This window comes from Triturus cristatus, chromosome 7 (assembly GCF_964204655.1).
Source record: "Triturus cristatus chromosome 7, aTriCri1.1, whole genome shotgun sequence".
Classification (NCBI taxonomy): domain Eukaryota; kingdom Metazoa; phylum Chordata; class Amphibia; order Caudata; family Salamandridae; genus Triturus; species Triturus cristatus.
The window spans coordinates 1,617,467,133-1,617,539,221 of NC_140590.1; the positions used below are offsets into that span (position 1 = coordinate 1,617,467,133).

Sequence of the window (72,089 nt, forward strand, 5' to 3'; positions counted from 1 at the left end):
ACAAGGCTTCAAACTGCTGGAAAAAGTCTATATTTATAAGTAGTTATCGCTCGGAACCAGGTAAAGCAAAGTTTATGTGCATGTGTCCGTGAAAAATACAAAATGCTGTTTAGTGCCATTCATGGCACATTCGGTGTCGTGATCACCAACAGAGATCATGCGATCCATTTCTGGTGTAGAAAAAAGATACTGGAGCCTTGTTCAAGTAAAACAATAGATCCTTTAATTAAAAGGACCCACGAACGACTCAACCACCGATCAGTCCCAGGAACAGCAGGCAACTGACCAACGCCTCGTGTTCTACAACTAAACCAACACTTTGTCATCGTGGTTCCACAGAGGAATGTAAACAGTACAAATGGCAAAGCACAATTAAGTTGAATAAGAAATAGTAAATGGCACATACTACACTAGGCTCCTCCCTATGTGTATTGCTGCTACTGTTTATAGCAGTGCATTGATGCACTTTGCAGTCTCCAAAGGGGCAGGTGATGGAAGGAAACTGACCATTGCCCTGTGCCAGGCCTTTGTGCACTGCTGAGAATGCACATCTTGTTACTCTATGAAGATTGCTTTCATAATATGGACTTCTGCACTTGTTTTTATATATGTAACTTTTATTGTATGTGAGCATTTTTGTAGTACTTGCCTATCTCTTATTGCGGCCCCTTTGCATTTTCTGTACAGTCAGGTGAATAAATAATACTATTGTAATTTATAGATTGGATAAGGGTATGGGTTGGAGTGCATTTATTAGTGTTGGATTTTAGTGTTTTGAATAGGCTGGTGAGTGTGCTCCAGACCTGTTGCCGCAGTGTGCACATGTTTCGTATGCATATGATCGTAGATGTAAGAAATATGAGCATAGGCTAGTTAGCTAAATATATTTGCCTGGCAGGATTATGGCATATGTCAGCCTGGCGCTGATGTTGGAAAAGGCCACATTTTAATTTCTGGTTTGATTTTGCAATAGTTGTTGATACTTATACTCATTGGGTGTATATTCTAAAGCTTGCATGTTTGTACTGAGAAGGAGCTTGCACCTGTTTGGCTCTTTATTCTTTGAAATATATTTTCGAAAGAGGAAGTTATCAGGTGTGGCACCATTCAAAATCTGAGGTTTCGCCTTCGATGGTTTGACCTGAATTTCTACAGATGTTTGGTTTTCCATTTAATGGGATCGCTCATCATCAGGGCAGATGAGTGAAGCAGGTGTCATCTTGCTGATCACAGGTGGCAACTGCAACCAGATGTGGTATAAGGGTTCTTTTCTCAGTGGAGCTGGCCCTTGATAGACCTTTTTTCAACCTCTGAAAACAATGTTGGCCCAGTGTTTTGTATTCTGTAATTTACCTTTTGAAGGTCTCTAGGAAACGTTCTCCTTTCAGTGGAACATTGGCCTCCTTCCTGTACGCCGTCTCGCCTGTGAGCCCATGAGTGCTGAGGAAAGTCAAGACGAGACTGAGCACAGGCCTGGGATGTGTGCCGAGGGTACGGTACTCCAAACTCCTGATTCTGAGCATAGGCTCACTACTTCAGCTGTTTTTTGGGAGGGGCTGCTGTCCCAGAAGCAGAGCAGAGTTTTAAACCGAAACATCCACAACCTGCACCCTATTATCTGGAAAATTGAGCAGAACAAACCTATATCTTTTGCTTTTCCATCAGAAATGGTTGTAATTTTGGCTGGCCCGCCGCTAAGTCCGTTAATTCAAGTCATTGGGCGATATTTCTCACCTGGGTTTAAGAGGGAGAAGTCGACCACCTGTAAGTGAAACTGAAATTCTTGTAAGGCCATGATGTGGGCACAGCTAAGGATTAGTTATCAGCCCTTTCATCCTTTCTTTGTTTGCCTCATCATGTCTCCCTATTAAAGTCATCCGTTGTGATGCGCTCCTTAATATGGCTTTCACATAAATTCCCTTCTGCTTCATTCATTTTGCAGCAGGGGTACCTAAATTTTGTCTTAACTTTCTAGATGCATGCTCACCTCAATCCTCTTCACATCTGTAGTCCCAGTCTCTTGCCCGTGGTAACTTTGTTTATGATTGCCTTCACTTCTACCTCTTTCATCAAACTGCAGCCCTTGTCATTTCAGTTTAATATGCCACCTTTTTAGGGCGAGCCTGGCCAACGCATGCACTGCTCTGTAAGGCATGCTGTATTCAGGTATGGACTTGAAGCTCCGCCCACTCTCTGCCCATATTTTTCATTAGCTTGTGTCATTGTCCTTTGGAAACTGTGGCTTTTCATTGCTCAATAGGCTTAGAAGTCCCTCCTTAGTACCGCCTTGTCTCATTTTGTATTCTCCCACGAGGACACCCCCTGTTACATGTGTTGTTACTCGGTAGGCTTTAATTACAGCCTCTGAGCCCTATTTGCTTAAATGGTTTTCTCCTGCCTCTGCTCCCCCATCGCTTACATTTTTTTAATTTTTCATAGCACAGCATGTGCCTTTGGTTTATTTGTGGCCCAGTGCGGGTGCATGTTTTTTTTGTGTGTTTTTCAACTTTTATTTTATCTAACTGCCCCATTCCGTACTTTCACTTTAATGGCGGTCGCGCCACTTTCCTTAGACGAGCCACGTCTAAGGAAAGGGGCGCGGCTGCCGTTAAAGTCTAACCGTGGCATGGGGCACTTTAACAACAAGAAAAAGCATTTGTTTGTCAAGTTGACAAACAAATGCTTCTTTGGTAAAAGCGCCCCCATATCGTGCTTTCACTTTAATGGCGGGTGCGCCCCTTTCTTTAGACAAGACTCATCTAAGGAAAGGGGTGTGCCTGACATTAAAGTGAAAGAACTGCATGGGTGCTTTTACAAACAAGCATTTGCTTTGCAATTGGTCTCATATTTACAAGAATTTCATTTTGGGGAGACGATGTTGCCTAATGGCTAGGGCGGTTGATCTCAAATCTGGGGAACCGGATTCGAGTCTTTGCAATGATGCTCAACATCCTGTGATTCTGGACAAATCACTTAATCTCCCCGTGCCCAACATAAATGAAGGTGTCCTTGTGTAACGCAACTGGTACTCATGTAAAGCGCTCTGATACCCGATACCTCAGGTTCAACTTCGCTCTATATAAAACTCCGAAGAAAGAATAAATGCGAGACCTATTGCATTGCAAATGCTTGTTCTGAGATGGAATGAGAAACGGTGGCTTGTTATGAGGGATTGGATGATTTTGTGAGAGGCTGAGGATTATGCAAGAGTAATAGGATGCTTTGAAAGGTTCATGTAAGATGCACTAATAGGCTGAGAGATGTTATGAGAGATTGGGGGGCATTTTGAGCTATTGCTTTGGAAGGTTCTTATGATATACCGTAAAAAGCTGGGAGATACAATGAGCGATAGTGGTATGGCGTAAGGGCCCGTAAAATGACCTGATGGTTTTACGATGCTTTGTAGGATTGTAATATGCAACGAGGGGCTCGGAGATTTGATTGGCAGTAGGGGGCCCTTGGTGGATTTGAGGAATTGATAGATGCTTGCTCTTAAAGGCGGCGAGATTATGTGAGGGGCTGCGAGATGATTCACATCCATGCCTCGGCAGGCGTGAGTCACACTGATTCCTGATTGGGCAGTCGCAGGGGAGGCTGGGGCTGCAGACAGGCAAGGACTCATTCTCTAAGCACGGGACCGGCCCTGGAATACACCAGGACCAGAGGCGGGGCCCTTGCCCAGGTGAGTAAGCAGCGCCCTCAGCTCTGGCTGCCCGTATACATCCCACCCCAGGATCCCGTACCCTACTCTGCCCGATCCTACAGGCATGCAAGTTACGCAAATACCGGGCACACACGGTGCGCCTATAACCACGTCATGGCAGACAGGAGGGGCGTAGGCAGCAGGGGGTTAATAGGAGCTGTACATCGAGGGATGCCACTAGCTTCTGGTGAAAGGGGGCGGGGAACCACGCAATATGCTTCGCATGCTATGCTATGCTATGAATCGATACTAACAGTGGCAGGGTGGCTACAGGTGTCGACGTCAGCGTGCGTCACACAGTACCGGAGCACATGTGTCTTTCGATGTAATGAGTGGGCGTTTGGACGCTTTAGGGTGTATCTGTGATGTGCACAGAGACTTTTATGCTTCTGTAGCGCAACGCATTGGGTTTGCAGGCAGCACAAAATGGCTAATTTCCCCTTAGCAGACGCACAGCGCTTTATGGATTGGTGGCGGTTTCTAGGTCCTTATGATATTTAGGCGCATAAGGAACTGTGTCATAGGTAGAAAGCGTGATTTGTCCAGGATCACACAACGCGGACAGTACAGAAGGGAGTGCGTCAAAGAGCTGCGACTTGGGTCCTAGACGTCATCCTCTCCCGTAAGGTTGCATCGATGTGTTGAGGAAGGGTATAACCAGGGTAAATATTGAGTGCTATCATTTCTTATTGTGTGGTTGGCATAAGAAGTTGCTAATCGGATGGTTTAGGAATTGTCGAGAGATTAGCATGAAGATTTTTGTGTCGTCATAAAAGAAAACTGACAGGAATTTTGTACAAGGCGTGTTGGGGATTGTGTGAACACGTTTTATAGATGGTTAGAGGATGTGTTAGGGATGGAGGAAGGTGGTTTATGGATGTGTTCGAGGTGTAAGCATGTGTTGGGGTAATATAAGTGTGTATTTGATGATGGGAGAACGTGCTGTTGTGGTGGAGTGTGCTAAATTTGTTTAGGGACGTGTTGAAGATGCAGCGATCGATCTTTTAGGGGTTGGTTTAAGGATATTTTGTAGAAGGTGTAAAGATGTTTAGATGATAGTATACTTTTTATAATGTGAATTGGCGTTGGTCTTGATTAGGCATGTGCCTGAGACATTGTAAGGATGTGTCAGTGATGGTCTAAGGATGTGTTGAAGAGTAGTGGAACAATAAGGTCGTGACCATAGTGTGTGCATGGGTTGGGTGCCCTCTAAGAACATTTTGTTGGTTGTGTATGAATGGCTTTGAGTTAGTGTAATGTATGCATATTTTGCAGATAATGTACGAATGTGTTGGGATGATGTAAAGATACTTTGGGAATAATAAAAGGACGTGCATGGTGAAATAATGTGTTAGGGAAGGTGAAAGGTGTGTTTGTGATGTCATAACAATGTTTTGAGAACAATGTAAGGATATGTTACAACAAAGGATATGTTTAGATGTGGCATGAATTACATAACACTATGTTGCTAATGATGTAAGGGAAGTATTCCCTCCTCGGCCGTCACCTACCCTGCCGGACATTGGGCAGACCTTCCTTCGTCTCTCCTGCCATTATCTCCCTCCTTCCACCTACACCCTTCCCCCTTACCCCTATCCGCCCTATTTATCCTTCCTCCATACTATTTAAATGTGTTTTGTATACCCGATGTAACCTGTAACTGTTTTGAACTGTGTAATAATGTGATTCCTAATGTAAAGCACTCTGATACCCATGGGTCTAGCCAGCGCTTCTATTAACTTCTAGTAACTGAGGTAACGTGTAACTGAGGTAATTTTGTAATTTCTGTGGAACCTTATGTAAAGCGCTCTCAATCAATCAATCAATAATAACATTTAACAGCCTGCTATGCTTCATCCATTCTGCGACGGCCTTCATTCCTCTGTGTAGGTTGGCTTTTGCGGTGTGGGGGTCTTCGGTGAGGGATATGGTCAGCTGAGTGTCGTCGGCGTACGAGAGGATGTTGAGGCAGTTTTGTCGTGCGACGTGGGCGAGTGGTGCCATGTAGATATTGAACAGCGTCAGGCTGAGGGAGGACCCCTGAGGAATGCCGCAGATGATCTCGGTGCTCTTGGAGTGGAAGGGTGGGAGGAGGACGCTCTGGGTACCGCCGGAGAGGAAAGATGTAGTCCATGCCAGGGCCTTCTCTTGGATTCCGGCGTCATGGAGGCGTGCTGTTAGGGTGCGGTGGCAGACCGTGTCGAAGGATGCTGATAGGTCCAGAAGGATGAGGGCGGCTGTTTCTCCTTTGTCCATGAGGACCCGGATGTCGTCGGTAGCGGTGGTGAGGACAGTCTCGGTGCTGTGGTTGCTGCGGAAGCCGGACTGGGATGGCCCAGGATGTCGTTGTCCTCGAGGTAGCGGGTCTGCTGTCTTTTAACGATCTTCTCAGTAACTTTCGCCGGGAAGGGGAGCAGGGAGATGGGCCGGAAGTTCTTGAGGTCCTTGGGGTCTGCCTTGGGTTTCTTCAGTAGGGCGTTGATCTCGGCGTGCTTCCAGCTTTCCGGGAAGGTTGCTGTCTCGAGGGAGATGTTGATAGTTTTCCGGAGGTGGGGTGCGATGGCTGTGCAGGCTTTGTTGAAGATGTGGTGAGGGCATGGGTCAGATGGGGATATGGAATGGATGGAGTTCATGTTTTTGATGGTGTCTTCGTCGCTGACGTTGGACCAGGCGGTCAGCCGGCTGGTGCGGGTGATGGTCTCAACGGTGGTGGGCTCGATGACGGGTGCGGGGGTGGGGGTGTTGAAGCTGTCGTGGATGTCGGCGATCTTGCGGTGAAAGAAGGTGGCCAGGGAGTCACACAGGTCTTGTGATGGTGGAATGTCGTTGGTCTTGGAGCTGGGGTTGGAGAGTTCTTTCACGATGTTGAAGAGCTCTTTGCTGTTGTGTGCGTTGCTGTCGAGGCGGTCCTTGAAGGCGGTCTTCTTAGCGGTCCTGATGAGTTGGTGGTGTCTGCGGATGGCGTTCTTGTGGGCTGTGTGGCTGTCTGGTGTTCGGTAACGAAGCCAGCTCTTCTCTAGTTTCCGGCAGTTGCGCTTGGAGGTCCAGAGGTCTTCGGTGAACCAAGCGGCCTTCTTGCTGGAGTGGTTAGTGGTGGAGGTCTTGAGTGGGGCGAGGGTGTTGCCGCAGTCGATGATCCATTGTCTGAGGTTGGTGGCGTCGGGGTCGGTGGGATCGGCGGGAGGTCCCAGGGCAAGGGTGGTGGTCAGTTGGTCCTTGGTGACCTTGCCCCAGCGGCGGCATGGCATCTGTTGGGTGCGGTGATGTGTGGTGGGTTTCCTGAAGGTGAAGTGGACGCATCTGTGATCTGTCCAGTGGGGTTCGGTGGTGTGGTCGAAGGATACCTCCGGGTCTAGCCAGCGCTATATAAAACTCTAAAAATAAAAAATAAATAAATAAACAACTCCGATGTGCGAGTCTGCAGGTGGGACACCTGGGTCTTCAGCTTCTCAAGCTCGTCGTCAACCGTGGAGATACGGGACTCCGCCTCTGAGATCCAGGCCCTGGCGTTACGAAGGTCCTGGCGTATCAGGAACATGTCCACCCGGAGCTCTCCAATCTTGCTCTCCACCGAAGCCATGGAGGCGCCGATAGCCTGTAGGATGGTCGAGAGGTCAGTCCCAGGGAGGGAGGAGCACCCAGGCATCCCATCCATTGGGTTGCGGTCTGCGGTGGTGTATTAGTCCATCTTAGTCTCAGTTTGCGGAACGGATGTCTTAGGGGCACAGGACCACAGACGCCCGGTCAGCAGGAAGAGCCCAGGCTCGCGAAGGAGATGAACCTCTGTATAACAGACACGGCACCCGAGTCGTCGATACTTGGACCCGGACACCGCCCTTGCCCCTGTATTGGTCCCTCAATATTGAATCACAGGCTCAAGCAAACCTTGACCCCAGCTCTCCGCCGCCCGAGATGACGGCCGAACCGAGGGGGACGACGCCCAACTCAGCCCGGAGAACCCCACAGGGGCAGGGGGAGGAGAGTTCGTGGCAACAGTGGACCCCTCCATAGTGACGGATGTGGACGATCATCAGCCTGTGTCTAAGTGAATAGAGTTCACGGTGAATCTACCCCGATATCGGCCCAAAGGGCCTCCGCAGGTCAGACTGCCGCATCCCCATCGATGTCCTGAAACGCGGGTCTTCTAGAAAGGTCGGAGTCCGACAAGGCAGGTCGCAAGGCTCCGGATAGGTCTGGATCTCGGCTCAGGTTGTCCACGGAGCTGGCACGGCTTCGGTCATCAAGAGCGAGGGGGGCCCCCCCCCGGTGGCCAACAGCTGGGTCCCGAGGCCCGGTGACCTTGATGCCTCCCCCCACCGACCCCCCCCTCCTTTGAGACCGGGTGCGTTTCCGTTGTTGCATGGGAGGATACAGACTTTTTTGCTGAGGGTCAGACAGAGCTGGGGGGGAAGCAGGTCGAGTCTGCAAGGACCGCTCCTCAGTGAGCAAGGTCCAGGCAGCCTGCGGGGTGTCAAAAAAGATTGTCTCGCCCTGAAAGATAACTCGGAGGCAAGCCGGGAAGAGGAGGCCATATCTAAACCCTAGATTGCGGAGCTTCTGTTTAATGTCAGCATAGGAATGGTGCTGGGCTTGCTCTTCCCTCATGTAGTCCGGGAAGAGCATGATGGTGTTATTGTGGTACTTCGGGGGCCCTGGGCTCGGGCCGCGCTGAGAATGGTATCTCTGTCCTGGAAGTTGAGGATCCTCACTATGATGGGACGTTGTGGGGCACCAGGAGGAGGTTTAGGCGCCAAAGAACGGTGGTCGGGCTCAATCGCAGACCAGACCGACAGGGCATCTTTGGGTATCCAGGATTTCAGCCATGTTTCTATGAAGGTGTCCGCGTGACCCTGCTCGACTCCCTCCGGGAACCCCACCAGGCGCAGGTTGTATCGCCGCGAGCGGTTTTCGGCATCCTCCGCCCAACAATGCAAGGGCGCCGACCAGAAGTACCGTGTTCAACCCAGCTGCGCGAGAGACTGAACGGAAGCGGCAGTCTCACTTTAGAGCTGCGGGGCAGTAGCGCCTACACAGCTCAAGAGACGGTGTGACCGGGAGTAGGGACAGCCCTGCCGGTGACCGTAGAAGAGGACTGACTGCGGACAACGCCATTAAGTAAACATATAGGCGAGTGTGCGCTATTGCGGTGTGGGAGACCGGCGGGGAAGAATGGACCCGGGCGCATGGTGCAGCCTGGAATGCGAGCCATTGTGACACCCGCTCTCACATGGCGGACCCATTTGGTGCCACGACGAGAAGTGAGGCAGAAGTACACAGGTGCTGCAGTCCGAGTCCGGGACTAAATGGTGGCAAGTCAGTGAAATCCGTTAATAAGCTTAGGGGCATAGCTGAGCAGCGCTGGGCTGAGAAATAAAATACCTCTGCCAATAAGCCCATAAACACAGAACCTTCCAGCACTAAGCGCTAGGAGGCTGAACTTAACAGTACATGAAAGATCGCACACATCTAGGGCATAGCCAGCAATTTGTATTTCTCGAGTGTCCCTGACTTCAAAATGGCGCCTCCCGCCGATCGTCACTGGGGGTCTAAGTTACACCCCTCGCTCACTAGGAGACTTACGGACACTGGCTCCTACCTCATGCCGCACTTCTGCAAAACAAGCACCCCCCTTTATGATTCATAGATTATAATTATAACCTAATAGTATTGAAACAGCAAAGACCTAACCTCCTGACCACAAGATGGCCGCCACTGTTGACCTCACCACTATTTAATTAGACTCCTGGACAATCAAACAACTGGTCATCGACAAGACCTTGATCTTAGCCCTCAACCGACCTGGATCCTGCACACCCTTCAGGACATTTACCCTGTGAACTTTCCCTCGACCGCTGAGACCTTGCTACCTGACCGATGCCCGGTGGAGCTACCCCGATAGCTATAGGGGAGATGGACTGTGGATTCCCTCCTAGGCTGTCACCTACCCAGCCGGACATTAGGCAGACCTTCCTTTGTCTCTCCTGCCGTTATCTTCCCCCTACACCCTTCCCTCTTACCCCTACCCGACCTGGATCCTGCACAACCTTCAGGACATTTACCCTGTGAACTTTCCCTCGACCGCTGAGACCTTGCTACCTGACCGTTGCCCGATGGTGCTACCCTGATAGCTATAGGGGAGATGGGCTGTGAATTCCCTCCTCGGCCGTCACCTACCCAACCGGACATTGGGCAGACCTTCCTTCGTCTCTCCTGCCGTTATCTTCCTCCTTCCACCTACACCCTTCCCCATTACCCCTATCCGCCCTATTTGTCCTTCCTCCATACTATTTAAATGTGTTTTGTATACCCGATGTAACCTGTAACTGTTTTTAACTGTGTATTAATGGGATTCCTAATGTAACGCGCTCTGATACCCACGGGTCTAGCCAGCGCTTCTAGTAACTTCTAGTAACTGAGGTAACGTGTAACTGATGTAATTTTGTAATTTCTGTGGAACCTTATGTAAAGCGCTCTGATACCTCCGGGTCTAGCCAGCACTATATAAAACTCTCAAAATAAATAAAATAAATAAATAAGTATTGGTGCTAGAGTAAGTATGTATCAGGGATGAGTTAAAGATGTTTCCTCAATGGTGTAAGCTTGTGCTGGGGGCATTGTAAGAATGATTTGTAGGTGATATAAGGCGTGCTTTGGATGGTTGAAAGATGTGTTGTTGGTGGAATCAGGATATATTGGGGAAAGGTCTAAAGGTGTGTCAAGGATGCCTTGTGGATTGTGTAAGGGCATGTGGGGTTGTGTAAGCTATGCTGATGACTGTCTAATGATATATAAGGTGTAGTGAGGGAACATGATGAGGATGTTGTAAGCATTTATCCTCTGCCAGGTATAGGGTACATATGTGCTAATGAGCTAGTAAAAATTTGCAAGGGATGGTGTACACACTACATTATGGTCGGGACGGTAAAAGCAAAAATTCAAAAAGTGTAAAAGAATATGTTGGTCTGACATAAAGATCTGTCAGGATGTTCTGAAATCTAGCTGGGGGTGTTTAGAGACTGGTGGCTGTGTTTTGCATGTTGTAGGATTGACCAACCACTTGGCAGGGATTGTGTAAGGATGCTCCCCGGAAGGCCTAAGTTTGTTTGAGAATTTTGAGGATTTTGTAAGTATGTATTAATTATTGTGTAAGAATGTAATGGAGATGCTGTAAAGATGTAATGAGGAAAGTCTAAGGATCAGTTGGGAATGGTTAAGGATGTCAAGAAAAACATAAGGATGAATTGGTGATTTAATGAAATGTGTCAGGGCAGGTTATGATAGGATATGTCCTCTCCCCGGCACATCACTTGGGATGTATCATGGTGGGGTAAGAAAACGTTTGTAAAGTTGCCAGGATGTATCAGTTATTGTACAAGGATGTGTTAAAGTGGTCGCATTCATGTGTACAGCATAGCCGAAGAATGTATTGGGAATGATGCAATGGTGTTTAGGAATGGTGTAAAATGTTTTAGGGGTGATGTAAGGATATGTCTTGGATGGTGTAATGTTCAGTTGGAGCAATGTTGAGTTGGGATCTTGTAAACGTTACAGGCCCATATCAGAAGGTTTGGGATGCACTAAGAACAAATTGGGGACAATTTAATGATGTTATGTTGTACGGATCTGTAACATGGTGCAAGGAAGTGTTAAGGAATATGTCCTGTCCATTTCAGGACAAAGTCACATGGGAATCACAGGCTGAGATTGCCCTTTGAAAGGAAAAAACATGAGCCTGAAAAAAAGCGAATAGAAGAAAAAACTCGCCTTGTGCTATTGGGCCACATTGGGTGTCATCTTTTTCAGATAACTGAGGTGCCTTTTGCCTCAAAATGTTTTTGTGTGTGTCAGAATCAGTAACTGAGTCACAGTTCACCTGTGTTGCCTTCTTATCAGATTATTTCAGCTAAGCATGCATTGCTGACTGGATGCACAATATTTGTTGTGAGTTAGAAAGGGATCTCTCTGTTCCTCCTTCGGCGTAATGCATTTCTTCTTCTGTACCTGGGAGCAGTTAACAGTTTAATCAAAAGATAATACAAGCCATCCGATTGGTGCCTGTGGATATGTGATGATGCACCTTCCTCTTGCCCTTTGGGCTGGATAAAGCTCTTTGAACTCCCTCAAAGATGTAGTTGAGCCTGTTATCTCAGCAAAGCCAGTTTCAGAAATTCCTGGCTTCGACTACATGATGCAAGTTACTTCCAGAAGCAGAAGAATTATTCCAATTCATGAACTTGCCTTCCTGTTGTGTGCCTGCTTTGTCCTCTCTCAACACATTGAGAGAACCCTGTGGATGCTACAGTCTGCTGGCCTTGTGTCCGACTAGCAAATCTCTGCAAAGCCTTCTTTCTCCTGGGAGCCACCAGATCCCTTCACTGAGGGGGTGGAGGAGGTACCACCAGATCCTAGGTCCACCTTTCTGACTTGTGGAAGACCCAGTCACCAGGAATTAGCACGGACATGCTTACATTAAGACTTCTAAGACTTGTGCCAGTAATATGAGTGTGCCTTGCTCTGCTCTAGTGCCTATAAGTGACTGCAAATGGACACGCACCCAATGATAACCTTCTCCAATGGCAGTTGTAGCTACTTCGTGATATAGTGATAAGAAACCGATTTAGACCTGTGCCAACTTTGTCATCCTGAATTTAATTTGACTGCATTCAGAGGACGATGGAGTGCTACCACAGGAAAAAAAATACTGTATCTTAGCTAGAACTGCATGATTCTGGTGCTGAAAGAACCAATTGTGATATAATTGAATAAGAGGTTCCTATTATTACTGTAGTATTGGAACTTTCATAGATACACATGCTTGAATCATTCCCCGTCGTCGCGATGGGAGTCCCACGATATATTATAATAGCAATGCAAAGTAAAACATAGGCTAGAAAGGGACTAGGCCCCTTAATTTTGCAAAATATCATAGTCATTGTTTAAAAAAGAGACCAAACATAGGTTTGAACCATTGTCTCTAGAACACTCCGGTGAGAAGCACCAGTACCTCAGAATTTCTACTGCACAACATGCTACAAGCACAACTGCTCAGTTATCTTGTTCTGCAAGTGTTCCAAGGCTTCAAAACCCTTTTATTTCTTCAGGATATCTACAGCTTACTTTTTGCTTCATATTGGGTCTTTATTTCTTTTAGCTATATTCCGACTTTGCTTTGTCAGATAAAGAGAAGCAGATCCTGTTCAGGCCCTTGGCTGCATGTTCTTAGAGGTTCCACGCAGATGACCCTCATAAGAACTAGATATATTGCCTTTATCTGGATCATAAGGCTAAAGAATGTAAGGTATTTCGTACCGTTTCTAATAAAAATTAAAAGACCATGAGGGGCAGCTGCTCCTATGGCTTTAGAAACTTAAGACAAGGAATGAACCAGTGTCTAGTGACGACAGTGAAGAGGAATCTTCATCATCCTCCAGGAGGTTGGATAAGAGGGAGAGGTCTCCCTCTTCTTTTGAGTGACCTAAACAAGCCTAAAGAAAAGACCACCTATGGGTCTTACAGGTACATCCCTTCTAAATCTCCTCAAAGACAGCTAAAGGAGAAGAAGGAAAGGCATACTTCCTCTAAAAGACCTGAAAAACCAAGGTCTGACACAACTCCATGCATACACCACCCCCTCAGGTGCACCATTCCTTCAAGAAAAAGTCTTCAGTTCCACCTGCTGGCATACCGTCGATGAGAGACTCACCGTTGACGAGACCATCGTCGTCGATAGCGGTGTTGATGAAGAAATGCATACCATCATCGACGGAAACTGCCGCTGACGCTTTATCCAAGTTGTCTCTGCTTTCAGTTTCTTCCTTGATGACATCCTCGTCGACGACCCATCTGCCTAACGCGTCGATATCCAATGTCACCGTTCCTCTGTCAAAAATGGCAATCCCACCGACGATGTTTAAAATTCTATTTACAAAAGACTAAACACTTTCGTAAGTCTAATGAACTCTTTGTGGCTTACAGCGCGCCATGGAAGGGTTATCCTCTTTCTAAGCATGGTGTTTCCCAATGGATCTCCAGTGCCATTTGCTCTTTTCATCAAGCAGCGGGCAAACCCCTGCAGACGTCCGCGCATGTCCACTCTAACAGAACTGTTTCTGTCTCAACTGCGCTGTTTGCTGGTGTGTCACTCCAAGACATCTGCCATGCTGCTACCTGGAAGAATATGCACACCTTTTCCAGGCATTACTGCTTGGACTCTGCCCATTGCAGTGACACAGCAATTGGTCAGGTGGTACCTCACACATCTTTTCCAGTAACTGTAAGCTTTCCTTTTCTTCCCACCATCCTTTACTAGCTATGCACATTTTGTTATTTGCACTGTATTCTTATTATGCACATATATACATAATATATACTGCCCGAGTAAAGGTGTTTATGTCTCTTGTACAACAAAAAAAAGAAAATGTGCTTAATAACTGCTATCTAATCTGATTCAAGCATGTGAATCTCTGAAAGTTCCAATACTGGAGTACAAAAATAAGTTACTTGCCTGTAACAGTAGTTCTCCAGTATTGGAATCTTTCATAGATTCACATGTGCCCACCCTCCTCCCTTGGGAAGCTCACCTTCTTTTCTCTCTCTCTGTTTTCTGGGTGTATCTCCTCCACTCACGCTTTGAAAATCTGAGGTACTGGAGCTTCTCACCTGAGTGTTCTAGAGGTTATGGCAATCTGATTGGTTCAAACCGATGTTTGGTCTATTTTTTAAACAATTACAATGGTATGTTGCAAAATTAAGGACCCTAGGGCCTTTCTAGCTTATGTTTAACTTTGCATTGCTATTATAATATACAGTGGGACTCCCATCTTGATGACGGGGAATGATTTATCATGTGAATCTATGAAAGATTCCAATACTGGAGAACTGCAGTTACAGGTAAGTAACTTATTTTCTTACTTAGGCTCTTTTATATTTTCCAATTGGTAGGCTTTAGACTCAGAGTTGATATAACCCTTATACATTTACTATCTCACCTTTTTAGTGTAATTCAAGAGGTGTTTCCTGTAAAATAACTACTCTGCTGAGAACCTTTAATTAATTAAAATTGTGTCAGCAGCTGTGTTATGTTGTTCTCACTTTATTGTACTTTAATATTCTGAAAAACTATCAACAACCAAAATATCCATAAGGTAAGTATAAGGTTACTATATTTAGGTCCTGTAGCAAATTGGGTTCAGGCCATTTATTCCCACCAGATTTTTCCCATATGACTACCCAGTTTTTGGACTTTTACTGTGAGTGAGTCTCTAACAAAGTCTCACTCACAGTAAATTCACAGTAGATTGCTAACCATCAGTGGCTGTCTGTTAAGATAAGGTCGCTGCTGCGTAACTGGTTTCAGAGGCTCTGGGCTGGTTACACATGGGCACATGAGTGTGCATTTGCCTGGGCTACACATGTGAGAGTACCATCTTGCGCAGCCCAGTTGCTGCACACAGGTAATCTGTTGCTGAAGAGACTGTTCAAGTATTGGTACTGTCCCGAGTTAGGCCTTTTAATGTGAGTGGGCATTCTCAGTGTAGGTACATAGTGCCTACTGAAAGTCTGTTGTTCTTACACTGTATTGCATATTATAAGCAAAATCTGCACTAGGGTACAGTTTCACCCCACTTCGGCCTACAGGGCCCACAGAGGAACCAGTCTAGGGATGAACAAGCACCCTGAGTGTAGGTTTACAACTACATACATCATATCTACACTCTATATGACACTTTAAGAATTGTAATTTTTCTCTGGCTCAGCTCATAATCAGATCGTAGACTTTGGGGCCCCTATTGGGCATAGTTAATTACTCCCCCCCCCCCCCCCCCTGCACAAGGATCAAAGGCCTCCCTACGCAATAGAGCAGTTAACAGTGCTTGACACAGTTTCTGGGAAAGAAAAGGGTGGGGAAGAGATATGCATCTGTTAATTAGCTTTTCACATGGCACCTGGTTCCAGGTCCACTTAAACAAAGGCGGAGGACCGGATGTCTGGAGCTGACACAGGAGGGGCTCGCCTTAACATCTTGGTGGGAAGGGATCAGGCAACTATGTGAGCTAGGGGAGGAGCTGAAGGTCTCAGGGCAACAGTTTCCGCAGAAAGCTTGAAGTCACCATATTGGAGTGTCTCAGAATGCTGTATATGAATTTTGGGACATGGGTGGAGTGATGACATGGCACCCTAGGTTTTTTCAGGAATCCATGGCTTCACAATCTTTCCACCCCCACTTAAAATCCTTTGCACAAGGGAGAAACAGATGAGAAAACACTGGACCTGGAAGAACAATGGGGAAAGAATGGTCAGCCGCAAGATGTAGTCACCTGATGTCGGGCACCCATGTGCGGCACTGAAAGGAAGGGTGCCACACTTGGAGAGCTGGCGGGGCTGTAGGGGTCTTGTAGCTCCCCCCACAGCTCCCTGCAAACTCCAAGGGAATCCAGAGCTGTGGTTCCCTGGGTTAGACTGGGTCACCCAGAAATAAAAATAAAAATGCAGTGTGTCGTCGATTCCGAATGCCTCAGTGCCTCATGGCCAAGGGCCGCTGCTTAATAATTCATGGATCAGACATGGAGCGCGCCATAGTAGTGGCCCCCACAAGGGCAGGGGCTAAACCAACAGTATTGGAACATGTTGTGGGGGGTTGCACAGAGTACAACAGTCCCCCAGAAAGTTTTTTTTAATACACACATACCTCTCTGAGGGAATTACATATCTGACCTCAGGAGAAGTTCACCATGATTTTAGATGTGGAGTGCGGGGGCCACTTTTGGTTGGTTCTATGATTGCAGTAGCAGTCTAATAAAAGTAGAGGAAAGACTGGAACACATGTTTTGAAATACAATGGTTTATTGACAATATTGAGAAATAGCAATGCAAATGTTTTACAGCACAATGGATACTATTGTTTGCGGTGCTCCCCCCTCCCCTCCCCTTGTCTTCAATGCTGTTTTTTTATAACGTGTAATACATACTAGTTCTGTCTTCACTGATTTGAGTGTAGTTGGATTGGTGGAATATAACTTATCTGCTTTTACTGATGTGGAAACACCCTGACAAAGCCAGTAGGCCTGCCTTATTGATAATGACATCCATATAAATGTTGATGTTACATTTAGTATTGGTGTAGGTAATGTAGTTATACAGTTTAGGGTTCACTAGGTGTGGAACGTGATATGAAGGTATCACCAAACATATTTCCTACTACCCGAATGTCAAAATGTGTAATTTAATGCATAGTATTTAGTAGTGTGTGTGTAATAAAAGTAGTTTGTTTTTATAAGCAAAAGTACTGACAGGACAATCATTTATTGAGTGTTGTTGTTGCGTACTAGTGATCTGAGGTTACTAACCCACACAACCACTACTAAGTAGACCTTGGACTACTTTGTGTCGCTACCATGAGAGAGTCCAGTGTTTCAATGGAGTACTTGGTTCCCAGTAAAATGACCATTGCATACTTACCAACTTAGTACTTATGAAGGACTCACATCCTTTGTGATTAATATGTGTGTGTGTGTGTGTGTGCCAAAAAACGTTCCTTCGATAAGAAAAGGCCATGACCTTGTGGATGCGTGAAATCATCTGTTTATTGTGCCAAAAACACTGCACTGAAATCCATGACGCATTTCGGCTGCAAGCAGCCTTTATCAAACTTCATTGCGCCATTTTGCTAGTGATTAAATATACCTGGTGAAACAAACATAGAGAACATACTGCAACTTGGTACTCTCAGTGATAGAAAATAAGTGCATATCAAAAGGAATATTTACAAATCCAAAAGGCGACAAAACATTTACCCAATGAATGATTTGAAGTATGATCAACTTGATGCACATACAATACTGCTACAGAATATCAATGCAACATCCATAAAATTCACAATATTTGCGTGTGCTGTTCCGAACGGAAATACACTTTCTCAGAACTACATTGAAAGCTCATTATTTAAAAAGCCTTATCAGTTGCAAACGGCATGCAGCTATTCAAAATGTTTAGGCATTTGGCATTTCTAAACCATCTGGCCAACGTCATGAAATGCATCTGCATGTTTAAATTCCGATTCATGCGGCATACAATTATTGTACAAATATCAACCAGCAAAAACAATTCATTTAAATATGAGGCACCTGATTGCTTAGCTGATCAACTAGAAGTACATTCCCTTTCGGATCATGGCGAGAACCAGAAGTTTGTAAATAAAACAACGTTTTTATTTTGTAATTCATTTGTGCAGTAAACAAAATTGGCACACTCTGTAGCCTATATAGTCACTTCACGATGCCCTTGTGAACAATAGATTATAAATTAGTCAACAAGCCTCCCAATAAACTTAAGGTAATAGTCTCTGTGTCTTTTCAGCGATATACACTGTGCATTAAGTTTGAATAATTTTACACCAGGGGCCTTTAGGTTCCTACTGCACATTTCAATGTCCCAAGGAAGATTTCTTGACACTGTAACAGCATGGCTATTGAGTCCTTAAAACGGATGTGAAATGGAACGCCATCCAGTCCCGCATCACCACAGCTCCCTGGCATGGCCCAGCTCCGAACAGTGGTTTGATATTTCAAATGAGTGGGCTTCTCACAGGGTGAAAATTGTATTACGGAGTCTTAAACTTTGTGCTGTGTTTCCACTCCTATCTATATATATACAAATTCACTGAAAAAACCATAGGTTTCAGACATGTTATAGTTAGCGGAAATTTTACTGATAAAAAACCAATGAAATTCCCCCGTTATAGTTAGTGCAGGCAACTATAACTCACGCGACCGCAATCCTCTGCTGATGCTAATACTGTATTTAGACACTTATTTGCCCATGTCGTCTTCCATAAATTTTTAGCTATACATATATTACAAATATTTTTTTTTCATAAAGACACATATGTCATCAGCAGAAGATTGCGGTCGCGTGAGTTATAGTTGCCTGCACTAACTATAACGGGGGAATTTCATTGGTTTTTTATCAGTAAAATTTCCGCTAACTATAACATGTCTGAAACCTATGGTTTTTTCAGTGAATTTGTACGTTTTTTAAAATGCTAAGTTACTTTACGCCATTCGTGGCGTGCACGCCCACTTAACGCAGTTCGTTCCGTGCGCGCACGGAGCGCTTCGCGCACCGTGCGCGCACAGTGAGCACGCGGTGCGCTTCGCGCACCGCGCGCCCACTTTACGCAGTTAGTGCCGTACACGCAAGGTGGGCACGCAGTGCGCTACGCGCACCGCGTGCCCACGTTACGCACCGTGCGCACATGGAGGACATATTATGCGCTTCCTTGTGATAGGTAATCTGTTAAATTTAATTTGTAAGTGATGACAATAATATGCCATGCACAGAGTTTTTTTTTTTTTATTAAAATTTTTAGCGTAAGCGCACCGTACGCGTACGGTAAGCGTAATCGGCGAAATTTTCAAAAAATAAAAATTTACCGTTTTTGGCCTTGGGGGATCTTTGAGGACTCAACTAACATGGCTATGTGCATGGCCGCTGTCTAAACAGCCCCTTTATATGTTTTTTGCCTTTGTTTACAGCCCCCCCCCCTCAGAGTGCGAGAGAGAAAATGGCGGCCGCCGCTTCCTGGTTTCGACCGATTCGAATGTTTACTTAGATGTAACAGCCAATCAGAATCGCGCTCGCGCACGCCACCGTACGCGTACGGTAAGCTTACGGTAAGCGTACCGTAAGCTGGCTCAGATATATATATTGATTTAAAGGCTATTTTCTCAGAATCTACTGAACAGATTTACACCAAACCTACAAAAGGCACTTCCTTGACCTGAGGACTACCTCTCTGCCAAATTTCTAGTAATTCTGTTCAGCCGTTCGGGCTGTAGCCCTGTCTAAAGGTCCTATGGAAAAATGCATGGGAAAAACGCGTTTTGGGACCCCCCTTTTATGTCAGCCCCCGCTTGACGAATCCCCCCGAGACTTTCAGGGTAGGAGCGGAGCGTAGCGCCCCACCTATTTTGAGAAATTCGCGAGGATTCGTCGACCGGCGCCAAAGTTATTCAAAATAGAATGTTGCGGATTTCCTATGGAAACAGGGTCCTAACTATAACTACCTACTGGCGACCGCCAGTAGGTAATATATATATATATATATATATATTAGGTAGTTACAGTTAGGACTGTGTTTCCATAGGAAAGGCATTTTTTGACTTGCCTATATCTTTGGCGCCGTTTCACAAATCTTCAAGAAATTTTCCCCCAAAAGTGCCCTGCTCATTCTAGTTGTGTTTAGAAAATTTTGGGGTGATCTGTCAAGCGAGCGCCGAAAAGAAACAGGGGGGGGGGTAATTAAATGTTTTTCCCATGTTAATTCCCATAGAGATTTTAGCTATGACTACAGCCCGAACCGCTGGCAGAATTACACAAGATTTGGCAAATTTGGTCCAGAAAGTGTGCTTTTTGTTATTTGGTGTAAATCCATTTAGTAGTTTTTGTGATTTTAATTGAAAATCAAATTTGTATATCTGGGCTGAGCCTAAGCTTAGATCTCTGGCGGAACTGATTGGCAGCAAACACTTCATCCAGGAAGTGTTGGCAGCCATCATGGGACCAATATACATGATAGCACCCCATTGAAATGCACTGTAGTGAATGCAGGTTTTTGGGGTCACAAAAAAAGAACGTGTAAAGGGTGATAACAGATTTTAATTACAATATAAATCATTTGTTGATGGTATACTAATTGTAGGAATTGTAGTGTGTTTTAAGGTGATTGTACCCTGTGAAAAGCCTTCTACTGGGATTTCATCAATCATGTTTGAGAGAAAACTGTTTATAGATCATAGAGCTTATGGAAGGTGGTCCAGAAGCTAAAACAAGGCAATATTTTCTGTATATTCACACTACTTTTCTCAGCTATATGAGAATGACATTCTCAGTAAATCATGTATCTGCAACAGGAGTAACCCCAGGAGGAGACCTCCGCTCCCCCCGCAGAGTGTGCGGAGATTTGCTTCCTTCTCGTTCCGCAGAAAACACGGAGAAGACAAATCTCCGCACACTCCGCCGTGGAGCAGAGTTGGCCAGCCCCCACCTCCACCCCCTATATTATCAAGTAAATCTACATTACGTACTAGTAAATTAAAACCACTTACCTGGCATGCGGCGTTTTCCTTGAGAAAACTGTACATGGGCGCGTGCCCGCACCTTTCATGTAAGAAATGCGCGGGCGTGCGCGCATGCACAATTTTCACAAGGATTACGATACTGCGAGGAAGAGGAGCAGGGCAGCCCGGGGACGCCGCATGCCAGGGCAGTGGTTTTAATTTACTAGTACGTAATGTAGATTTACTTGATAATATAGGGGGGGTAGAGGCGGGTGGCGTAGCGGAGTTCCACGGAGTTTGTTTGCAGCTCCGTGGACCTCCGCGTAGCCCCGCTACGCCCACTATGCCCAGGGTTAAACAGGAGTAGCCTGTCAGTTGATTCCCTTGTGTTCTACTGCAGCCTCCTAGAGTGTTAAAAGAACTAGAGCACTGATAGTCTTACTTGTGACAAAAGTATGCTATCTTGATTGAATCAAACTGGTAAAACTTAAAACATTTAATTTAGAAAGGAGGAAAATGAGCGGGTTCAGTTTGTCACAGCAACTATGGTAAGTGCTGTAGAAAGAAACATTTGTATACATTTTAAGTGGGTTCTCTAACATCTGCCTCTTCTATTTCATGAAAACATTCTAACATGCAAACACAAACATGCACTTTCGACACCAGCAGCAGACTACCTATTAACTCGCTGATGATCAGCAGCTTTACTACAGTGTTCTAATGAGCAACAAGAGTGCTAACATTCTGAATTTATGGCAAAAGTGTGTGCATATGAACGCTATCTTGATGGAACAAATTGAAAAATTGAAAGAATTTTTTACTGAGGACACTGCAGTAAATGCGGAAATTCGGGAGCTTCATAAAAAAGAAGTCTCCCAAGATGGCCACCAGAGAAAAAGCCCAAATATGGCACACATATCACCCAAATGTAGCCCAAGTATAGCCCAATGACAGAAGTGTGCAAAACACTAAATTCTTTTTTTTGTTGCAATTTTATATAGTGCAGACTTGACCCAAAGATATTGGAGTGCTTTACATGAGCATCAGTTACATTACGCAAGGACACATTCGTTTTGGTTTTGGGCATGGGGGAATTTAGTGATTTGCCCAGAATCACAGGATGTTGAGCTGACGCCGAAACTCGAACCTGGTTCCCAGTTGCAAAGTCTGCTGCTCTGGCATGAGGCCACAACCTCTCCCTTAAGTGTAACGTATAATCAAGTGATCAACTGGAGTAAAAAACATAAATATAGCAAATTATTTAAAAGTGCTTTGTCGCTATTTGAGGACTCAGTAAATATGTCCTCATTTTAGTTGTTTAGAGCACTGACCATAATTGTGATTGGGAACAAGGCCCTCTCATGGAGGAGGGTGCAGTGACAACAAGGTGACCATGATGCGCAGGCTGGATGGCCAGTGACAGCACAACGGACTATGAGGGCAGGGGAGAGGGGTCAGGGGCAACAAACCAACCATGCCGGAAAGGCAAGAGAATCTGTGGCAATATAAAAGACCATTGAGGGCAGAAGGACGAGGCAGTGGAAGTACAGCCATATATGCCAGCAGACCCGATTAAAGCAGGAGACTCCCGATGTTTTTACTCCCAAAAGGGCTTTATTTTATCTGTCAACTGCCTAAAATCTCCTCTTTTTCAATGTAATACAATAGGGAAAATCAATTCCCCAGTTTTGTTTCTAAATGTTCGAGGCATGTGGGCTGCTGAATTCATATCTGTGCATAGATCGCCGCCTAGTGTTGGGTCCGGATGTTTGCACGTTGTTGTCCTGGAAGAGTCTTCGAAGTATCCTTGGATAGGTGACTCCTCCCCTGGACTACAGTGCGCATGGGCATCCTCTCCATCCTCAGATTGTTTTTTTCCGCCATTGGGTTCGGATGTGCTTATCTTGACTCAAGTTAGGAAAAACTCTTTTCAGGCCAAAAGGCCTCTAGTTCGCGTCGGTACTGTTCCCGATCGGTATCGATAGTATCTTTGTTAGTTTACTAACTTCCAAAACCAACTTTTTCGCATCTTACCCGACCATCGACCCGACATCGACGATGGAATCGAGGACACCATTCAAGCGGTGCCCTGTATGCAATGCGAAATATCCACACATCGACGTCCATCCGGTGTGCAACAAATGCCTTTCACCGGATCACGACGAATCTACATGTATGGCCTGTGCCCGATTTCGATCCAAGAAGACTCTCCGGAATCGACGAGCGGCGAGACTCGAGGCGCAGCAAGCGGCACCGGCCCCGGCCGACATCTTCAGCGCCGAGACCGAAGATGTCGAAGAAGTGGAGAACCTACCCTCCAGCCCCGCTTCCGAACATAACTCTGGATCGGAAGACGTCGACGAAACACTCTTTCGCAGAGATGAAGACGACACCGAGGTAGGAGACTACAATGAGGCCTTAGCTCCGATGACGAGCAAGGCCTACCCGTTCAGACTGAGGAAATCCCAGTGCAACAGTCTATGGCACCGGTCGAGGGATCGCCTTCGGGCCTTACCCAAAACCTATCCCACAGTTCTTCGGCCCCGCCCTCGGGCCCGGCCTTGGACATTCAGCGGCAGCCATTAATGCCCAAACTGGCTGGTTTCCCTTCTTCGAAACCGAAACCAAAAGCTGTATTGGTTCAACTGAAACCGAAACCGAAAGTGGCGCTGGTCGGATCGAGGCCCTCCACACCTTCGACGCCAGCAAAACCCGTCGGCACCGAGCGCAACAAACGAGACTTCGGTGCCGAGCTCGAAGCGGCCGACGTCGGAGTCGACATACGGAAAAAGACCTTCGGTGCCACCAAACCTACTCGGCTCCCGGCACCGACGCAATCGGCACCGACCCCAAAGGTCAAACTACCTGCCGCGTCTCACACCGCTTCGACGGCACCACCAAAGCCACACTCATCGAAGGCGTCGACGGCCATTCCCGCCCCTCGACTCCATGACTCACCGGCGCCGAAAAAGTCCACGCCCGCCTCCACAGAACCGGTCGGCGCAAAGGAATCAAGGGCGCTCCAGGTGCCACCCGTTGCTGCGCAGTGCACCAAAAATAAAAATGTCCTCCAGGACACGTCGGGCTCCGAGCCAATAAAAGCTCCAACAGCCTCTTCGGCACCAGCCAACATTACTTTTGGCCTGCCACCATCCACGGCCCCGAAACTGTTCCAAATCAGGACACGGGTCACCCACACCACGATCACGCCTGCCGAACACTCTGCGGAGACGTCTCCATCGCATATCATCGACGCCGACACCGGCAGGATGATTATCCACAAAAGGAGAATAACTTCTGAGCCAGCTTTGGACTCCTTCCGGATCCCACTTAAGAGAAAGCTACCAGTGGCTTCAGAACCAGTTCTTTACGAACCTTTCCATTCACCCTACCAGGATCCACAATCCTTCTCTCCCACACACTCCGACACGGATGCGTTGGAGGACTACATGGGTGACCAAGTCCCCTACCCCGGAGGGATGGACCCTGATGGCCAACAGGACCCTGATCAAGCTTGGGATGACCCTGTAGACCCAGGTGCACCTATGGATGCACAGGACCCGCAACTCTATGGAGCAAAAACATCTCCCACAGAGGACACTGCCGCGTTCAACGCTCTAATTGAACGTGCTGCGGCCAATCATGGGGTGCAACTTCACTCGGACACCATCGAGGACGACTTTCTCATGGATACTTTCGCATCCTCAGAAAGGAATATAAAGACTCTGCCCATGTTAAAGGGGGTCCTCAAGCCAGCAAAGGACATCTTCAAAGAACCCACCAGGGCAAGAGTGATAAACCCCAGGATCGACAAAAAATACAGATCGGCGCCTGGGGACCCTACTTACATTAGAGGCCAATTACCTCTGGATTCCATTGTCGTTACGAATGCTCGCAAGAGGGCACACTCGCAAACAACAGGTGATGCTCCTCCCCCGGACAAATAGTCCAAGGTGCTAGAGACCTCTGGCAAACGGGTTGCCGCCCAAGCAGCTAACATATGGCGCATTGCCAATACTCAAGCGCTCCTCGCTCGCTATGATCGAGCGCATTACGACACATTAGAACAACTACTCCAACATCTCCCTGACCAATTCAAAGAAGGTGCAGAGATCCTCATCAGAGAGGGACAACTGCTCACAAATGCATCCATTAAGTGTGCACTGGATGCCGCGGATACAGCTGCCAGAGCCATAAACACTAGCGTCATGTTGCGACGACACGCCTGGTTGCGAATCTCCGGATTCAAACCAGAGGTACAAAATAACATCCTCAACCAACCTGTCAACCCCGACTACTTATTCGGCCCGGAGGTTGACACTACCCTAGAGAAAATAAAAAAGGACACGGACACTGCAAAGTCCATGGGGGCCCTACAGACGCAGTCCTTTCGGAGCGACTCCTTTCGTCGCCCCGGAAATAGAGGAGCAGGTAGAGGACAGGGGTCACAGCAAACATACAACAAGGGCAACACACAAAACACCTACGATAAAAACACCCGGGGTGGATATCGTGGCTCCAGCACAAAGGGCAGAGGACGCGGCTACGGCAACACCAGGTCCTCTCCCAAGAACAAGCAGTGACGCCCTCTCCCTTCCTCCCGACCACATAACACCTGTCGGGGGAAGGCTACAAAGGTTTCTGTCCACGTGGAACTCCATCACCACGGACAGGTGGGTCAAAGATATTGTCAAATACGGTTACTGTCTAGAACTAACCTCCACTCCACCCACCATACCTCCAAAAAACCGTCCTATGTCCTCAGAGCACTTAACGCTCTTACAGCAGGAGGTTCAAAGCATGCTTCTAAAAGGCGCAATCGAGGTCGTACCCGTCCACGAGCAAGGTATGGGGGTGTACTCCCTGTACTTTTTAATACCAAAAAAGGACGGGTCACTCAGACCTATATTAGACCTGAGACCCCTGAACCAGTACATTCTTTCCGAGCATTTTCACATGCTCACTCTACAGCAAGTCCTCCCGCTGCTCAAGCAAGGAGACTTTCTGGCCACACTGGACCTCAAGGATGCGTATTTCCACATACCCATTCACCCCTCACACAAGAAATACCTCAGGTTCACTGTTCAAGGGCAGCACTACCAATTCAAAGTCCTTCCCTTCGGCGTGACAACAGCACCCAGGGTGTTCACAAAGTGCCTAGCTACTGTGGCGGCACATCTACGGAGGCAGCACATACACGTCTACCCTTACCTGGACGACTGGCTCGTTCAAGCGAAGTGAGCCCAGCAATGTGCCAGCCACATGTCCCGCACCATCCACCTCCTTCACAGTCTGGGGTTCTCACTAAATTACCCAAAATCCCATCTCCAGCCCGCACACGTACAACAGTACCTCGGTGCGACTATAGACACTCTGGCGGCCACAGCTCAGCCAAATTTAGTGAGAATCAACAGCATGCAAATGCTGATTTCCAAGTTCAAACCACAACACTCCCTTCCCGCGCGAGTGTTCATGCAGTTGATAGGCATGATGGCCTCCTGCATCTTCATAGTCCCACACGCGAGACTACATATGCGCCCGCTTCAGGAGTGCTTAGCACGTCAGTGGAATCAGGCTCAAGGACAGTTGAAAGACCTAGTGTTGGTGAGCGGTCGGGCATACAACTCTCTGCATTGGTGGAATCCACAAAACCTTTGCAAGGGCCGACCGTTCCAAGAGCCTGTCCCACAGATAATACTGACGGCGGACGCGTCTCTCCAGGGATGGGGAGCTCATGTACTCCATTACACAGTGCAGGGACTATGGACACAACAACAAAAGAAGATGCACATCAACCTTCTGGAACTGATGGCAATCTTCCTGGCAATGAAGGCATTCAAAGTACACTTGTGCAACAAAGTCGTGTTGATCCGGACGGACAACATGACTGCCATGTACTACATACAGAAGCAGGGAGGAACACACTCTCCACAGTTGTCTCATCTGGCTCAGAGCCTGTGGAAGTGGGCCATTCAGAGGAACATGTTCCTCATGACAGAACACCTCCCCGGCAAGGACAACCAGATGGCGGATCTGCTCAGCAGACACAGCCACCAGATGCACGAGTGGGAGTTACACCCTTCAGTACTCCAACCGTACTTCCAGCAGTGGGGTCATCCAGAGATAGACCTATTCGCGACAAGCGAAAACGCAAAATGCCAAAGCTTTGCCGGCAGGTTCCCACATCCGCAGTCGCAAGGCAATGCGATATGGATGAACTGGTCCGGCAGATTTGCGTACGCTTTTCCCCCAGCACCACTGATACCGCTGGTGGCACGCAAACTCAGACAACACTCGCTGACACTCGTCCTGGTTGCTCCAACGTGGGCACGCCAGCCATGGTACACCACCTTTCTCGAACTTTCCGTGGTGCCGCATCAAAGGCTGCGGATCAAACCCGCGCATTTGACGCAGAACCATGGAGAGATTCAGCACCCAGATCCGCAACAGCTGAACCTGGCAATCTGGCTCCTGAAGTCCTAGAGTTTGGCTACCTAAACCTGCCACCTGACTGTATGGACATCATTAAGGAGGCCAGGAGACCCACTACTAGAGCTTGCTATGCAGCCAAATGGAAGAGGTTCGTCATTTATTGCAATAATAATGACATTAACCCGCTAGACGCGTCCATCCAAAACATTATTTTTTACCTATTATACCTATACCGATGCAATCTGGCGTACACCTCTATACGTGTCCATTTGACCGCAATCTCAGCCTACCTACAAACCAGGCAGCACCTCTCTCTATTCAGAGTGCCTGCCATCAAAGCATTCTTGGAAATACTCAAACGAGTCATTCCACCTACCCACCCACCAGCCCCAATGTGGAACCTCAACTTGGTCCTCACACGCCTGATGGGTCCACCCTTTGAACCTCTACACTCATGTGAGATTCAATTCCTTACCTGGAAAGTAGCTTTCCTAGTAGCGATAACTTCTTTACGAAGAGTTAGTGAACTCCAGGCACTAACCGTCCAAGAGCCATTCATACAGGTTCACGCCAACAGGGTCGTACTACGTACCAACCCCAAATTCATGCCTAAGGTGGTATCGCAGTTCCATATGAATCAAACTATTGAACTGCCTGTTTTCTTTCAAAACCCACAAACTGTCGCAGAAAGGGCACTCCATACACTAGATGTAAAAAGGGCCCTCATGTATTATATCGACAGGACCAAACCCTTTAGAAAAACAAATCAACATTTTGTTGCCTTTGCCCCACACCACAAAGGTAACGCTATCTCCAAAGCAGGAATAGCCAGATGGATCGTTAAATGTATTCAAATTTGCTATCAAAAGGCTAAACGCACTTTAACGATTCCCCCTCGAGCCCACTCAACACGTAAGTTAGGAGCCTCCATGGCTTTCCTAAGAAACATTCCTTTGCATGACATATGTAGAGCAGCCACCTGGTCCACTACGCATACATTTACCAAACACTATTGTGTAGCTGTGCAATCAAAACAGCAGGCAGCTGTAGGACAGGCTGTTCTCAAAACTCTTTTTCAGACCGCTGCAGCTGGCACGGGTAGCCGCCGCTAATAAGAGGGCACTGCTATATATTCTATGCACAGATATGAATTCAGCAGCCCACATGCCTCGAACTGAATATGCTACTTACCAGTATGCATCTGTTCTTGGCATGTAGGGCTGCTGACATTCATATCGCCCTCCCTCCTCCCCGGCGCCTGTAGCAGCTGCAGCTCTCAGAATTACTGTAAGCATGGTCATCACTTTCTATATCTACTCCATCACGGCCACAATGGCAAAAACAATCTGAGGATGGAGAGGATGCCCATGCGCACTGTAGTCCAGGGGAGGAGTCACCTATCCAAGGATACTTCGAAGACTCTTCCAGGACAACAACGTGCAAACATCCGGACCCAACACTAGGCGGCGATCTATGCACAGATATGAATGTCAGCAGCCCTACATGCCAAGAACAGATGCATACTGGTAAGTAGCATATTCATTCCCTCTTACCAAGTTCAAAATGTTGGCAGGTGAGGTATATTCGATAACGGAGGGCAGGAGGAATGGGCAGAGGCACCAAACTGACCTTATAGGGGAGGTATTGGGGGTTGCAGCAGTACAATACACCACACAGGGCAAGCAGGATGGCAGGATGGCAGTTTGAGTTTAAAATATTTATTAAGCGCGCGTACACCGGGCGGTTTCATGGCGCTATGTAGTACTACAGAATTCCGGAGGGGCAGAAGGAGGGGGTCAACTTAAGGACATTAAGAGGGAAATGCTTGGATAAAAAGTGAGGTTTTTAGCGCCTTACGGAAAATTGAGTACTGGGTGCAGGATCTCAAGTGGGCTGGGAGGGAGTTCCAAAAAGCAGGAGCAAGTGTAGAGAATTTAGAGCCTCCCCATTTTTTTCTTCTAAAGCGGAGAACCACTAGCAGATGTTGGGTGGATGAGCGTAGCTCCCTGGAGGGAACATAAGAGTGAATTTCGGAGGTGATATAGGCGGGAGCTGAGCTGGACCCGGCATTAAAAATGATGCAGCCCAGCTTAAACTGGGCTCGTTCCTGAATGGGGAGCCAGTGTAATGACCTGAGGAGGGGGGTAACATGATGTGATTTGGATAGATTGAAAACCAAGTGAGCCGCTTGGTTCTGGACCAGCCGTAGGCGTCGCACAGATTGCGCGGGCATGCCCCAATAGAGGGAGTTGCCGTAGTCCAGGCGGGAAATAACCATCGCCAGGACTATAAGTTTGAGTGCGGAGGAAGAAAAAAAACGAGAGACTTTGCGGATGGTGCGTAGAGAAAAGAAAGATGATGAGACAACAGAACTGACTTGGGAATGCAATGAGAGTCGATCATTAAGATTGAAGCCAAGAGTTTTAACAGAGGAGGATGGAATGGGGGGGGGAACCAAGAGAGGGAGGCCAGAAAAGAGTAGACCAGGGGCTGGAGCAGCCACCTGTCAGCAGCAACTCCGTTTTATCGGGGTTAAGCTTCAGGTGGTTATAATTCATCCAATCTTGGATGAAGGTCATGACTGAGTGGAAATTGGATATTGACTCAGGGGAAGAAGATAAGGAAAAAATGAGCTGGAGGTCATCCGCATAATTATAGACGGAGACCTCCAGTTGTTGAAGGGCAAAAATAAGAGGGGCGATATACAAATTAAATAACAAAGGGGAAAGGGAGGATCCCTGAGGAACCCCGCATTGAACTGCACGGAAGTCCGCAGAGAAGTCGCCCAAATGCACAGCTTGGGAGCGGTCGTGCAGGAACGAGGACAGCCAGATCAGGGCCGAGCCCTCGATTCCCGCCGCTCTGACACGGGAAAGTAAGATGGCATGATCAACCGTGTCAAAAGCGGCGGAGAGATCCAAAAGGACCAAGGCCTGAGGGTGGTTAATGTCCATGCCCTCTCTGAGTTTATCAAGGACCGACAAGACCACGGACTCCGTGGAGTGAGCGGGGCGAAAGCCAGCCTGCCTGGAGGCCAGAACGTTGTTCATCTCCACAAAGGTGCTCAGAGTTCTGGTTACATGGCGTTCCAGAACCTTCGCCAGAAAAGGTAAAAGTGAGATGGGGCGGTAGTTGATAGGCACCGAGGGATCAGCACCAGGTTTTTTTAAGATGGGTAGGATGACGGCCGATTTAAGGGAAGAGATAACAAAGCCCTGTGAAAGAGAGCTATTTAGAAGGGTAAGAGGCGGCATAGGACAGGTAGAGTAGATTTGTTTAAGGATGTGGGCAGGGCAAGGATCTAAGGGGGAGCCGGAATTAACTAAAGGGAGAAGAGATAGAAAGGAATCTTGTGTGAGAGGAGGGATGGATTCAAGACGGGCTACAGCTGGGGGATACTGGGGGTTAACAAAAAAGGGGGATGGAAGGGGAATGTTAGCTTTAATAGTGGCTATTTTGTCCAGAAAAAAAGAGTTAAGGGAATCACAAAGATACTGTGAGGGAGAGGGTTTGATTGCGGCCCTGTCGGAGTATGCTAAATCATGCACAATGGAAAAAATTTCTCTCGGCCGATTCTCGGCAGTGTGAATTTTGGACGAAAAATAAGCCTTTTTAGTTGTCATAATAGAGCTTTTATAGAGGGCCAATAGGGTGGTATACTGATTTCTAAGGGTCGGGCAGTAGTCTCGGCGCCAAGAACGCTCTGCTCGGCGAACAGCGAGTTTAAGGGCCTTCAGATCCTCATTAAACCAACGATTCGCGTCTAAGAACGCTTGGATGAAATCCGCCGTAAAGGGGCGACTGAGTCACAGCCTGCATGAAGCCACGCGTTGATGGAGTCCGCTTGGCCAAGGGATGAGAGTCCATGAAGGTCCGGGCTGGAAGCGGTAAGTGTGGCAGATAGAGAGCCCACATCTACGCGGTTCCATGAGCGCGCCCAGATGTTTTTGGCGATAGCGGGCTTAGGAACTGGGCTAGAGGATAAGGAGAAGGAAATGAGGAAATGGTCAGACCAAGTGCAGGGAGAGATTGACAGAGAGGTTACCGGGCAATTGAGGGACCAGATCTGGTCAAGGATATGACCCTTGCTATGAGTAGGGGCGTGGACTACAGAAGTGAAGTTAAGGGAGCGGAAAGACTCTGAGAGCTCTTTAGATGTTAAACATTCGGCCGGGTCAGAGGGCCAAAAGTTGAGATCGCCTAGTACCACGATAGAGGAGTTGTTTACCACTAAGGTGGCCACCAGATCTAGGAAACTTGGAAGAAAGAGTTGCGGGGAAGAAGGGGGACGGTAAATGAGAACACAAGTGAGTGGGGGGTTAAATGAAGGTGAGCGGACCACTAAGCAGTCCGATGATCCAATGGAGGGACAAGCTAGGGGATGAAATATAATGTCTTTACGGACAATCAAGGCGACACCGCCTCCCGACTTGCCAGGAGGCCGGTCGGCACGAAGAGCGTACTAGGAAGCAGGAAGCATAGCCAATAGAGAAGGAAGGGAGCTGTCACAGAACCAGGTCTCCGTAAGAAATAAAAGGTCTGGTTTGTGTGAGTCAAGTAGGGTAAAGAGTTCATGGTGATGCTTGACAGCTGATCTGGTGTTAAGATAAAAAGCCGAAAGAGCAGCAGGTGGTGAACATACTGGTCGGGCAACATTAGCCCCTTGAGTGCCCGCCCCTTTCCCCGCCCTGTGCCAGGCGTTTCATTAGCGGGCGGGGTTTATGCCGAGCTGGTCTCGTCATGGGCACAGCGCAACCGCGGCCCATGACGAGACCAGCTCGTCATGGGCACTCAAGAGGTTAGTACAAGTGGCGGGGGGGAACGATATGAGATCAGGATAAGGGGAAACAGATGGGGGAGACAGGCCTAGTCTGTTAATACGTGCTGTGACGATATCGTCTAAGGGCCATGGGCCTTGGAGGCTGATCAGCTGCACGGAAGAGTATTGTATAACGTGGCCAGAATGACCGGCCCCTAGCCCCGGTCGGACGCGGACGGGCGCAGACGGGCTTCCCTTTGGCGCGCCTTCGGCGTGCAAACGTCGCGCCCGCTGCGCTCGTCCGCTGCGCGTCCGAGGGAGACACATAATTTATGGTAGAAGGGAGGGAAGCGATAGGCGTGGCCTCCGAAAAGGGGGCGTGGCCTGCGGCCTGGGCGAAGTGCTCGGAAAAAAGAGTATCTGGCTCCGATGTCGAGCAGCGCCAATTACGCTGACAGATCCGGGAGGGCAGCAGAAAGTAAGTCGTTATTTAAAAACACAATTTGATAGTGATAACAATACAATTTAAAACAAGAAGACTCCCGGCTTCCGCCTCAGGAGTGTAGTACAAGTAAGTGGCGGCGCTAGTAGTCAGCGTCGCTTTATGATGTGTGGCGGTGGGCGTGGCCTCCGAAAAGGGGGCGCGGCCTGGGCGAAGTGCTCGGAAAAAAGAGTATCTGGCTCCGATGTCGAGCAGCGCCAATTACGCTGACAGATCCGGGAGGGCAGCAGAAAGTAAGTCGTTATTTAACCCCTTCAGCGCTGCGCGGATTCCCCCGCGGTGCTGAAGGGTTCGAGCGCGGGCGGGGCCATGACGGAACGGTTCCGTCATGAGCACAGCTCAACCGATGCTCATGACGGAATCGTTCCGTCATGAGCATGGAAGGGGTTAAAAACACAATTTGATAGTGATAACAATACAATTTAAAACAAGAAGACTCCCGGCTTCCGCCTCAGGAGTGTAGCACACCGGACCATGGAAAGCAATAGGGAGGGGACAGGGCCATGCATAAGGACAACAGAGAGGAAAGAGGCAAGGGCAGCAAGCTGACCATACTGGACAGGCAGGAGGGACTGTTGCAGCTGCTCCAGCGGAAAAGGGCAAATTTACATATTCCCCCTATGTCACAGACTCCTCATCACAACCACTCATCCATACACTCATTCATTGGTGGGGCCCATAACACCAACACACACTCGTCTCACTCGAATCTGTACACAGGAGAAAAAGCGCTGGACATGTGGGTACCTTATTACCTATCAGGATTAAATATCTTTACATAATATACATTATATACATCTGCACCTATAGAATCCTGACCTTAACATCAAGGCACTCCACCACTTGGTCGATGGACCAATTAGTTGGATTGGTTGATGGTGATTTAGAACCAGCTAAAACACAATTAAAGCCTAGGAAACATTCGATTAATTTCGGTACTCAATTAAAGAATCACAAACTGATTTCTGATTAATCCAAATTTGTTTATCTAATAATAATTTGCTCTGCATTAGCAGTTAGGCACTACAGATTATAACATAATTCGGTTTATTCCAGGGAGAAAATCGAACCTTTGGTAAATAAACATAGATTTAGAAATGGGTTTTATAGTTACCAAATATCAAATGTTGGCGACCCTCCGATCACACAGATGATTTTTCAAAGTCTCTGCTACAATCTCCGAGATAAAATGTCCAACCCACAACAATAATCAAACCATCAGATGAAATAACTTCCCGAAAATCAAAGAAACCCAAGATAAACCATGGAAATCTTCATCAGCTCAACGTAGACCCAACCCCATAGACGATCAGCCCAGTGAACCCCCCCCTTAGGCGGATGAGGGTCTTTTATACCCTTTTTCCCTCTTACTTATGCTCAACATGCAACAATTTAGGGGTAGAAACTGTTCCGATTGGCCAGTCCGGGTCAACTTGTAATTTCTCAAAAGTTTCCCAGGACCAACTGGTTTTCCATGAGACTTGGCATAGCAAGGCGCAAAATGTATTTTATCAATTTGGTTCACAGGCGAAAGTTCCGAAAGTAATAGCTAGCAAGCATCCTTGTACAGGTCTTCCATTGTCCCCTTGGTGGTTCACTCCGTCCATCACTTGGCAACCCTCCATGCTCCTATCCTTGACAAGGAACATGATGTCGCAGGGGCTGGGGTCACTTGGAGATCTCCAGAGCCTTCCGATTCTGCGCAGAAGTCATCGCGCTCACATGACGGCGGCTGCACAGGACCTCCATTTTAAGTACTGCGGCCTAGTAGGCCCGAATGTCAACTTAAGCAAAAACAGACATAACAGTAATTAAAATATAGAAATGAAGATTCTAATGTTTAATCCCATTCTAATCCCAATGTATATTAGTATTTTCCTAACTTGCAGCAACATTTAAAGCAATAATACTATTCTGCAGTACTGAAAGCACAAACCATCACAAAGCAACATAAATCATGCAATTCTCTATCTCACCATGATCTAAAGTTAGTTTGCATACCACAGTTAATTAATTTAGTTGTTCTGCCATACTATTAGCATTTTAGTCCCACGTGTATCTTGTGTTTATAAAGGTGTAAGGGTTGGTTAATAATGTCTCACTTCAAACTAATTAGTACGAGTTAATATTTAGAATGATTACGTAATTAATTTCATGCAAAATAGAGGAGGTATACAAAATTTTGGTTAACCTGCTCCATCACAGCATAAAGGACCATGAAGGGCAAGAGGTAGGGGGAAGGGGCATGACAACGGGCCAGACACGACAGGAAGGAGGGGATATGGGTCTGCACATGGAAAACATAGGGCAGGGGGCAAGAGGGCAGGAGCAGCAAGCTGACCATGGTCGACAGGCTGAATGGGCACTGGAAGCACAACACACCATGGAGTGCAACAGTGAGACTATAATGGTATACACATAGACAATGAAGGAAAGGTACGAGGGGGTCAGGGACAGCAAGCTGACCACAAAGGGCAGGTGGGAGGGGCTGTGGCAGCGCAGAAGACCATGCATGTCAAGCGGGAGGGTCAGCACAATGGCCATGGTGGGCAAGAGGGAGGTGGCAGGGGCATGCACAAAGGACCATGGAGTACAGAAGGGAGGGGTAGGAGATAGACACAGACAAAAGAGGGCAGGGGAAGGGGCTTCACAACAGACCACACAGGGCAAGCAGGAGGAGCAGTTGCAGCACAACAGATCTTGGAGGGCAGAAGGGAGTGGCAGCAAAATGGACCATGGAGGGCAGGAGGGAGGGGATTGGGGAATAAACTTGGACCGGGAGGGGGCAGGGACAGGTGGCAGCCATCCGACCATGCTAGACAGGTGAGAGGGGCAGTGGCAGCTCAACAGAACAATCAAGGGTAGATGGGAGGGGCAATGGCAGCTTCATGGACCATGGTGAGAAAAAAGGAGGGATCAGGGGCATACACACAGCATCGAAGGGCAGGGAAAAGGAGAGTAGGCACAGCAAGCTAAGCACAGAGGCTAAGCAGGAGGGCAATGATGGGGCATAGAATTGGGCAATGGAGGGCGGGAGGCGTGGGCATGGACATCAAGCTAAATGGAGGGTTGTAGCAGCACATCGGATCAAGCAGGGCAGGAGGGAGGGGGACTTGTGCATGGACTCCTACAAAAGAGGGTAGGGAGGAAGTGGATGTGGCAGCAAGCTAACTGTTAAGGGCAGGCGAGAAGGGCAGTAGCAGAACAACGGCCACACACAGCTGTAATAAGTGAGCAGGGTCAAGGACGTGGACAATAGGTGGCAAGGAGGAGGGGGCAGGAGCAGAAAGCTTGTGTGTGTGCAGCACAATGCCAGGTCAGGCCCTGCATCCAACCCCCCATCGTGCACTGCAATGAACATTTTACTTGACCTTTAAAAAAAAAAACTAGAACGTCACTGAAAAATACAAAGGTTACAGGGACGTTATAGTTAGGAAATAGAACTAAAAAAACCTCAGAATTTCACTGCAAGAAACAAAGATTACAAGGATGTTATAGTTTGACTCAGATTTCATTCATACAAAAAAGTGAAATTCAGCCGTTATAGTTACCTGAGCTAACAAACTTACGCCCCTGCAATGCACGGCTTATGACCTTATATATTACATTACTCGTATCCTGGTCAGTGACATCACTCATGACATTACTGATGACATCATCCACAGAACCACTCACACATCCACTCAGACACCCACACTACCTCTCCTATACCCACTCACACACCCAAACAACCACTCACACACCCACTCACTAATACATAGAACCATTCACAACCCAGCTCACTCACCCATACAGCCACTCACACAGCCACTCAGTTCCCATACACCTACTCACACAGCCATTCACTCACCCATAGTCCCACACATAGCCACACACTCACCCATACAGCTACTCACACACCCACTTATTCACCCCTACAAACACTCATACACCCATGCAGCCTTTCAGCAGAGCAACAAACTCACCCATATAACCACTCAAACACCCACACACACACCCATGTGAGCACACACACGTACTCACTAATCCATACAGCCACTCAAATTTACACTTACTCTTCATACAGCCATTCACACAACCAATCGGTTTACCATACACCCACTGAATTAGCCACTTAGCCACCCATACAGCCACTTACACATTTAGTCACTCAACCATACAGTCACTCACACAGACACTTAGTCACTGATACAGCCACTCACATATCCACTCACAGACCCATACAGCCACTCATACTCCCACTCACTCACCAATACAGACACTCATATACCCACTCACTCATCCATAGAGCCACTCACACACCCGCTCACTCACTCACCAATACAGCCACTCACTCACCCTTACAGCCACTAACACACCCATTCACTCACCAACACAGCCAGTCACACAGCCACTCCAAAACCGTTGCTCACACACCCACTTATTCACCCATACAGCCACTCACACACCCCCTCACACAGCTATATAGTCTCTCAGACATCCACTCACACACAGATACACATTCATATAACCCCTTATATAATAATGTTCAAAATAGTATTACTCATTAGTAGTACACAAAGTTTAGTAATTTAACTTTAGTACTACCTTAGTATTTATGTTTAACACTCATAAACTTTTAGAATACTCTCAAAATCACTGGATGATGTCATCAGTGATATCATGAGTGATGTCATTTGAGATGTCATGAGGGAAGTCACTGACCGTGTCATGAGTGATGTAATATGCAGGGCCATAAGCAGTGCATTGCAGGGGTGTAAGTTATAGTTAGCTCAGGTAACTATCCCTGCTGAATTCACTGGTTTTGTATGAATAAAATCTGAACCTAACTATAACGTCCCTTTAAGCTTTGGTTTATCTTGTGAATTTCTGAGGGTTTTTATAATTCTATTTCCTAACTCTAACTTCCCTGTAACCTTTGTGTTTTTATGTGAATATATATATATATATATATATATATATATATATATATATATATATATATATATATATATATATATATATATATATATATATATATAGCTTGAAAGTATGTAGTGGTATGAGTAAATATATATTTTCTATATACACTTACCTTCTGGATCAATATGTTTGCGCCAATAAAATGATAACACAATATAAAAAAAAAAAATAATACTCTAACATGCCATCATCTCACCATCATTGTCTGAATAGACTTGGGCTTGTTTGTTTACCCTTCTACTGGGGAGTGAACCAATGAAGTTTAGATTTTCTCGTTTTCCTTGACAGAAATTGCCTTATATCTGCTGAGGCATGATAGTTCACTCTTAAACATGTTTAATGATCTATATGCACATACCTTTTTTCATAACCAATAACCACCAAACTATTGTTATAAGTGACTTTATCATTGGTATGAGTGATTTCTTGTCTGGTCCAGCAACAAGATTTCTAAGATGTCTGGTGTCATTGACCTTCTTGCAGGTGATCAGGGTGCAATTTGCCTTCAAGGATTACGAGTAACATAGACCTTATTTTGACAAACATGTCAATATAGTAAACATCGAAGGCCGGCCATTAGCACAGTCTGATCATCCGATTATTTTTTTTAAACTTCCTGTCCACATGTACCAGATCAAGAGGTATCCCTGCCTTTGCCTTTCTGAGAGACAGGATCGTTGGTTTATCACTACAAAAGCCCTGACTACTGTATTGGTCAGTTGTCTAGTTATGCCTCCCCATAGGACACCACAATTTTCACCTGAATTAATAGTCCCATGTAACTGGCACACAAAAAAGTTAGGCGTCCCACTCATGCTGGAAAGAGGTTGAGTTCTAAACTTTAAATTCTAATACAAAAATCCTGAATTTTTTTAAACGAAATGGAGGGAAAACTACCACTAAGCACCTACACCCAGAAACGTTTGTCTTTGACAATATTACATTAATTTAGGCGAACACTCAGACAAAGAACAATACGGTTCTGTAAACTTCCTCTCATTTCCTTTGCTTTCCCTCCCACTATGTAAGTCACCCAAGACCTTTGCAATTCATTGCCACACTTCTTTCAGATAGAATTGAGGCTATCCATAAAAACTGAACACACTACTGAGGGACATTATCTTCCCAAATAGAGCTGTCCCTCTCCTAAAGAGCGTAACCATGTCAGTGAGGACGAGAAGGCAGCTGTTAACATCATCTTGCACATCTTTCCTATCCCCTTGCACCAAGAGCAACTAGAGAGGCTAGAGGTAACAGCCATGGAGACGGACCTCAAACCAACGGTTGTGGGAGACTCAACGCAGCATTTGCTCACTTCATCACTGAGAGGGGACGATTTATCCCACTTAATAAATCAATTAGAGGAACAGGAAATCAAGCGAAATCAATCGGGGTTTGTGCCTACTTCAGCCAATGGAGCAGGAACTTGCGGTGTGAGCCCTATTATGCTGAGGGGCTCCAAAGGAGTGGCACTGTTACCTATGGAAATGGGCCATAAAGTATGCAAAAAATGACAGGAAAATGCAGTGAATCAAAAAGCCCCAACCGAGGAAGACTCCTGAGTTTTTGCTAAGGATCTTTCATATCTCCACTCCAAGGAATGGGAGAACATGCTGGCTTCGTACAGCAACAAAGTACCGACAATTTCAAGTCCCATTACAATCTGCAGTAAGTAACCCCATGGGCCCCAAGAGCCACTTTGGTCAACTATGCTCGGAATCCTGCAGAGCTCAGTCCAGGCAATAAACTTCCAGGCTAACAAAATGGACACACAGACTCCTGAACGCTTTAGCAATGTATGTAGCAGGAATTGATGAAAAGATTGTTAATCTAAGCAACTTGATAAAAAGAGCTCAGGCGGATTCACAGGGGCCAGGGCAGGAGTGCAGTTGTTCCCCTGTCCTGAACAAGCTATCTACACTTCCAGAGATGATGCCAAAGGTACTGGTTGACTTAAAGGAAGTGGTTAACAAGAGGCCCCAAAATGGCTTAGGACTGCAGCAAGAAGAAGTTGATATCGATCATGAGAATGAGGTGTGGCACAGTGGTCCTATAAATCATGCAATTATAAGGGAGGCTGAGGAACTGCAGCAAGGAAATCCTAGGAGCAGACCTAATGATGGTATGAGTCACAGTTTTCTGACTGATGATACTGGCCCTGGGGAGATCATAGCCTCACCAACAAGCATACAGGAAACTGGCAGGGATTATCCAATAACAGATAGGGAGCCAAAATGCAAGAGAGCAAAAAAACATGGAAGGGCCGTAAAAAAATTCTGTTTCAAGCTCACAAGTTGGTGGCCTATCCAATCTTTCACACAAGAAAAAGACTAGCCTCTTCTGCCTATGACTGAGAACAGAAACCTGCTAGAGCCTTGGAAGAGGCTCTTGAGGAAATGGGTTCAACACCGCAAGCTATCGATGGGACCCAATTACCCAGCAATGTGTGAACTGCCCAGGAAATTGTATTACCGGATACTATAGAGTCAGTCACGGCAAACAACTCGGAACCTCACACAACTTCCCTTTGGACAGCATGCCCATGTAGGCCGACCTCAAAACTAAAAACTCACACCGGGGTATCTCAACCTACTTTTAGGGTTGAACACAGCAATAAGAATGAGGTGGCGGTCACATGCCCTGCAATCAAGGGGGAATCCTCCATCCTGCAAGGGCCCCCTTCCACACAGGAGAATCTGCAGATGTTACCTTCCAGGACCGTAGGGACCAACCACTGTCAGAGTCACTCAGGAGGACCTCTGACTCTCAACGGCAGCAGCATTTACTTTACTGTATTCGGAATACACGTCCAGGGCCCCATTTGACACTCTAAACAGGGGTACTAATATCCACAAACATATTCAATTGATGGGCACACTTGGTGAAGTCTCATCACAAGATACACTCTCAATGAATTCATCGACCCAAGTCCAGGTCAGAGTAAAGAAACGACCAAAGTAATTTGGGGCTTTTCCAAGTTGGCCCAAAAGGTCTTGAAAAAAGCAAAGACTTTTAAGCATTGGGGGATTATAATTACCCCACCAAGGAACCCGGGGTATTCACATGTCCTGGAAGGCTTGAGGAAAGACGACATCCCACACACCAAATTCTGACCTGTCTGCTCTGTTTTGGTTTAAGAAAGTACCTAAGCAAATCCCCTGTTCCCCCAATACAACAAGCCGGTAGGCTTTCGGGTACATCTGACTCTAGTTCTAAAGTGGCTGTTGAATGGGGCTGGCTGTCGGGATCTCTGAACTCGACCAGCCGTCTACAATGACAAAACACCCACTCAACCTACTCTACTGATCAAGTGCGAAGGGTATGCTCCTGGAACATCAACAGCTTGGCCAGCAAGCGGGAAGATCCCGAAATACTTTAATATCTCCACTCATTCCAAGTAGTGCTATTGCAAGAGACCTGGTCATAGGAGGCATTCCATCTGTAGGGCTATAGAAACCACTTCATCTCTGCAACTAAAAACAAGCATGGGCGAAGCAAGGGTAGACTTGCAATATATGTATTTGCCACCAGTGCAATTGAATGTCTGGAACAGGAAAAAAAATGATGGGGGACTGCAGGTAGTAGGTATGACGCTCTAAACACCTAACGGCAGGACCAAAAAAATCACTATGTTGAATGTGTACATCCATCCTAACATAAGATCAAGGACAGAGCTCACCAATAAATTGAGTGATATCATAATGGGCCTCAGGACAGGGAGGTTCAGCAATGACCTTATTTTATCAGGAGACATCAACATGTGACTAATGAGTAAGCTACCTGCAAATGAGGTCACAGAGGCGCAAGACACTCACTGAATGACACCACCACACAATACACCTTGATGGCATAAAGACGACACAAGACGACGGACCTTGCAAGATAACCTTGAACATCTTGGCCTCAGAGCTTTAAATGGCCGCCTGCTCCCGGACTAACCGTCTGGCCTCTCATACTTAATTTCCTCTGGGGCATCTCAATTTGAATATACCCTAGTGAGCCTCTCCCTGATGAACACCATTACCTCCCTGTGCTTCGGCGATTTGAAACGTGATCATCGAACCCAAGAGATAACCCTTGGAATAGGCATGGAAGACTACGCATATGCAGCGGACCAAAGTATTACAGGACACACTGTCAACCTCAAACACATTAGATGTACTATTGATACCATCTCAACACTGGCTCATGAAGCTAAACAACTAAAGGCATCTATGCAAACACTGGGTGAAGACCCCTTGACTAGCTGGGAAAGGTTTACTACAAAATTTGCAAACCAGCACGCAAAGCCTGTCCTTGCCAAAAAGAAGCACCAATCGCACTACGCATTCTCCCTCCAAGGGCGGGGGAATAACCTCTCGATAAGTGCTAAAAGGAGGGTAAACCATATGTGGGGAGCACTCAAAAGGTTGCCAATGCACTCTGAAATACTTCACAACCTATGGGAGGCAAGAAAAGAGTTGAAAAGGGACAAGGTGCAGGACGACATCAAGACAAACAACTCCGCAAACTTTTGATGGACCGTAAATGGACTTGGCAGATAACTCCCAAATGTGGCTTCCTCCAACATCTCATATCAATTCCTGCTTGTCCACTTTATTCCAGCGGCACAGCTGGATCAATCTAGCTTACTGACAAATGCCTCAGAGCCTGCAAAACTACTGCAGAAACAGCAAATGGAAAGTGACTGTAAATTAACTTGGTGCATTGTCTCCACAATTACAATTCAGAAGCAAGTTGCAAAGGGCCACAGAGACGGGGCATCGGGCCCAAACGCAATCCCACCAGCCATATTCAAGGACGAGCCAACACCCTGGGCCATACAGCTAACTCTACTTTTTCTGCCATCTTTCAGCTCAATCGTATCTAATAGACAATGACGTCAAATACTTCTCAGGAGTATTACTGGAAGAGCTACAGCATAGGGCTTAGGTTAACACGATCATACCACCAAATCAAACTGACTTCACCAAGCATTCAGGGACGTCTGTTAACATCATGGACTCTCCCTGTTAACCGACGCGGCAAAGACCAACAGCCATCCAGTCTACTTAGGCTTTAACAACTACAAGCCTGCATTTGACAGGGTTGAACAGAGGAGGCATTGGGGGAAATTGGCTAATCTAAACATCCCGGATGGCCTACGAAGGGCCCTGGAACTATTGCATATATATACATGGGTCAGAATTAAAATTGGGGATGACTCCCATTTATCTAGGCCAATTAAAACTATACAAGGCTCAAAGCAGGACTGTGTCCTCACTCTAACTTTATGGAACCTATTCCTATCAGATCTTGCACCCATATTAAATGCAGTCAACTCTCACTCACCCAAACTAGGGGGCTTTCAGCTCTCAAATCTTCTGTATGTGGATGATCTAGTCCTGATTTGCAGAACCAAGGTTAGCTAGCAATGCCTCCTTGAAGCAACATTGGCCTACTCTTTAAGGAATGGACTGACAGTAAACAGAAAGAAAACAGAAATCTTAGCAGTCCAAGGCAACAGATCTCAAAAGCCCACATGGTTTCTGGGCCAAGAAAAATTTGGGTTGACAAAAAGCTTCAAGTATCTCATAGTCTATTTCAACAGGAATGGGAGGTACAGTGAACAGCTAGAAGAAATCAGAAAAAAGGGTAACGCTTTGGCCTTCGGCCTAAAGGCTCTTTACAACAAATTGAAAGGCCTAATGCTCACACCGATTCTGCAAGTGGCCCTAGCAAAGGGTCTTCCAACTTTGACCTCTGGAAGGGAGGCTCTTAGGGGGTGTGACAGCGCAGTACTGGGCAAAATTATACTTAAGGTGTATAGGTCAATCTCACTCATCTCCAGCCCAGATTAGGCTGCAGTTTGGTATTGCCAAACAGTCACTTGCCCAGAAGGAGGCCTTCACAATCTGCTGCCATAAACTAAAGCTGGCCATGGAAGGCTCCCTGGGCCAATACCTCTGGTCCAAATTGGAAGCAAAGTTTAGCTCTCCAGCACGGATTTATCTGCTTCAGACCTTGAGCATTCTTGGTTTAACCAGCGCTTGGGACTTACCTATAAGCCACCTGGAGTTTAAAAACCTGGTTAAAACTAACACAGTTGCTGTCATTGCTTGAGGACAAAGACTGCCTGTCTAGAGGTAAACATGGTTGGATGACTCACCATAGTTATTCCAAGCTGATTGGATTAACGTACAGTTCCTGAAGTACAGGCTGGGGATACTACTGATCCTAAGTCACTATCCCCCATAGAAAAGACTGGAAGGTCAACACATTTGTCGACTATGCGACCGGGGCCAGGAGGACATTATTCATATACTCTGCCTCTGCAACTCTCTTATGGAGGATCAGCGGAAGTTCATGCGAAGAAAATTGAATTACAGAGGAATAAGGTCCTACAAGGAGGCAGTGATGGCTTACTTTGAACCATCAGACATCAGGTTGAATTGCACAATGGTGAAATTCCTCCAGAGATTCAGGAAAATGGCCATGGACAGGGCTTTGGTAGATGCGTGGGGGTGATTAGCTTAAATAAATTAATAGCTGAAACAGTAGAGCTAAAAGTATTTCACCTGCACTTTAGACCAGTGAGGTTGCAGACCTCGAATCACCAGCAATCTCCCCAATCACTCACCACTCAATACAATAGGCTGCATGATCAGGGAGTCGATGGTGAAACTTTCAAAGTCGCCTGCTGGTGTTGCCTGATGCTGCACTTAATACCACTGCACACAACCTTTGCATCAATAACACTTATTGTACCTTAATTGCCACATTTGCACCTTCACGCTTATATAGATAATAGCAATCGCTAGCAGTGCAGGTTGTGTTCCCGTATGGGGAATGGCAGGCACTCCTAGAAAACCATTGTCACCTTACAGGTGTATTTTATTCATATACACCTGCTGCCAAGCCACATGGCACAAAAAATCTTGGGGCAAACCTATTTTAAGATAGATTTTGAGATAGATTTTAAATCTATTTATCCAATGCTTGGTCAAGAGGGATTTATGCTTTTTAGTACTGATGATGATAGCACCACATGCACATTTTATATTTTATGTATTTTAAATGTGTTTTACCGTGCATTGCATTGCAATAGTTTTAACGATCACGCAATAAAGCTTTACTGACAAATAGGGCTGTATAAGAAAATACATGCACCAAATGACTGCTTGCTATAAGGACAATGGTGTTGTTTCTTTTTAGCCCTGTGTCCGTTCTCTCCATTTCCTTGTAGGTCTTCAATATTATATTCTGTTTTTCGCTATGTGGTCCTCAGGTGCATCTCTGTCCATATCATGAGTGGTCTTGGTCTTGTATTGTTTGTGCTTTCTTGTATCTTCCTTTCGCTAATGTCTTTCTCCGTTTTTGGTTTTGCTTCATCTTTCTTTTATGCCTGGTCCACATCATTTCTAATGTTTCTCTCTTTCTTCCAAACCCTCCTTGCACCAGTCTCTCTTTAGAAGACAGAGACTGAGGGTAGCCTTTGCACAGTGTCTGTCTCCTCCACTTCTTTGTGTATTCTACTCTTTATACTAATCCTTTCACCAGTAGCTTTTCTCTCTTGGTCTCCTCATCCCTCCAGTTTTTATCTTCCCAGCCTCCCCTCCCTGATCTTTCTCTTTCTCCTCAAGTTTCTTTCTTCCTCCCCTTTTTCTGTAATGTTTCTCTTCCTCACCCTTTTCTTCATCCTAGCCCTATTTCATCCTTGTTACAATATCCCTTTTTCTAAGAGTTCTCCATCATTTCTCATTTTTCTCCTATCCCCAGTGTCATTGGACCTCATTCACAACTGCACTTTGTAATACGTTTTGTAGTAGTAGTGCTATAAAACGTACTGCAAAGTGCTATTCATAAACTGCACTTTTGTAGTAACTTACATGTAGTAATTTACACTTTTGTAGTAAGTCCTTAAAGTAAAACCCCTCAGGAAATATAGTTACATAAAATTAGCTTATTTAAAATAGTAAAAAATATAAATTAATATTAAGAAATATATAAAAATAGTACATATTATTTAATTATAAACTATATAATAAAGTATTTTCATTTTAAAACCTAAGGCTCAATTATACGTTGGAAGTTTGGGTACTCAGTCGCAACGGTGATGGAATACCCTCCCCGCCAACATAATGGTCCACCTGCCAAATTTAAAACGGCGGACCATAGATCAGCGACAGCAGAGACTACTCCCTCTCCACTGTGGCTAAATGTCTCTGATGGCCCTACGGTGTAAGGGGCATCTGAGAATTGACTATGTGTACTCCCGCCCATTTAAATGGGCGGAGATATAGCCATTATTTGTTGCATGTCACCGCTAGGAAAACCATAGCGATAAGTAAAAACATTAAAATGGGCAGCTGCTCCTTTGGTGTTTGCGGCACAAGGTTATGGTACACTCTCCGCCTGCACTTAAGACTAGAATCCGCTGAGGCCCCCTTTAGGAAAAATCTTAAAACCTGGCTGTTCAGAGAAAGTGATCTTTCCTATCGTTCTAGCGCTAGATCCTATCTGGTCGCTCACCCTTTTCTTCCTTTTTGAGGTGTCTTTGCAATCTTGACCACCTTCTGATTCTTCCTGTTTCTGTCATAATAGCAATCCTGGTGCTGGTACGCTCCAGCTGGAGTAAGCTGTGCGCTTTTGAAAACGTTTTAACATAACAAAACATAACAAATGTCCCTGTGCCATGGGAGATAACTCACTTGGTGAGTACGAAATTGTTTTTTTTATCTTCAAAAACAAATTCCCACTTTAGGGCTTTATTTGTTAAAATAAAAAATATAACCTTGCTGTACGTCTCTGTTATGTGTGACAGAGCCATATGTCAAAGTTAAAATGAATTCAGAGGAATCTCCTTGATTGCCCAACAGGTATTTTTAGGTTGAGCCTTGGCAGCGTGCATGCGCTGATTGCAAGACTTGTTGTTATCTCCTCTAATGGATTTTGGTATGCCCATGAATTGCCATTTGTTTGTTGTTGTGCCATTTAGAAATACAGGGTTTTTATTGGTGCATTGGGTCTGGTTCTCTAGCCTTTGCGCGCTTGGGTCACGCCCAGGGGAATTTCACTCATTATTTGCTTGTGTTGGCCATCCCAATACCTCCGCGGTTCCTCCTTGTCATCCTGATCTGCCTTTTTATTTTGCAGGCTATCAACATCGATTTAGGCTTTCAGGCTGTTTCACGCAGCAATGCTCTGTTCGGTACGTGCAAAGTTGCAATTTCTGTCCGGAAGCTGTTGAGCTATGCCAATAGCTCTAACTAAAAAAAATGCGAGACCTAATGCAAAAGTCGGGACCTCCACCAGGGTTACAGCATATTGTACTAGGTTGCCCTGGCGGAGGACGGCCCAACCCCCAGAATCTAAATCAGGGCTGTAATGTAACTTTATTTTTTTTCAAATAATGACATTCATTTCGATTACTTCTGTACATCACTGTTGATAATTATTAATGTACATTTATAAAAAATATTTTCAGGAGGAACTTTTTTTTTTTTAACTTCAGAATAATAATTTTAATGTAATATATTTCCATTAGTTAATATTAAAATTCAAAATGAATAGTGCTGTAGCATTGTATTCTGTTTTGTTCTACATTTATAGTAAATATAAAAAATGAATTTGTATTCATATTTACCCAATACTTTCCCATGTGGAGATTTACACCCGGTATGTGGAGTCTTCCTTTTGTAAAGTATTGGGAAAATGTTGTAAATGTATTAAAGTCAAAAATAAATATTGAAATATTTATTAGTATTGGATTTTCTATGAATACTACTGACAGCCATTTGTATTTTTAACAGACTGCTGTGAGAATAAAAGAAGGAAAAGTTGTTAATACTCCTGAATTGTATTATAGTGGTACATGGGGGCGTGTTTCCTGGTCGAGGAAAGAGCATTTCTGAGTGCAAAAGATTCCAGACGTCATTTGAACTATTGATGGTTCACCATTAACTTCAGCAGCTATAATGAGATACTTTTGGTCCATTTAAAGTATTATTTGGGGATCTCACAATAGTGTTCTTGTTTTACTTTACTGCTGTAGTAATAATACATTCATTTTTGGAGTTACTTGGTTGAAGAGTTATAATCTATTTATCAACTGCTCTACTCGAACAGTATCTTCGTCATCACAGTTTTTTCATGATCAGTGCTATATCTCTGGAAGATCAGGTGATGGGATTCCACTTTGATGTTGATGGAGGCTAATCTTTTTTCTGTACTACTGCAGTACTATGCATTTACTCAAGTTGTTTTCTAACCCTAAAATTTGTTTACTGCCTCTTCATAGGTAATTGGATTGTACCATACCAATTGAACCTGGCACTGTGGTTCCTTTTTGACACATGTATTCCCTAACTGAGAACGAGAACAAGATGCTAAAGGATTATTTACAGTAGAATTTGCATAATAGGTTAATTGTACTCTCTCTGTCACCTGCTGGAGCACCTTTATTATTTGTACCCAAGAAAGACCAAGACCGCTGACCATGTATTGATAATAGAGGCGTAAATCATATCACAATCATAGATAGATGTTCTTTGCCTGTTGTCAAGGATATTCTGGAGTCACTTCATGGAGTACAACTTTTTGTACTAAACCTGATTTAAGTAGTGCTTATCATTTCCTGAGAGAAAAGTAAGGTGATGAGTGAGTAACAATGTTTTATATATCAATTGATAATTTTGAATATTGTGTAATGCCATTTGGGTTGTACAGAGCTCTTGCCATTTTTCAGAGATTCATAGAACCCGATTCACAAAAATAATCTGAGACAAAATCCTAACCTTACGACGTTCGGTATTCACAAAGGGCATGTAGGAGTAGTAAAGTTAGGTTTTTGTCTCAGTTAAACTCAAGTTTTACTTAAGTTAAACTTAAGACCAAAACTTAAGTTTTGCTGAGACAAAATCCTAACTTTACTACACCTAAATGCCCTGTTTGGATTCTGAAAGTCGTAAAGTTAGGATTTTGTCTCAGATTACTTTTGTGAATCGGGCCCAGTGATATTATATTCTCAGATGATTTGAACCAGTTTGCGTTGCTCTGTTGGAAAACCATTCTAGTGTTTTCAAACCACATAGTGCCATCAAGGTAATTTAAACGGTGAGGTGCACTTTTTGGGTTATGATGTGACATGTTGTCATGTTCAGGGGATGGTTGCTCTCTTAGATGAATTGATGGTGGTTGTTCTCATTTGGCTCCTTTTGATTTGTAGTTGTTGATTATTATGTCAATAAAATAACTTAAAAAAAGAAAAGGTATCAGGTCATTTCCTCTGCGCTGTCCATACATTTTCACCCATTGAGGTGAAAATCCATAAAAAATGTGTTTATCTCCTAAATAAATAATTCAACGAGTCTGCTCCAGTGTCATATAATCAAATCTGCCCTTACCACCCCATAAAATTATTATGGTGAGAAGATCAAAACCACCCTTCTCTACACTGTTTTCCCCTTTCAAAAGTGAGCGGCTTACAAATGGGGGTGCTGGTCTTCCCCCATTGGAACACCCTTTTGCACATTCCCCATCTTGAATCACACATCTATTTTTTATATGCAAACAGAAGTCCCAACTTTTCAAAGTATAGGCAAATACCACTTCATAAACCAGCTCCACAAGATAGCTTTGTGCATTAGTGTGCTAAATTAGCCTGATTAGATTAGTAGAACCATTGGGTTGCAGAGAGCACAAGCTATACCACTGTTGGAACTGTGTAACTCTTCTGATTTGTCAAACACCAGTGACAGCCATACCGAAAACAAAATTGCGGGAGTGACTGTGTAGGGATTGGCAGGGATGAAGTAAGAGTTAATTGGGTATAGTATACCATTGAGAATGTGTCATTGACAGATCTGGTAGGATGGTATTATTACATTTTGGCAATGGTATAGAGGTGTGTCAAGGATGGTATACGGGTGCACTGAGGAGGATGTAAATATCAATTAAGTGTTACTGTGGACGGTGTATTTGTTGGATATGTGGTTCAGTATGTTTTAGGGATGGAAAAGGTTGTGCTTGAGACATGAAAAAATGTGTCAGATATGGTGAAAGGGTACGTTGACAAAAGTGTAATGTGTTGTTGTTATGGAGTATGTTATGTTGGGGATGGTGTGATGTCTAATGTGAATTGTGTAATATATATTGAAAATTGTATATGGTTTATTGAATAATGCCATGGGGATTTGTTGGGAATGGGATGCCTATGTGTTGGAGGTCGTGCTAGAAAGTGTTGCAGATGACATATGGTGTACTGAGGATAGTGTATCGATAGAGTTTCCTATATTTATGATATAGGTTGGTTGGGAGAACGCGGAAATGCTTTGTTAGTTCTTTTCAGGTCCATATTATAGGAAGAAAGCTGCTTATGGGCCACCCAGCCATCCCACGTAGGACCCTCTGTGAAGCAAGTACTTTGCAAGAATCACTGCCCTCCAGTGTTAAGACCCAGATCCTCTTAAAAATACACCTTGATGTAACAACTCAAAATACAGAATTGCTTGGTTCATTCTCACCAACATACATATTTCCCAAGCCATGGGATATGACCTATGAGAATCCCCTCCTTGTGTTAACGGTGATGTTGTATGTCTTAATACGGTAGCAGTGCTAGGCCATTTGACTTTCAGTTGCCAATAAGTGATGTAACAGATGAGGCCTATACTAAAATTACGTATGTTAGATTCCCCATAAAAAAATCTTCCATCTCGCAGGTAACTTTACCATTCAGGCATCCAGGAACTGCAGCCCAAAATTCCAGCATGGCCAGCTTAACAGAAGTTGTGTTCCCAAGTCAAAAAACATTGGACGCGGAAGTCCTTCCCTATAATAGGGCTCACATAGGATGTGCATCATCTGAATCTGTTTCTTTGTCTATTACATGAAAAATGCACAATCTATATTTTGTTTTGTCTGCTTGGCTCCTCACCATCCCATCCGAGCACAAAAGCATCTCTTAGAACCAAGTTTCAACAAAAGAACTGGCAGTAGCTATTCTGCTATAAGGTCCCCTGTTTACAGTATTCAGACATCCCTCACCCAAACTAGACATGCAATATAAAACAGCAACTTCAAGAGAAAGAAACAAGGATGCAGGAGAAATGGGGTTTACTTGAAGGTGGTAGATGCCTGGCACTATGATTTGCCCACATTAGTGTAATATTTGACATATGCATGTCAGACAGAAAAAAGACATAAGGCCTCATGTAGATGTGGGTAGTAATGGTACATCAGATGTCCAGTTGACTGACCTCTTAGTTCCCTTTCTCATTTAGAATGTAAGTAGATGCATAGCAGAATTTAGAAACCAGAACTTGTAAAACAATCACTTGTAAAGCAGCGCAAAATGTTTTGGTGGATATCAAAACAAGACTGGGATTCTGACTGTTGGGAATATGGATATGTTGAGTGTGGTATATGGATATATTTGGTTAAGGATGTGTTGGGAATAGTATTCAGGTGTTTTGAGTTTTTGAGCAATCGTGTGTCCAGGATACCGGTGTTAGCTCTACTGAATAAATCCATTGTGACATGGGTTGTGTCTCAGTCTCTTTTTGTCTCTATTTGTTTGACCCTGCAGAGCCACCCATGGCCACCTGTAGCTGCCGAAGGGGTCCCAATGTGGAGGAAGGAAAGTGGTATGGTGTCCGTTCCTACCTACACCTCTTCTACGAAGACTGTGCAGGGGCCATTCCTGATGATGACACAGGCAGTGTTCAGAACTCACATCTCCACCGTGGCTGCCATGCACTCCTCTGGAAGGTAAAGCTGCCCTCCAGTTCGTCAGGTACTTTTTTCACTCCGCACTGATCAGCATACCAAGGAGAGAGCATCACACTCTCTTCTTTATCTTCAAGATGGAGAGAGGGAGGATGCATGGCATGTGATGGCTCTGTGGACAGCCAAGGTGTGTGCTAGTAGGCGAGGGGTCTCCAGAAGACAGACCCCTAGTGGTACCACAATAGTGGACAGACAATGGGCCAAGACTTTTAACTTGGGCTGCTGGGAGGTGGACTTAAAGGGCACTCACTCACAAGGAAAATACTCCCTGATTTTAGAGAGATTTTCCGGTTTTGGATTGTCTGTGTCATGTACTCTTCCAGTAAGTAATTTGATTGGACATCCTTGACTTACAGGCTCCTCGTGTTGGGTTGAGTCCATGTGTCAGTGATTATGCAATTGATCATCCTTGATGTCTTGGAGACTCATCGAGAGGTCTATAATCTCTTTCCTATAGTCTTACAATGATTGATTGTGGCTATGATCGTCCTTGACTTTGGGACTCATCATGTGGAGATTAGTCACTGTCTCATTGTCTTTCAGTACTTGATTGTGGCATTTATCGCTCTTAACTGGAAGACTCCTGTTGTTGGCATTCATCATTGTCTCATTTTCTTCCAGTGAATGATTGTGGATTTGATCATCCGTTACTGCTTGGAGACTCCTCATGTTATGACTAGATCCCGTTTCATGCTCTTCTATTGAATGATTGTAGTGGTATTGATCATCATTTACATGGAGACATGCTGGAACAAGCTCTTGACTCCTCTTTTTCTTCTGAGTTACTCCAAGTATGTTCTAAGCTTGTCAGTTATCATATCTGGGTGTCTGTGGGCCTAAATTATCTCTAGTTGCGGCTCACATCTTTTTCTTTCTATGACTAAAATGTCAGGTGGGACCGCCTAATAATAATATTTATTACTCTCTTCACTAGGTGTGCCTGCAATGTGAATTTGCTGCAAAGTAGGGAGAGACCTCCTAATGCTTGCTTTTCTCTCTTTACCAGGTGTGCCTCTCCACTGGAATGCTGCTTCTCCTGATTGGTATGGCAGCCTTGGCTACGGGAGCCCTTGTGCCACCAAGGCTGGAAGGCATAACCGAGGGGCAGTTTGTGGTGGTAGACCAGAAGGCAGTGGAATACAACCAGGCACTCATGATCTGTAAAGTGGTGGGAATCATCCTGTGCGCAGCAGCTGGGGTGCTGGTGGCCTCATCTGTGGTCTCCTCCATACTGTGCAGAGCAGCACGAGATACTCAAGAAGAGGAAGAAGAGCAGCTATCCCCCATACTTCGGGAGAGCCTCCCAAAGAAGCAGCCCCACTCCTGACTCCATCAATAGTAGACACTTCCAATTGTAATAGGGTGTGGTCTGTACTACCAGAGTGGAAAATATGTATTGAAGTCTCTTGCCCTGTCGCGTCTTCCCCAAGCCATCTGCTCCCAAAGGAAGTATTGCACACAAACTCCTTTGCATACCTATCCCACACATCCTTACCTTTACTCCTCACATTAATCTCTATACCCACACACTTAGCCAGCACACACCCCTAAACACTCATAGCACTTAGCTAGTACCCCTATTCCTCTAACAGCACAATCTCCTGCAGCTGGAAGTGGTTAAGCCAGTGGCGTAACAAAACTTGAGGGGGCCCCCTGCAAGCTACATGGAGTGGGCCCCCTATTCTCCAGACCCTTCAAGCCTGCCACCCGTGCACAGTAACAAAAGGCCCCCCTGGAGGTCAGGGGCCCACCACACTTCAGGGTCTGCGGGGCGTATCGTCAAGCCACTGGGTTAAGCATTGGTCTCTGCACGCTCCACAACATCTTGTGAGCAGGAAGGAGATACAAGTGAAGATCAGTCTTCTCCCAGAACCCCGTAAGGAGCAATAGCCCATCCTGACCAAGCCCTCAGTTTCTGTGAGGTATTTGACAACGATTATTAAGCGGCAGGATAGGTCTGATGTCAGAAAGCAGTAAAGCCAAATCTTCAGCTAAATCAGAATGAAGTTGAGTCCAACTCAAGGCAGGTGCAAAGGCAAAAGAAACTGCTGACTGAATTTCCTCCACCATACTATGTTCCTGGTTTAGAATTTAGTGGACAGGGTACTACGTTGCAAATGCAACAGAGTACTGCCCACTAAACCCTCAGTCTGTCTGCTTCATTTAAAGATGGAGGGACCTTATGTATCATGTTGGCGAAGCCCCTATTTGCTCCATCGATGGAATACTTCTTCCAGCAGTCCAATGCAATATTGGCTGTCATGGGAAGTACATTACACCGTCCACCCTATTTACATTGGACAGAGTAGTGCCTTTTTTCCCCATCAATCACTGCAAGGAAAAACCTGGCAGTGAGGTGCAGGAAAAAATACAATAATGACCCCACATCTTGAGAGAAAATTCTACCTTGGGAGTTTGTTTCTGAAAAACAAAAAATGTCGAACGTTTGGTGGGCAGCCATCAGAACTGACGGTTGCCGTCCACTAAAACATTTAGTAATTAAAATAGCCATCATGATGGCAGTTCCTGCAGTGTACAGAGATTACCACTGAACCCGTGGTCATCTGTAAATTTGGTGAGTGGAGTACAGTCGAGATGGTGGAGGTAATGTACTCCCCCATATTAACAGGCACTACTCCATCTGCCAAACATTAAGTCAGGCTCTATGTCTGTGATGGGGGAAACGTCGTCTTAGCACTTCTATTTCTCTTCTTGGCTAATATTCACCTCTATAACGCTGGACAACTGTTTATGCTTTTTTTGTCTGAAAATCTTTTCTTACAGGCATTTCAGGAAACTCACAAGTTTGTAATGCACATAGGTGATATGGGTGTAAAGAGTTTCCAAGTAGAACTATACAGCTCCTCTGGTAACTGTTCATGGCACCTCAAGGGCAGTAGGATCTAGACACTTCCATTGGCCCTCAGCACAGCATCAAGGTGGCACTCTTACATATGTCAACACTGTCAGTTAGGGTCTGGTTGAAAGGAGTCCACACTCCCCAGGGTCAGAATGCTGACACTTCAAGGAAGTTAATTCAGGGCATTCCAAGTATCCCATTATCCTTGTCCAAAGCAAGCTAATAGTCATTCCTGCCTGACTGGCAATTTTATAGAGCAATAGCAAAGACTAAGCAAAGTCTTTGTAGAAAAGAGTGATCTATTGCACTGGAAAAAGAATAACAATACATCTTCCATTCTTGGCACCTTTTAGAATGAACTGAAGACACAGATTCCTGAAATTACATTTGTTGCAATTGACGTTGGGTTTATGCTTTCCCTGGGTCAAGAAACTTAAACGAATAGCGTGGGATTCCAAATAAGCTAAACATTAATCCCATATTGTTTTACCCAACTTGTCTTTCTCTCACAAGGTTTCAAACAAATGGAGGCTGGAGACAAGATACCGTGTAACAGCTGTTTCTCCAGGAAGTCCCTTGGCTTTGCTAGCTTCCTGCAAGAACAGCATATGTCCAGATCTTCAAACATAGGCCAAATGAATTCCTTAAAGACAAAAATGTGTGAGAAAGCCTGCACGCCTGCTGCAGTCTATAAAGCCATCTAACTTGAAGTTACACGCCCACATAAATAAAACATCATCCTCCTTTTAGTAAACCTCCAGCCAGAAGCGTTGAGTAATCACATCACAACATGTGGGGATAGTCAGGCCATTAGTTATAGTGCTAAATGGTCTTAACAAATGGCAAAAGTCAGTGAGGCAAGGACACTTTGGTTGATCGCTTACGATCAACCAATGGATCAAATTTAAGGACATAGCAGGCACCACAAGAAGAGAACACCCTGGGCCATTGCATGTACTGTGGGCGTCTATTGACACTCGAAGAAGACCTTGACCTCACTGTTGGCAGTACTGGTACCAAACAAGCATTACAGGCAGATAATAGCTGTGTGGGAAGGGTGGGTGCCACTAACTCCACGTATGCACTGGTATGACAACCAGGCATAAGAGGGCCAGCTAATTCTATTATAGCTTGTATCACTATGACATCCTCTGTGACGCCCTTGATGTGATGGGTGGAGGTTTCTAAAGACGTTTGAACCAGTCTGGAAAAGGAAGTGGCTACATTTTTATCAGGGACCTGTAGACAAGATTCTCTCCGCAGGAGTGACAAGAAGGCATTGTTATGTAGTTTTCGTCTAGTCCGTGGGCAGACACCGGCTGTGACCTAAGAGGCCAGGCTACCTCCATGGTTCATAGGAGTACCACTGCTACAAGGGCAGAACCTTCAACAAAGTGCCAGTTGTTCAAACCCGGTTATCCTCTGAAAAGATGTTGGCACAGCATTGACTTCTAAAAGAGGTTGTCGGTGTGCCAAGAAGGGGGCCTCTTGTTCAGCCGGTATTGGGGGACAGCAGGAAGGGATCCCTGCCTGCACATTCAGATGTCTGTCCCCAGCTTTTAAACCAGGATCACTATAGGTCATATTAATTGTGACAATTTGCAGCCCTCTTTGTGTAAGTCTTTATTTAGTTTAGATTAATTACAATAATTCTCAATAATACAAAATCCAGAATAAGCATAAAAGACATGAAAAGAAACCGGACTGTCTTATAATACTGAAAGTAAAAATTATAATTAATCACACCTGGATTGATCTTAAAATGCAAGTATTTAAAACTAAGTAAAAATTCAACATGGAGTATTATAGAATACAGTTACTGTGGTGGCAGATGCTTTAGATGTCTAACTGTTCATGAAAGACATCAGGCCATTCTGTTAGTCCGATTATTAGATCTCTGAAAGCAACGTTCTCTTGCTTCTTTACTCTGCAGTAGTTGTGTCCCTTACAATTAGTCTAAGCCAAATCTACCTTCTAGCCAATAACTCGCTACACAGAATGTTTGAGAGTTTATTGATGTCTTGCTTTTTGCATAGCCTGCATTGATTCTCATCTATTACTTTGTCGTGCCATGACCCTTTGGGTACGTAATACGAGCTAGAAAAGTAGGCAATAGTGAGGAAAGACAAGCTTAACTGGAGCTCAAAGACATACATTTGAAGAAGATTGTCTCTGGAAAGTATGACACCAAATACGTTTGCGATGTTCAAGATCCCCGTTCAGTTTCACCACCACCGCTTTTTTACTATTTTTTTTAACTTTATGTAAACACTGAGTCCCTTGTCATATGTTGTGCGGGAAAAGTGTATCACGGAATTGCCAAAACCATGGAGTACAATAATTGAGTGCAGTATTGTAAATTTGTTTCCTGTCCAGTGGGGAATAACATTGGGGTACAATGTTTGGACTACAATTCCTGCATTCCGTTTCCACATTCCACCCTTTTTTTCTGCACATATTTTCGCCAAGTTTTGTGTGGCAAATTATGGCGGTCAACTTATTTTACTCGAAAAATTGGAATTACTGAAGACTACATGGTGATGGTCCTATTAGAAGAGAAAGAGAGAGAGAACATACTGGGGGAAAAGGCATGGATTTAGAGTCTCATGCACCTCAAGTCTTCCTTAACCGACTATGGGGCATATCAACAAGGGCTTTATCTCTTCTTTTTTGGCTTTAAAAGCCAAAAAAGCAGAGATAAAACTAGCGCCCTCTCAGCAACAGGGTGCTAACATGCAAATTCGCATGTTAGCACCCTTTTACTCTACGCTTCCCCTTGCATCTCTAATGAGATGCAAAGGGGGCGTTCCAGAGTAAAATAAAAGGAGAAATGTCGCTAAGCGACATTTCTCCTATTATCAAGGATATCGCTAAACCCAATCTACTGTATTTGGTAAATTGAGTTTAGTGTGAGAAACCTTAGGTGGTTGCATGTTAACACCCATGCACCACCCTTGGCACGCAACCATGGAGCAAAGTGATGCGAAGCAGTGCTATGCGCTGCTTCGCATTACTTTTACGTTATTCCTAGCGCTAAGCAAGTTTAGCGCTGGAAAGTAAATTAGGAAAAAAAGATATTCGCCGGTTTGCGTGACTTTTGTGATGCAAGCACGGTGCGGAATCTTAGTAAATCCCCCCCCCTTAGTTTGAAATTCATTTGGTTAAAAACAAATCAACCTATAGGGGCAGATTTACAAGCCCCTTGAGCCGGCACAACCTTCTGAGTGATATTTACAAGCACAGGTAAAGCCACCCTGCGTAACTTTACCTATGCTTGTAAATATCGTCCATTTTCATGCAACACTTTGCGTATCAAGAGCGTGACGTGGGTGTTGCTGTGGGTGTTCCCACGCAACACCCGTGTCCACTGATGCATTTTAAGATTTACGAGGAATCGTAAATCTGGAAATGTGTCAGAATGTTACGCCACCCTAGAGGTGGCGTAGCGAGGTGCAACGAAGAGAAATGTTTTCATTTCTCCCCGTTTCCTCTTTCAATGCGTGCTGCATTCTACAGTACGCATAGGAAGAGGAAATCACCTCAAATTATTGTTTTTGTGCTGGAAGGTACTCCTTCCTGCCCAAAAACAATCTCCCCATGACGCAGGCATCCTTGCACCATGGTGCAAGGGTACCTGCGCCGGCGCATTGCAGCAGTTTGTGTGCCAGCGCAGGGGGAAGCACAGAGATGCGACATATTGTTGTAAATATGTTTCTTCGCTGTGCTTCAAAACGAATGCAGCACGGTGCAGCAAAATGACTTGCCGCATCGCGCTGCGTTAGTTTCATGTAAATCTGCCCCTTAGTTCGAAATTTAGTAGAATTCACTTGAAACTACTTAATTCAGAAACAATTACAATCAGAAACAGAACCGTTTTTTGGAAGGTAGGCAGAAAGGAACACATTTCTTTATGCTGTCATATATCTTAAAATTTTTAAAAATTGCCTGCTTGTACAATTTTGACTTTGCTATAACTTTAACCATTTCCTGATCTTACTATTAATTCAACAGGGTGTATTTACTATTCTAACTTCAGTCCTAGCCAATGTGAACTATAGAGCCAAAACGTTGTAACTGTAAATTTCCGTCAAAGTTAGAATTGCAAACTTTTCTCAAACTAAATATAAGCTAACAAATGTATTTTTTAAGAATGCTTTTCAAACTAAATACCTTGACGTATATGATTATTACGTATCAAAAAGATCATTAAATACACATTATTTTACACACTAATGACAATTCTTCTGAGGAGAATTTGTCCCCTATTCCCTGTGTAGTTGTCCCCATATGAAAACCTCCCTCTCCCTCGGTGTAAAGCTAACTTGACATGGTGCTGAAAGCAGAGCTAAGTTCAGCCATCAGAAGATTCCCAGGGGGCTCTAGGACCCCACACCCCTCATTCGAGGTGTCTTTTTGGAAAATTGCACCCATTCTTCAGTTAGGGCCTCTCTGTATAATCCTGCACCTATCATCCAGCAGCCGGGCATATCCGTGAAAATCTGTTGCAGCAACTGAAACTCTAAAATGAGTGACTTTACCACTGAATAAAAAACCTTGCCGTCACTGCACCGGCTCTCTCTATTTTTTCTCTTGTAAAGACATGACCTCTAGCTTCATTCAGTGAGGTGGCTAGTGTGAAACACACTCACTCTCTTTTCTCTCTCTATCTCTATCTCCCTCTCCATCTCTCTCTCTTGCACTTTTTCTCTTTCTGTGTGGGTACCTACCATTTACTTTGATTAAAGGTTTATTTTTTATTCTAACTTCAAGGCCAGTTGAATCACCTTGAAAGTTGCATTTTTGTGAAAAGTAAATGTTACTGCTTTAAAGTTTTGAGAAAACAAACTCTCAAATAGAGAAATGCTACAAAAACACTGTGCTGGCAGTCTACGCTCTACACTTGAGTCCCCACAAAGATATTCTTTGACTACATCACCATGTTAATCTGGTCCCCTCCTTAGTGATGGTGAGTCTGGCTAATCGAGAGCCGCTAACAGCATCAGCGAATGGAGGAGTATTACTTGTAAACCAATAGCTACTAGCTGCCAATCACGTGCCATTACTTCCATCCTGATCCTGCCAGCCTATTATGTGACTAGAGCAACTGTTTTGAAAATTCACTTTATCCGTTGGCCTTCGCAAAAACATGGCAGGTATGCTCACATCATAAAAGGTTAAAAGTAAATGCTTCACAAAAGAAGCTAGATAACCTGTAAATCCAGTGCAAAGAAACTAGGATCAGCCCTCAAAAAACTGCAATTTAAAAAACACAAGCCTGGATTTTCAAAGATATGATCAAAGTAGTCATATTGTTTGAACATACAAACAACATTTTTGGAACCCCTAATATGGCATCTGTAGTGTCTTGTAAATGAAGAAATGCTGGAACTCTTTTGGTTCCCACTGTACACCGTAGGCCTGTGACCTAAGCATTGGAGGGATGAGTTGAAGACAGGCTTAGATTGTCGAGTTCTGACTTACAAGCAGCAAAATGAAGACGTGTTCAACTACTCTTCATGTGTGGCTTGGTTATCGGCAAGTACTGGGGCTGGTAGGATGCTACAACTGGAGACGAGCTAGGGGATATGAAGCCTGTACTCTGAAAACGCTCACCGAGAGAGTTTGCCGTGGTCCAGCAAACTCTTCGTGCGTGCCACGTATGTGGTCCTTCGAAGTGCAGAATCGACGCTGGTAACAGTGGCGTCTCAGCACAACGCCAGCCTTTGGAAATGCTATAAGCTAAAGAAAACAACACTGAAAGTCTAACAATCGGTGATTAAAAAGTGAGCGGCAAATAAAATGTCATACGCTAAATGGAGTAAGAACTCTAAAAGCAAATACAGCCAGGTTATGAAAACAGCGCACAACAATAGCTCAGTACATACTAAACTGAAATGCATGGGCTACGAAGCAAAAAGAGATTAACCAGGTGTTTGCAAAAAAAAAACATTTAAGCACAAAGCTGCCAAAATATCATAACGTTATCTGCTTTAATGGATTAGTAGTATATAAGGGTCATCCACTTACTGAAACCACTAATGACTCATATGTGCTGATGAGTGGCCCCAGAAAGAGGGTCTGGGGTTGTGCCTGAGTAGCGGGCCCCAGACGAAGCAGCCCGCTGCCAAGGCTGGTGCACAGGGGCCCAGAACAACTCTTTAGACAGCCCTATAGTAAAGAGCTCCAATGGAGAGCCAAGGTGAGATTCAAGCTCCAAAAGTCATCAAAGCTGACCCCGAAGCTAGCACATCACAAGTCAATAGAGATGCTCTGCCTGATCTAGTTCCACAAGAAGCACATGAGACTACTGTCCACCCACATGTATATTGCAGCTGCATTCTTGAAACTGCCATCCACATTTGATAGTGCCAAGGAACACAATATTGGCAATAGATGGACTGCATGGATAGAGACTTTTGAAGATATCATAGATTTAAAAGATCATAAAGTATCTGAAAAACATGGCTGGCGAAGGAGTTAAATAATACATGAAAATATGCCACAAGAAGGTGAGGTGACGCATGATCAAATTAAAACAGCCTTGAAAGTCAAATTTAATTTGGTGCCAAATGTAGATTATGAAAGATACGTAATTAGTCAAGGAGACCAGATGAAACCATCGATGTGTTGGTTGAGAGACTGGATTTTTGGTGAAGCACTGTAGATTCAATGAGTTTAACAATGAGGAAGCTACCCGCCTCAGAGTAATTGATGGATGTCTGTCAGATTCCTTTCTATGATGAATTCTGAAGGAAACTCTGAGCTTCGAACAAGTCCTCAAGGCTGCTATCACTCAAGAGCATGCTGATCATCAAGCGACTGATATTGAGGCTGAAGGTGCCCAAAGTGTGTCAGTCATAAATATTAAGAGTAAGCCAAAGTATAAGGGTGAGGGACACAAAGTGATGTCCCCGAAGAAGAAGAAAACGTGTTACAGATGTGTACTGTCTCTTCTACACTAAGGCAGATGTCCTGCAACAGGACAAATATGCATCAGCTGTTGTCAAGCAATCCATTTTGTGACGACTTGCAATGCGAAGAGAAACTTTAGTGTGTAGCAGCGTGAAGACAAAAGGGCCAACCAAACGCTACCTCAGCGGCGTTCGAGGCCAAGCGGTCACACCAACTGAGGCTAATTGGCACCAAGTCAAACGATGTCTAAATCATCAACAATGAGTTCTTCAGTATCAGTTTTTAGTGAAAATGACAATGAAAATCGTACATTGTTGATAGTTACTTCAGAAAGGCATGCACATGTGGGACTAGTCAGATGTGAGGAAAAATTCAAAGCGAAGAAAAATCGACACGAAAAGGCACCACAGACATACAAACATTGTCTGAAGATCACTCTGAAGATAAATGGGTGTTCAATGCCATTCATAATTGACAGTGGTGCGTCGATAAATATCATGTCTGAGAAGTATCAAGAGTTATCTCCATTACCTCAATTTATGAAGTCAAAGACTGAAGTATACATGTGAGCTGCCTCAACGCCCTTAAACAGTCAAGGTTCATTTGTAGCTATGATGAAACGTAAGACAACTGTGGTACAAGTGCCTATTCATGGACTTCAGGGAACAGCCTCAAGTGCCTGCTTGCTGAGTTTAATACTGCTGCTGATATGGGACTGATGTCGGTGAACTACAATAAAAGTGCCTGTCATAAAATTGTAGGTCAATTTCCTTCATTATTTCATGGGTTAGGAAAACTCAAAACAATGAAAGTCAAGTTACATATACATGAGGATGCTCTTCCTGTTGCACAAAGACACAGACAAATTGCTTTTCACTTGTAAGAGGCTGTTGAAAGGGAACTTAATGTATTGCTTAAACATGACATCATTGAACGCTCCACTGGTCCAATGCCATGGGTTTCTTCCATTTTAGTAGTGCCTAAACAAGACAGTGAACGAGCTGTATATATGTTGACATGCGTCAGGCCAACAAGGTGATTGAGCGAGAGAGACACCTAGGTCTGCACATTGCTGCTATAACTCAACTGAGTCGTGTGAAATTCTTCTCTCGACTGGGCTTAAAAAAAGGATATCACCAATTGGAGCTTGAAGAAAAATCCTGGTACATTACAACCTTTTCAATGCATACTAGTCTGTTTCTCTACAAGCGTTTTAGTTTTGGTGTATCCTATGCTGCAGAAATTTTCCAAGACGTCATTCAGCATATCATACCGCCTCTAGTAAAAGCATTTAATTATAGCGATGATATATTAGTTTTCGGAGCCACACAGAATGAGCATGACAGAGCTCTTATACAAGTATATCGGTTGCTGAACGATGCAGATTTAACTTTAAAGATGCTGACAAATGTGAATTCCAAGAAAAGCTTGAAATTCTTAGGTCATGTATTTTCCGATGGGGCTATGAAACCTGATCCAGTTAAAGCTCAAGCGTTGTCTACTGTTAGTTCCCCACAGGACATTTCTATGTTACATTCATTTCTTGGAATGGCTAGTTACTGTTCTAGATACATACAAGACTTTGCTACGGTCAGTGTACCGTTACGAGAACTGACGAATAAGAATGTGTCTTTTCATTGGTCACGTGAATGTAAGAAGAACTTACAAAAAATCAAACAAGCTATTTAGAATGCACCTGAAATGGCTTACTTTGATCCCAAACTTCATACAGAGGTTGTAGTTGACGCAAGCCCTGTCTTGTCAGGCGCAATCCTGGCGCAGCACAGCAGACAGCCGAATGCTTAGAGACATATTGTGACCTAAGCCAGCAAAAACCTGTCACACACAAAAGGTGCTTACTCGCAACCTGAGAAAGAAAGTTTAGCAGTGGTCTGGGCTTGTGAGTGTTTCAGTGGCGTAGCTAGCGGGTGCGGGGGGTGTGGTACACCCCGGGCGGCACTCTTTTTGAGGGGGGACTACCCCACCCGTCTGCCCCCGAGAACAAGTCATCTGTCGGCTGCCAACCCCTCCCCCACTCTTACCTGCAGTGGGCAGCAAAGTTAGGCCTGCCCCAGGTGGCAGTAAGTCTAGCTAAGCCACTGGAATATTTCCATGTGTTCTTGTATGGAAAGCTTTTCACAGTAGTGACTGATGACAATATTTGGCAATCCCAAAGCCAAAATGCCTCCTCGAATTGAACGTTGGGGTTTGAGGTTGCAAGAATATAACTATACAATTCTTCATTGTCCAGGGAAAGATCAGAATCCTGTTGATTATCTTTCAAGAGTGCCATTGCAGTGTCCTGGTGCCTCATCTAAGACAACAGAAGCCTGCATCAATTTTATTGTGAAATTCGAGCACACCAGATGCCATGTCTTTAGAATGAATCGTCACTGCCACGAGCCAAGATAGTAACATGCGAAAGTTAAAAGACATGGTTGCTCGTCACTCGTGGGACCAGCACTCTCATCCTCTCACTAATGGCAGTAAGTACTTGAAGTACAAAACGGTAAGAGGTGAACTTTCAGTGACTCAGGAAGCCCTCATTCTGCAAGGTACATGAATTGTGATTCCCGAGAGTCTACCACAACAAGTGATTAATGTCACCCATCAGGGACATCGAGGAATAGTTGCCACCAAGAGAGCTCTCCTTTACCGAGTTTGGTTTCCATATCTCGACAAAAGGGTGGAAAAAGAATGAAACACTTGTCATATATGCGTCTGTCTTTCATCGCAAGTCATTCAGCACCCTTTGAATATGTCAGAATTGACACAGCAGGCATGGGACAGACTTGCTATTGATTTCTTTGGTCCTCTTGAGAATGTACATCATCTTCTAGTCATTGTTGATGAATACTCCCATTTTTCATTGGTAGAGAACCTTTCATCCACTGCACATGAAAAGGTTATTCAAAAGTTAGATGGCGCCTTTGTGACATGGGGTGTACCTGCAATCTTGAAGTCTGACAACGACACACCTTTTAATAGTCGAGAATTCAAGACTTTCTAAATCACCTAAATATAAAGCATCAAAAAAGCTCTCCTCTTTGGCCCCAAGATAGTGGTCTGCTGGAATGGTTCATGAGCACTCTAAAGAAGCCATTCAGCGTGGAGAAGCTCAACCTCAAAAGTGTTTTGAACACTACTCTTCAAGCTTACCATTGGGCCCCTCACTCAACGACAGGGGAAAGCCCTGCAACTGTAATGTTTGAAAGAGCCATGATGACCAAGCTGCCTCAATGGACCAAGCTCCGAACCAAGAATGAGGAAGGCATTCATACTATGGACTTTTGTCACAAACAGAAGATGAAGATATATACTGACGGACGATGTCATATAAAAGACATCATATTTTCAAGAGGAGATCGAGTGCTTGTCAAACAACACAGAAAAAGAAAGTCTGATGCTCCTTTTGAGGCTGTATCATTTATCATCACTTATACCAACGGACCCATGGTTACTACCCAGCGTCCTCGAAAGTCCCTTACAAGAGACTCCTATCACTTTCGACATGTGGCCCATCACTCTCCAACATCGATGTCAATTTAGAGACTGGGTCCAGACAGACTGTTGAGGACTCTGTGTCTGCTGATGATTCCACCTCACCTATGCAGATCACCGACACTTCGACGGTCAGTTCCTGGCCTCCAGTGACCCGATCAGGACGTGTGATTCAGGTGCCATGATAATTAATTGAAGATTTATAATTGCCTGTATATCTATAATCTTCTGTGTATTTATTCATGTATGTATTTGTGTATTTATTCATCTATTTAGTTATTTATCTGTTTTGTAAAGTTATACTTTTTTATTTAACAAAGCGGGAGATGTAGTATCTTGTAAATAAAGAAACGCTGGAACTCTTTTGGTTCCCACTGCACACTGTAGGCCTGCGACGTAAGCATCGGAGGGATGAGTTGAAGACAGGATTAGAATGTGGAGTTCTGACTTACACACAGCACAATAAAGATGTGTACAACTATTCTCAGTGTGTGGCTTGGTTATTGGCGAGTACCAGGACTGGTAGGACTCTACAGCATCATCCATCTCTTCATTCATGTCAGAGCTTTCCAATCCCAAAACCAGCCTGGATGTTCAGACATTGTTAAATAAATGAAGTGAATGGGCTGGTTTGATGCCATCCATAATTGATACCTTACAGGACAGCACTACAGCACATCAAGCCCCCTTCTGATTCCATTATCGACATCCTTTAAGACCCTCTTCCTGCACAAGCTGTGTTTCCACTGTAGGTGAGACTACTTTGATCAAGTTGGCTTTGAAAAGTTGACCCCTTGGCCTCCAGTAGACATTCTGCCAGCCAACCTATATATCTATTGCTAGTGGGTGGTGCTGATGTGTGTAACATCAATGCCACTTGATGATGGTGGTACAGCAGTGCTGGTTTAGACCTTTCAGCTGTGTTTGATACCATTGACAACCAGCTGCTACTCACTTGCTTTAATGAGATTAGTATCCATGACACAGCTGTGGCAGGTTGTACGACGGTACATCGCATGCAATTACTTTGCATGCTTTTTACAAACATTTTTTAGCGCGCATGTTTTTACTGCGAAAATGCATTTAAAACACATGCCAATACCACGCATTGTTTTTATATATAAAAACAATGTATATGTGGGGGAAGACCCCCCACCCTCCCAACTTACCTTAAATGCTTTGCATTGACATGCGTTTTAAATGCATATTCGCGGTAAAACATTTCCGTGCTAAAAAATCCGTTGTAAAAGCTTAAGGAGGTAAAAACCTTGTTGTAAAGGCTATTTCCCCTGTGGCCTAACTCCAGTACTCTAGGACAATCCATCCCAACAGGTTTCACTAGCCCACACTGTTAGCCTATCCCTGTGCACTTAGATGTGGAGACCCTCTGGTCACTGTTGTTGATTAGTCTTTATCTGCACTCGCCCTTGCACTCTTTATTTAGTTGTTTAGCTTTCCTTTTCATATGTGTGCTGAAGACACACAAACTCAGCTGAAAGTTGGGAAAGCTATGGACACCACTATTGCCATTAGCAAACTTGCCTCCCTGCTTTTGCCTCAAGGATGTCTTTCAGTCATCTGAAATGAAATATAGCTTCAGTTCAATGAACGGGCCCAGTACTCTAGTTCACCAAATGCATCAGTGGAAACATTTATAAAATATGGCAGTAAAAAGTGATGCTTCTCTACCAATGACGACTCAAATTGACACCTTTGCAATTAACAACAACAATAAACAGCATATATATTTGTTGACCGTCTAGAAACTCTTAGAAATCAGTAATAAACTAATGGAAAATAAAGTAGTCAGCATTTAGATAAAATACTGTGAAATGTATTCATGCAAGCTTGATTATCATGTTGCAGAACATAATATAAACTCACTGTGTGTTATATTAATCACATGTATTCATTTGAATTGATTGACTGGCACATGCAGCTCAAGCAGGGGAATGCCTAGAGTGGAAAACACATCATATTCATAATATGCCCTGAATGATAAGGAAGAATATGCACACAATGACTATTTTTGTAGATTAATGTAAAGCTATATGCATAATTATAAATAAAGGAAGCTAGACAATTATATTAATTTCTTAATTATTGAAGCTGAGTATAAAAATGATATGTAAAAAAAATCAAGGTGACAAACTGTCCCTTTGTGACATTTTTCTTTATGTGACATCAGAAAAAGGAACAGTTATTTGCATATCACGATGCAATCTTGTCACATTCACTTTCCCCTAGATGCAAAAGCTGACATAGATTTTCCAAGAAATGTGTATGTTGAGCCTGCAGATGGTATGGGAGCCGTTGATGAGCATGACAGCCCTGTAATAGCTTGAAGAAGAGCAGTAGCTGAGCTCGACGTCAGCTGCTGGGTTGTCGACATTGAAGGTTGGGTGCACACATGTTGGAGCTCAGCATTGAGCGAATCCAAAAGGCAGACACTGCTGCCTGACTCTCTCCGAGGCTTTGACTGGTGATGATTTCTTGTCGTCAGTTACAGCATATTTCAAGATTGAGAGCTGCATTGCAGTGCAATATGATTGGTGCAATATCCATGCAGATTGTTTCAAAACAGTTTGTGTGCCAAAGTGAAGGTCTAATTCTGTAGCTTGGAACTTGAAAAATGATACTTATTGAGTTAAAAAAAAAATCTAAGATGTACAATGCTATATTTGTTGGCGTTGCTGCTCCTTTCGGATAGATGCCATTTCCACTCATGCTGGAACTTATTCTGACTTTATTTCTTTACTGGAAGAAAAATGAGAATTGCACAACCAGCTATCAGTAGTTGTGTTGAAAATCTCTCAAACTCACTTGAAAACAATGAGCTGAAGAATGAAGGAATCAGTCTGAAAATAGCTTTGAAACCAGTCAGTAAGCCAGAGCCAAGGTTTTTGAAAACTGCAGTTATGCCCGTTCTGTTTGATGAGTGGAAATGTGTGTGTAGTAAATTAGGAACATGGGTTGGAAACTGAGTTTGTAGAAGTTTTTGAATTCCAGATGCAGAATGGGTCATTTGCAGGCAAACCTTTCTGCCGCAGAGGTTAAAGACACCTTTTTCTGCATTATTATTTAAACAAGTTTATTTAGCTTATCAGAGCATACATTTATCATGTATATGTTCTACCATGAAACACTTTCAAACGTTTTTCTTGTAAGAGATACAATATAATACTACAGCAAAGGAATGACTGTCCTAGGGGATTGGTGCATACTGATGTCCTTATGAATGCTAGCTTGTCTTTTGTCCAACAATGTAATTCAGTTTAAAACAAGGTAAGAGAGGGGCTCAATGTTCACAAAAAGGAAATAGAGCACCAAAGAACTATAAAGTAAAAAATGTGTTTTCCTTTTTGGGTAGAATATTTGTTAACTCATTCACACATTCTATTCATTCAAGCTACCGAAATCAGGTATTCACAAATCACTCCTTTTCAAGGAACACTTCAATACAAAAGAACGTCAATTTATATAAAAGCAAACTGTTTATTTGCATCACAAGATTTCTTTTATCACAATATAATCATTGTAAAATATGCATTTGATTTTTGATAAAAAAGCGACAAATCTTAAAAACAATTGAATAGATAATACTAAACAAGACAAAAAAAGACAAACAAGGAGATTTAAAAGACAATCTATTTTGTCATGAGACAGTTAATTCAGAAACCTCGTGGGCAACAATTGACTAAGGATTCACTTCCTTATTTGACAAAGGTTTGTGTGCCCCTTCCAAATTTAACACAAAAATATTGCGTCGACGCGTTTCGGAGGCTATTCGTTGTTTGTGGCCTCCTTCTTCAGGACTATAAGTAATGGTATCTCCTTATCCAGGAATGGTTGCCTGTGCGAAAACGCACTAGGCTTGCTTATTTATTTAGCTGCACTCTTGCGGGAGTTTTTTCAATTTCTCTCACTTCCCTGAGCTTTTAGGGTTGTTCGTGGGGGTGGGCATGGGACGTCCTTTCTGACCCTCGCCACGCACCTCCGTATTATTCACTTGGTTCCTTTAGGTAAAAGGTTGTGGGCTGTAAGGGATTCTTTTACTGCTCCGGGTAAGAGTTGCTCGTGGCTGATTTAGTCCGACGACCAGCGTTCCCGGGCAGCTACTTCCGCGTCTCTACGATCGCGGGCAACATCAATGTAATTCATACAGAAACTTCCATTCATGAAAAAGAAAGGCATCATATATTTTTCAGATCAACCTAAGGATGTGTGTTTTTGACAATCATAGAAATGAAAGGCAGTCATTGGCAAGGAGATCTCTGCTTGTAAGAGCCACGTGTGTCTTCCGTCCCAGGAAATGGGTTGCTTTCTATTTCCACAATACCTAATAGGGCAGATGATGCCTTTTTAGCCATTGTTCTCTGTATTGAAGTCAAATTGTAAGGGATAAACGTGGCACGTTCTGCCTTGGCATTTAAACAGCTTTTTAGATCTGCAAAGACCAATTTCGTTGTGTTATTGCTCGCATCTAAGCCTTTCCTTGTTGTAAAAGATTAAAATGTTCCTTTAGAATATTCACAGTTGATTTAATTATAATGGAAATTGTGTATACCCGTTATCAGTGGGTCGCGAAACCATTATCTCTGACTTTAAACATGGTCTGCATTATTTCTCTGTCTGTTTCCCAAATTCTTTTTGCAGTTTCCCTTTCTGAATATGCCTGCTTCTTTAATAATCGGAATATATTATTGTGTATACAGATCATTTATTTTTTACTGTATGGGGACCCAGAAGAAAATCATTGAAATCCATTTCCTCATTCATTTTGGACAGTTGGTCTTTTACAGCAGGCCAACAGGAATGTGCTAGCCATCGCTGGCACAGTGTACCCACACTATATGAGGTTGCTGCTATTTGGGAGTTTATACCATATCAATGGCAATAGGAATGATGGGATTCTGCAGCTGCGACCCTTTCTGCATATTCATGGATATGCCACTTTTGCTACATAATCCATCCTCTGATGCATAATTTGCAGATTTTAACAAAAATGTGTTTCTAGCTCAGGCAGATCAAAACTTACTAAAAACGTGGTGATGTGTTCCACTGTAGTAGAAGGCACCTCACAAAGATTGATTTCTCATCATCATTGCTTTTTATGTTTGTTAAACTGGTACTAATGAGGTGGAATTTTTGTCCAGACATCATTATCATGTGTAAGGTTTAGGTAAGTAATACTATCACAAATTGTGTCTCATTATGCAACATAACTTAGTCAATCCTGCCACATAATTTGGCCTTCCTCTGCTGCATACTTCCACCAGACCTGACTATATCGAGGATCTGGTTTGTTTTCAAACGGAACAGTAGCTTTCGAAATAAAAAATGTCATGCACCTATCAGTATCTACTGGCCATAGCGCAACGTCATTTGAATCAAATGCATTCAGATTATAAATACCATTTTGGATCATAGTATTCGATTCAGCCTCATTAACATTTCCTTTCCATTGCCAATTTAGGAATTGTTTCATATTAACTTATGCAATCAATTATGATATCTTTAAATCCCCAGTGCATGTTGCCTGCAGAATTGTCTTTGTCAGACATATCATTTCTCAAGACATCACGCCCGCCCTTAATAGAAATCATGTACCTTAAATCTGCCAAAATTTGATATCATAAATATTTTTTTCAATTATATTTTCCATTCAATATTCATAGCCGAGAAGAGTATTTGAACCCGTGATTAATAATCAGATTTTTCAGAAATATTTCTGTTTTTTGTGAATTAAAAAACAGGTAGATCTGACCTATCTTCACTGTTAAAATAAGAGAGCCTTTTCTGGAAATGTCAGACACTGTTTATGGAGGGAGCCCGACACTGCTCCCACTGTGTAAAGGGTATATTTTTCTTGAGGACTACTGGTTCTATTAACGCCGAGATGTCCATAATTATGAAAATAAAATGGTCCTTACTGATTTTTAGCATTTAAACAAGGATCTTGATTATTTAGGGTAGCATATGGGGACATAACAGAGATTAATTGTTTAACAGCATGTATGGCCAATGTATTCGCGAAGGGGCTAGGAATAATAGCATTTTCTAGAGAAACTTGACCTATATGGCATTGGAATCATTTTTGTCTGACCCATAGTCTTGTAAGGAACTTTTTCTTAAACAACGCCGTCGAGTACAGAATATGTGCTGATATTCACAGCACGATCATCTCAACGGGCCCTGTAGAAGACTGCAGTTGTTATTTCTGAATCACAGAAAACAGTACTGTCTTATCAGGAATGTAGTTGCCAGGTATCAGAAGTAAAGTCACAATCCGCATTATAATCCACATTAAAACAAAACTGATTCCAGTGGCAATCCAGGTATATGACCAAGATGGAAGAAGGCATCCGTCACAATACCAACAGCAAGGGAATAGGAATGGAAAATCAGGGGGGGGATGCAATGTCAGACCCGTTCCCAGTACAAAGAGGAATGAGACGCCCGCTGTCGCCCTTATTTTTTGCTGTCACGATTGAGGCACCAGCGGGGTGATTGAGCGTGGATGCCTTGGTTAGGGGCCTTGAGTGAGTGCCTGGACTCTAGGACAGGATAGTCCTTTATGTTAATATTGACCTGGTATTTCTGGACGATCCTCAGAGTCCGGTCCTCGACTCCTCAAGATTCTCTGTGTCTTTGGAATCTTCTCTGGACTCACTATGAACACAGCTAAATCTTCGAAATATATTCCCTGGCCTGCACTTCACCGCTCTATGCTGAGCACCTGACCTGCAGGTCCCGCGGGAGGGTCTCCAATATTTGAAGGTGTACGTTACTGCAGCCCCACAATGCGCCTGGACCTATAATATTCAGTGCCAGCTTAATTGCTTGCATTGTGACATGGGATTTAGGCAAAAGTAATCTATCCTTTATGGAGCTCTCCACCATTTACAAAATGGTTGTCCTGCTACGACTGTTCTATTAACTACAGAACTACCCCTTACCTCTACCACGGACCTTTTTCAAGAAACTAGACTCGCTCTTGCGAGACGTTCCATGGAGCCATCGTAATCCGAAGATAACCCTTTTTAAATGTTATAAATCTACATATGAGAGGGGCATTGCGACCCCGGACATTTTTTCATACTACAAGGTGTCTCATCTCATAATCGTGAATGAGTGGTGGTTCGACACTGAGGTGGACCCTGCCTTTGCGACAGAAATGGCAAATGCGAGAAACTTCTCAACTGCACTTGCTGCATGAAGGGGCACTCACTGAAGCCCTCCCACCTGCCACGATAGTGATGCTTTAAATGTGGAGGGATACTGATAGAGCTCTTGGAAGGATAGGGTTCTTGATGAAGGAGACCCTGCTGTGATATGGGACCCTACGGCATCAAGTCTCGGACCTATAGAGCTTTAAACAATGGAACACAATTGGTATTTCCAAATTGGCAGAAATCATTTTCGGCAATAGGATGAAGTCCTTCACGGACTTACAGATGGAATGAGCTTGACCATACAGAATTCTTTAGATATCCACAGCTCTGACATGCTCTCACACCTTATATAGCCGGGCTCACAGACATACCGGAATATGGCCCCTTGAAAGCCAAGATTCTCCTAGATAAACTGTCCAATCACAAATTTCCCAAGTGTATCGATCTTTGGTGAATAAC

The 72,089-nt window shown here is 44.5% G+C and overlaps 1 protein-coding gene across 1 annotated transcript; it reads left to right on the forward strand.

Moving 5' to 3' along the window:
* The first annotated feature begins 3,607 nt into the window (after window positions 1–3,607).
* On the forward strand, window positions 3,608–58,596 carry NRSN2 (neurensin 2). Its single transcript, XM_085619544.1, has 3 exons — window positions 3,608–3,682; window positions 50,983–51,164; window positions 52,189–58,596. The coding sequence occupies exons 2-3, from the start codon at window positions 50,991–50,993 to the stop codon at window positions 52,507–52,509; spliced, it is 495 nt and encodes a 164-aa protein (XP_085475670.1). The 5' UTR covers window positions 3,608–3,682; window positions 50,983–50,990; the 3' UTR covers window positions 52,510–58,596.
* The last annotated feature ends 13,493 nt before the right edge of the window (window positions 58,597–72,089 follow it).

Coding starts and splice junctions, on each gene's coding strand:
- NRSN2 (XM_085619544.1), top strand. CDS start 50,991: ATGGCCACCTGTAGCTGCCGAAGGGGTCCCAATGTGGAGGAAGGAAAG. Junction 51,165..52,188: donor GCCATGCACTCCTCTGGAAG/GTAAAGCTGCCC, acceptor TCTCTTTACCAG/GTGTGCCTCTCCACTGGAAT.